The 72,089-nt window shown below is 33.4% G+C and overlaps 4 protein-coding genes across 5 annotated transcripts in view; 2 read left to right on the forward strand and 2 right to left on the reverse strand.

Annotated features, from left to right (window-relative positions):
* The window catches only part of LOC134261762 (dnaJ homolog subfamily C member 1-like), a 6,871-nt gene extending 2,398 nt beyond the window's left edge, over positions 1-4,473 (reverse strand). The window contains exons 1-7 of the mRNA XM_062744165.1: positions 4,317-4,473; positions 4,087-4,188; positions 2,853-2,899; positions 1,835-2,006; positions 1,254-1,524; positions 620-765; positions 156-275 (exon numbers count right to left, since the gene is read on the reverse strand). Of these exons, the coding sequence (XP_062600149.1) occupies positions 156-275; positions 620-765; positions 1,254-1,524; positions 1,835-2,006; positions 2,853-2,899; positions 4,087-4,188; positions 4,317-4,451 (993 nt within the window). The 5' untranslated portion in view covers positions 4,452-4,473. The remainder of the gene's footprint in view (positions 1-155; positions 276-619; positions 766-1,253; positions 1,525-1,834; positions 2,007-2,852; positions 2,900-4,086; positions 4,189-4,316) is intronic.
* A 14,025-nt stretch (positions 4,474-18,498) lies between these two features.
* LOC134261772 (uncharacterized) lies at positions 18,499-45,743 on the reverse strand. 2 transcript variants are annotated; one of them, XM_062744180.1, is made up of 3 exons: positions 45,636-45,743; positions 22,265-22,344; positions 18,499-21,850 (listed from the first exon to the last, which is right to left on the reverse strand). In XM_062744180.1, exon 3 carries the CDS (start codon positions 21,826-21,828, stop codon positions 19,891-19,893), a length of 1,938 nt encoding a protein of 645 aa, XP_062600164.1. In that variant the 5' UTR covers positions 21,829-21,850; positions 22,265-22,344; positions 45,636-45,743; the 3' UTR covers positions 18,499-19,890. The 2 variants fall into 2 exon arrangements, with proteins under 2 accessions (XP_062600164.1, XP_062600157.1); XM_062744173.1 differs by lacking the exon at positions 45,636-45,743 and adding an exon at positions 28,627-28,797.
* On the forward strand, positions 30,613-39,911 carry LOC134261511 (uncharacterized). The gene is made up of 8 exons (XM_062743944.1): positions 30,613-31,145; positions 31,682-31,759; positions 32,381-32,440; positions 34,732-34,815; positions 35,188-35,253; positions 35,971-36,072; positions 37,097-38,991; positions 39,147-39,911. The coding sequence occupies exons 1-8, from the start codon at positions 30,737-30,739 to the stop codon at positions 39,909-39,911; spliced, it is 3,459 nt and encodes a 1,152-aa protein (XP_062599928.1). The 5' UTR covers positions 30,613-30,736.
* A 6,411-nt stretch (positions 45,744-52,154) lies between the features above and the next one.
* On the forward strand, positions 52,155-68,574 carry LOC134261522 (protein inscuteable homolog). Its single transcript, XM_062743953.1, has 15 exons — positions 52,155-52,229; positions 54,253-54,543; positions 56,545-56,699; positions 57,771-57,834; positions 58,497-58,620; positions 62,356-62,408; positions 62,853-62,970; positions 63,396-63,456; positions 63,552-63,571; positions 63,750-63,824; positions 64,734-64,905; positions 65,674-65,849; positions 66,359-66,584; positions 66,797-66,873; positions 67,304-68,574. The coding sequence occupies exons 2-15, from the start codon at positions 54,512-54,514 to the stop codon at positions 67,433-67,435; spliced, it is 1,485 nt and encodes a 494-aa protein (XP_062599937.1). The 5' UTR covers positions 52,155-52,229; positions 54,253-54,511; the 3' UTR covers positions 67,436-68,574.
* The last annotated feature ends 3,515 nt before the right edge of the window (positions 68,575-72,089 follow it).

Here is a 72,089-nt window from a genome sequence, read left to right on the forward strand (position 1 = left end):
TTACACCACAAAATCACTGAAAATAATTCTCGTAAAAATTGATTACTGCATTTTAAGGACAAATTGCTAAATTTACGTCTCACTTAAAACTCCACTTTTACGGATAATCAGTCAGAATTTCATGGGTATTAAGTCTATAGACAACAATACAGCACCTCCTCCATGGGCCTTCCCACAAGGTCAGCTATTTTCTGCCATCTGTTGGGGGTACCACCTGGGAATTTGTTGGCAGCTTTAGCAAGTTTTGCCACCTCTTCATCGGTCCATTCCCCACTCTACAAAGTAAAACTCCTCATCAAATCTAGGTCACAAAAATTCTTTAATATTATATTGTTTTACAGAACTGTCCCTGAAAAAGTATTTTTTAAATAAATAGGTCAAACTACAAGATGTATTTGCAGACAAGCCTATAAAATTAATTCTGCACATAAAAGGTTAAATAAAGAAATGGGAAAGAGAACAAATCATACTCTTGGCTTAACACTTACAAGTTTCAAACATACATGTAAATTTACAGAAATTTCACAAAATTGACAACCTCTACACCAAACCTTAGAGCTGATATCTGTGTACGTGTGCACATAACAGTTACTTTTTGAGGAAATGACACTGTACTAACCTTGACTTGTTTGTATTCCTGATCTTCATCATCTGAACGTTTGATCACATTATTGTACACCACTGCCTCTCCCTCTGCTATTTTGATTGTTTTTGGATTTAGAGCTGCATCAATACGAGGCTTAGATTTTTCCTCTTTCGCCAGAACTATAATTATCATTGAAAATAATAAACAGGTACATGTATAAAATTTTAAAATACATTACATTACATGCATATGCCTGAAAGATGTCACATGTAACTGATAAATTCTTTCCACTGGGATAAAGTCTAATTATGTTAAAAGTCAGACCTTAAAATTTAATGTTGTTCACAACTGCTGAAAAAAAAACAATGTAGTATATAATGGTACTATGATATGTTGAGATTCATACTCTTGATATTTCTAAAGCAGAGAAAGGATGAGTTACTCTAAATCTTACATAAATTTAAAACCATGATTGTCCCTATAAGAATTGAAATAGCAGGGGACATTGAAAAAGAAGTGGGTTTGGGGTTCCTCTCTTAACAGAGGGTAGAGGGGGAATACCAGAATAATTGGGAGGATTATATAATTATAGATGGGTAATCCCCCCAGGTCTTAGGGACAGCTCTGGTTTTACTCCAGGCTGGTTAGATATAAAACTTATCCTCACTTTCTTCCTCTTCCCTTCTCCTGGCTTCTTCTTCTTCCTGCCTCCTCATCTCTTCTCTCTCTTCCCTCCTCTTCTTTATATTTTTTGGAATATTGATAACTGATATTACAGTGAATATGGCTAACACGACTGGCCAGAGCTGTGATACTCGAGGGCGAGGGACAGCGTCCAATTTGGCCTCCAGTAGAGTGTCTATTTGATCCTCCAGTTGTTGACGAGCTTTCCTGTTTTTACTTTTTGCTTTTTCCCTCATTTCTCCAAAGTTTTCTGACTACAAATATATATTGCATGCCAAATATAAAAGATATAACACAAAAGAATTTCATATCAAAATTTTGATTGTTGGAAAGTTTTCCTTTCCTACAGAGAAGCTTTCCAAGTGTAGTTATTCTCACAGGCCAGAATAATTTAAAAGAGACCAATTTTTACACAAAAGAAAATGAAAAAAAAGTTTCATTTTGTACATTATTTTAATACATTGATTTAAACTTAATTGTAAAATTTTGAAATACAAGGAATTATTTTACATTTGATTTACATTCAATACCTCCCCCATCTGAAAAATTGAATAAAAAACATACCAATGTGAACTTCCTCTCTGCATAAACAGCCCACATTATGATATACTGGCCCACTGTTGTGATAACGAAAATAACCACAAAGAACTCCAGCAGTCCCATCTTACGAACCCGGCGGTAGTAAAAGATTGGCTGCCTCCAATCCGGCAAGCCATTCTCTAACACTAAGTGATACCTGAAACATGTCATAAGCAGTTTGAGGCATGTCATAAGCAATGTGAATGAAATGATATAACTTGCATAACTGGATAACAAAAATAATAAAATACAATTTTACCAAAAGTTTCAACTGCCGATTTAAGCAAAGTGTTATTATTTAAAGTTTAGAATGTGCCTTATAAGAGAATATGCCTTATAAGAAGAAAATCAGGTTATACTGTAAATGATTCTCCTTAGAGAAATGGACAGGCTTTCGCCTACATCCTCTGGATGGATGTAGGCAAAAGTGAATCTACTTCTCTAAAAATAATAGGGTAAATGTATATTCAAAAATTTATACATTCTAATTGTCATGATTGTTGTCCTAATAATTGTTTCTGTATTGCAACATCATTATCCATTTAAGTCACAGGCACTTGTTTCCGTAACTATACATTTTTCAAGTACACCATGACCACAGAAACAAATCTGGAAGTTGGAAGTCATTTAACAACTTTTTTGTCATAGAGAGAATGAAAAATCTAGCATGTCACTCATCACTTTATGAAGGTAATGATGACTGAAGATTGGAAGTCATATAATATACAGAAATTGAAGTGATTGTGGAAGATGGGCTTCTCCATGTATCTTGTAGTTAGACATCTCATCATTTTATAAAGATAATAATGATTAAGCAGTTTTCTACTTCAGTTTCCATGAGAAAATGATTGCTTTTGTGGAAGGTGGGCTACTCCATGCAGCCTGTACTTAGAGACACCTTGTGTTATTATTACACTATGGGATAAAAAAAATTCATTACAGAAACAAGTGCCTGTGATTAGAATGTACATGTATGCAACTGTATTTGAGCATATAAACAAACCTTTTTCTTTTTTCTTCATCTTTAAGAGTTTCATATATTCCAACCAACTGAAAAAGATAAATATGATATTGATTGTTGACATCAATTCAAATTCAGAAATTTTATTCATGCATGAATTCAATCGAGATGCAAAGAAAAAATATGGGGAGGGCAAACGTGACCACTGACTTCAGTAATTGTATCTTCAACAACAGGAAAGGAGAAAATGTAAAATGGCTGGACCAGGAATGGAACCATGCAGGACCCGTGCATCACTGTTTCACAAACCAGGTGCTCTAATGACTGTGCTACTCAGGATAAAATCAACAGCTCAAACTATTATTACACCTCAAATTTTTGATACAATGAATTTGCAATTAATGTGTCGGATATTATCAAATCTAGTAAAATAACTACATATGTATTTTATTATATAATGCACAACTGTTTGAAGACCGTGCAACTTTTCTTACACGACCGCCATGCATAACCTGAAAAAAGCTCTAACATTAAAAATGATTTATGAAGCTAATTTTAAGATGTGTATGATATTCATGCTGAGCATGCTAAGTGTTGTAACGGACCTGGTTATGAAACCAATTAAAAATTTTTATATTTGCTATTTTGAATTAGAAATCATTAATTTTCTGAAGTATATAAATTTTTGGAGGCGAAGCTGTCTGGATTAAAAATAAAAAAAATTATTTGATAAAGATTTTCCACCAAATATTTCTGCTACATTTTCTTATAACTTGGTAGGGGAGACAAAGAGGGAAAATGAAAACTGGGAATCTGGCGAAACCTCCAATATGGCGGCCAACGGGAGGTAACTTTCGCTAAATTCAGGCCTATCGAAAACTATCTATACATACTGAATGTATTAAAACGTACTGTTTGAAAAATGAAAACCATCACTACATCAACAACTTTGCAACTTTTCTTACACGGGTAACCTGAAAAATGCTTTAACATTTGTAATGGTTTGGGCCGTGGAAAAATATGAAAGTGTTGTGAAAATACATATAAAATAACATAAGATGTTTTATTTATTTATTGATAAGGAAAGCAACTGTCAAAAACGACTTTTATGCTAATATGAGGTTTAAAACAGCCACACATTTTCTTTTCCTGTTACACATTTGTGTATTTGTGTGTACTTTAGTAGCTAAGTAAAGATGTATAGGATATACATGGTAAGTGTTGTACCGGACCTGGTTATGAAAATAACTTTTGATTTAAATACTCAGATACTTACTTGTCTAAATTTAACTTCAGCATTTTCCTCTTTGCTTTTATCAGGATGAAGAATGAGGGAAAGACGTCGGTATGCTTTACGAATTTCGGAGGACGAAGCTGTCTAGATAAAAATGAAAACAATGAATTTATTAAGCAATTGACAAGCACAACAACTTACATGTATCAGACAGATGGTTACAAAGAACATGAGGAATGAGAGAATCATTGAAAGATCAAAAGAGCACTTACCGAGGGGACCCCTAAAACCTCGTAGAAATTTTGGTTTACTTCCTCTACCAAATCAAAAAGCTCTAAATCGTCAGTATCCCAAGAAAATACACAATTAGCAATTATAGTCCACGTTAACACATGAAACAACTTCATCACGCTCTTCTGTCTAGTGGAGGTAAATAAAGTCCTTTTATTGAAGAGGTACCTACACAGTTTATCGTTAAACTATTTGATACTTAAGACGCTTTGACTCAATTGTGTTATAAACATGATCAAGACAAACAACTGGTTGATTTAAAGTTACATTACCTTTGATAGAGAAATCAATGTACAATACTGCAAATTTTCTTGTGGCTTTGAGAAACAAGAGGCCAATGGGTCACATCGCTCACCTGTTACCAGATTTCCCTCTTTGTATTCCATATTAAGGCCCGCCCCAGAGGTCATACCCCAGGATGCTTCCACATAATTTTCAGCTTTTCTGGCCCAGTGGGTCTTGAGAAGAATATTTTTAAAGATTTTCCCTATATATGTAAAATTTGGATTCCCTATTGTGTCCCCGCCCTACCCCGGGGGTCATGATTTGAACAACTTAGAATCTAAACTACCCAAGGATGCGTCCACTTAAATTTCAGCTATTATGGTCCACAGGTTCTTGAGAAGATGATTTTTTTAATGACCCAACCCTAATTTCGCCTTTCCTTGACTATCTCCCCTTGGAAGGGAGCTTGGCCTTCACTTTAAAAAAAAATTACAATTTCAACTTTCCTTTACCCAAGGATGCTTTTACCAATTTTGGTTAAAATTGGCCCAGTGGTTCCTGAGAAGAAGTTGAAAATGTGAAAAGTTTACAGACGGGGGACGGACAGCTAGAAGACGGACGAACGACAGACATTGGGTGATCAGAAAATCTTACTTAAGCTTAATTATAGCTCAGGTAAGCTAAACTTGGAATTTTCAATAAGTCATATCACTTCTAGTCTTTTTGAATATGTGATATCATTTATTTAAATATCGGTGATATAATCTTTTGAATTTTGATAAAATCGATTATTTCACAAATACATGTAAATAGGGGCCTTGGTGATATCAATCACCACTAGTAATTCATATCTTTTGTGTTTGGTCAGGCCAAAATTACATTTGACATTTTTCTGATATGAAAATATCAAAGTCATAAAAAAATCCTGAAACGTAATTATATTTCTGACTATACTGATTGGTCATCAACAAAATTTCCTCGAATCGTTAAAAATGTAACTCTCATTCTTTTTAATCCACTCACAAGTCTCTGAGGTTGGGTGAGTTGATTTCTTGATCATTCTATCGGAATGTAAATGTCGCCAAGAGAAAGTCAAGAGCCAAGAACGCCTAGCTAATATATGTGTAAATTTCGCACGTCTGTCTTTGTGTCTAACGTCAGTGGGTGGGAACTATTAAAATTGGGAGGCCTCGTGGGATCTACGTTTACAAATCTATTAGATAACATTTTTTCAAAATCCTTTTTTTAAAAAAAATGAAATGTAAATATAAGGAATCACTTAAATAATTATAAATTGAAATACCCAACAGACAAGACAATGATTCCTTAATTAAACAACCAACACCAATATGGAATCCATAATAGAAAAAACAACAAAAACAGATAGAACAAATACAACGCAAAGGGATTCGTTAGCAACAAACCTTAATTACAATCAAGAAGAATCTGACAGTGTAACCTCTATCATCTATGATGCAGGAACTAAAATGGAACAGAGGCGTATTAATTAGACTGTTGTAACACTCGTATAAAGTGGTCAACCAACTCATATAGCAGTCACAGTATCATACCAACTCTCTCTAGCAACAGTTCGAAGAACTAGGAACAGTCACTGCCCAAACTTTGTACCATATCACTGCCGCATTAACATCAACCAACATTCATTTTCCCCCAAAACATTCTACTACTGGAACACTCTACCGGAATCAATCCTACTTTCACCATCGTTGGAGCACTTTAAAACATCTATTCAGAACTTCAGACCATGGAACATTTACCCTGTATACTAATATGTACCAATAGTGAATTGTGCAGGAAATATCTCAAAATGGTATAACATACCGTTCTTTGGAATATATATAACTAAGAGAGTTATAAGTTTTAAAAGTTGTTCTTGCCAACAGTCTTGTGGCCTTTGTATGTGTCTTCGAGAATATGATGGCGCCCAAAGCGCCCTGAAATGGTAGAATTTTTAAAGTCCCAACAGAATGCTCTTCAAAAATCAAAGTATGCCAACCGGTGGTCGAAATCTATGATCAGAGCTTGCCTTACCTTATAGAGCATATTTAGATCTTCAGAATAGTGGCTTCATGATTCTACCCTCCCAGAGACAGCTACAGTTCTACAAAAATGAGGTCCAGCAGAAAGAAGGTGTCAATAAAGATCTCCTTCACTGGATTAGGAATGAGGCAGTCCAGAAGAATATTCCTCCGGAGGCTATGAAGGTGGTCGTTGTCTGAATGAAATGTCCATTCAAAGTGATTTGCAATTTTACTGTAAAAATGGGGAATACCATATCACTGGATTTACAGACATCTCTGAAGAAACAAATCTAATGGAACAAATTAAGTCATGGAAGCATGAACTGAAACTATGTTTTGCAGTTTGTTTTCTTAGGATTTCCATTTTCCGATGATTCAAGCCTCTATATGTGATTTATATTTAGAATTTTGGAAAATTGTTGATATGCTTAACATTTCCGGATTCTTTGTCAAATATGTAAGCTGAGATGGTGGTGCAGCGAAAAAATTGAGATCTAGGGAATATTCTGATGGGAGACTTCAATTTATTATCAATGACCATAAAAATTAATTCAATACATCTTTACTCCCTCCCCTGATGAAATTGTCTTCATAATGGATTACTCCCATGTACCACTGTAATTTTAAAAAGCCCGAAATAACATTAACAAAAGCGGCACGGGTTTTTCCAAGAAAAAACTTTCCTGTAATGGACATTTCATTTACTGGAATTACCTGTATTTTGCTCATGTGTGGGATGTTTCACACAATCCCTTCCCAGTGCATAGCAAACTGACACATAAACAGTTCTTCCTCACCAGTGAGGCCAAAATGAGAACAAGGAGGTGCCACAATTCCTGGTTATATACTCATAAACTCTTGATGATAACACTTACCTTTGCAGTACAATAGCGCTACTTCAGCACACCAGTTCCTTGTTAACTCTCAAATTTCAGAGACACAAGACCTATCACTGATCCTTTTGATGCACGCATTAAGAGAACATGGCAGAAGTGGGAGAAGTCAGTCGAAGAAAGACCAGATAAAGACAAATGCCTAATACACCAAACAAGAGCTGATCTGACATCAGTAATCATTGGATTCAATGAACTGTGTTCACCTTAATTAAAACAATCATCAGCATCTATCATTCCAAAAAGAATTTATTCGGATGTTATTGAAAATGTTTTTGCCCACAGCGTGGCCTTCATAATGGAAATAATTCAAACCCAAATTACTTTACATACTGCCGCACAATGAATGCCGTAATTCTTGGACAGCCCACGTGTTAAGGAAGTCCAATTCTGGCCTGATGGAAGGTGCTGCTCCTTTCTCCGAGTAAACATTTTCAGGTATGGGCAAAATGCTTTACATATTAATACTTTAATATTTCTTGTAATCTAACAACCAAGCTATATGATAAATGTGATGACTTAAACTTTTCTATCGTCAACTTCCCTTACTTATATGCAGTAATATAACCTTCATCACCTGCATACGGAGTATATATATCTCAGTTGATTTGATACGCAAGAGCATGCTCTACGTATGAACAATTTCTAAAACGGGGTAAATTATTGACAAGCAAGTTGATGAAACACGTATATCGTTTATATAGTCTCGTTTAAAGTCAACATTCCGTAAGTTCTATGGTCGATACAATGACCTTGTCAGCAAATACAATTTATCATTGAGTCAAATGTCGACTGATGTTTTTCATACTAATTGTTAGTCCATTATTTATACACTGAATTGACAACGGATTTTTCCCGATCATGACAAGGAGCACATGGCGGGTGTGACCGGTCGGCAGGGGATGCTCACTCCTCCATGGCACCTGATCCCACCTCTGATGTTTCGGAAGTCCGTGTTTGCTCTGCTTCTGTTTTATATTGTTTTATGGACTTTGAAATTGAATACTGTTCGTTATCTCCATATCTTTCTTGCAAAGTGATGCATCGGTATATCAAATACTTTAAAAGTTCCCAATCACAAAGATTTTTGATTTATAGCTGAACTATCCTTAACATTTCGTACATTGTTCAACTTTGCAGATTATAATATGATATTACATATACAAACGTGAACTTGTTGTTTGTTTATCATGGATTTAATTTAAATTAATAACTTACCTATATCATGGACTTCTACAACAGTTTCCCCATCCCGTATAAATATATATATGAAAATTCTCAAATACATGAAATAAGCTTTGATTACTTGTGACTGACGTTGAGCAGTCTGGACAGAACCACATATCAGATGATATTGTCTCTAGGTCTTGCAGATCAACACAATTTCCGTGAAACCATATGTCGCACCCATCACAGGTGACACAATCTTCACCATACTTCTTTGACTACTCGCCACAAGGAAACTTCACTTTTTTTACTCTTGCCCTTCCCTTTGCCTATTTCTGGTCAAGGTCTTTTTCTCCTCTGACGAGCAGGAGTTTCCTGTACTGTTGATGTTCCTGGCATCTCTAGATCTGTTTGAGAGATAATGGAACTGTTCCCAGAAGCGCCAGTCCCTGGATTTGAACTTTGAAAGTCTTGGATAGTATATGTGGTGAAGATGTTAGGACTTGGCAAGCTTTCATAACAAATAATCTTTCTCATCAGATTTTAAGCAAACAGCTTGCTGCAATTATGTTCAACTCTATCGCAAATGAAGCACTTTCTGCTCTCTCTCATGTTAAAGTGGGACTTGAGATTTGACTTACCAATTTGAGAATTGGTCAAACAAAACTCGTTTGGCTTTCCAGTCGACTTAAACACTGTACGACGAAATTAGACACTATTGCCACTAAGATAACTTCTGTGCCGCCTGAAAAGTATGCTAAATGTTGTGCGATGCGTCCAGTGTGTTGGTGTTCTTGTCTGTATGCTTGTCACCTGTCGCTTTCATCCCTCACCGCTGGCTTGCAGCAATGCGAAAAGGGAAGCAATTTGTAAGTCTTCCCCTGCCAGTACTTAGCCTCTCCACAACAAATCATATGCGATGTCTCCACGCGGAAGCAAACGGATACTTAGCACCTTTCGGCCCCAGGCTAACTTCGCAAGAGCGCACGGGAAGATGGGGCTCGAAAGCAACTCACCTAGGAGAGAAAACTCTGATTACAAGCCGGATTTAGTAGACCGTTAAAAACTACTATGTTGGCCCAAAGACATAAACTTGGAGGTCAGACTTGAGGCTATAGCTAATCACCCCCTTCCATAAAAAAAACCAATTGATTACGGAAACCATTACAACAATTAGTACCATAGAAGGAAGGGCAAGCGCGACATGCGAGATATTAGATGAGGATTACCTTCATTTGGAATTCGAGAGAATGACGCAATTAGGAAAATCCGAGAGGACCCTAACGGCCTGAAAGGAACGCAGATGCCATCCATAACAACACCTAAAACATCACAAAGATCGGATGTTGGAATGTAAGAACAATGTTCCAGATTATCAATAGAAAGACAGCTAACATCTTAGGACAGTTTAACAGATATAAGTTGGACATAATGGGACTGAGCAAAAGAAGATGGGCAGGATTTGGTGAACTAAAGACAACCTCTGGAGAGACCTTTGAAGAACTTCATAGAGGAGTAGAACTTATACTATGCAGGAAAAGCCGACAAAGCTTGATGGAATGGGATCCTGTTAATGACAGAATCATCAGCGTACGTTTTTTCTCCCGCTTTGCAAAACTAACAATAATACAATTATACAGCCCAACAAACGAAGCAGGCGAAGCGGATAAGGACACCTTCTATGGACAGCTTCAAAGAGAGATTGCAAAAGTACCAAATCGTGACATGCTGATAGTAATGGGTGATGTAAATGCAAAAGTGGGAAAGTCAAATGAAGGATCAGCAAGAGTCATGGGACAAGATGGGTTGGGCCTATGAATGAAAACGGCATGAGGTTAGCCGAAATGTACTCTTAATAACATAATCATCTGCGGAACCCTCTTTGAGCACCTTGGCACAAGCTTACATAGGAGTCACCCAGTGGAAGAGATGGAAACCAAATTGACCATTTAATAGTGAATGGCAGATACAGGAAGTCTATGTGATGTAAAGGTAATGCTTTTTACGGATGCCAGTTCAGATCACCTTCTAGTACTGGCTATAGTAAAGATGAAGTTCTGCAGAAAATTAAAACAAAAGGAAAGCAACAGGACGGTGTATGATGTCAACAAGCTGAACGATCCAAGAATAAGCAAAGGATTCCAACTTAAGATGTATGTTTCAGCAACTGGCTGATGACGAAAATACAATAAATGAAAAATGGACTCCTTTTAAAGAAGTATATAATGAAACAGAGGAAATGATCCTTGGCCAGAAGAAAAGGAAACACAAAGACTGGCTTACTGCAAAGACATACAGAGCCATAGATGAAAGAAGAAACTAAAGGAAGAAATAAGAAGATCAAATTCGGAAAAGAATAAAGGAGATTAAGAGAGAAGCATATGAGAACAAAGACAAAGAAGTGAAAAGAAGAGCAAGAGCTGATAACAGGAAAAATCTGGAAGTTATAGCTAACCAAGCAGAGAATGCAGCAAATACAAATACTAAGCAAAGCCTACCAACTGACAAGCTTTGTAGATAAAAAGAAGAAACAGGATAAGTGGCATGAGGTCCAAGAATGGTAAATTAATCATTGAGGATGGAAAAATATTAGAAAGATGGAAAGAGCATTTTTAAGAGGTCCAAACAAAAACCAGAGTTACCCGAAGGATGCACCATCCAAGAGAACAAAATTGTGATGAAATTGACACAACACCAAGGAGAGAGGAGGAGGTTAAAAATGCAATCTAAAAAATGAAGAATGGAAAAAGTCCTGACATAGATAACATCAATGCGGAGCTACTAAAGTAGAGCGTACCATAATCAACATCAGAGCTTACAAATTTAAATTTTTATTCAACAGAATCATCAGTGAGCAGGAAATACCAATAGACTGGAAGAGATCGCTCATTGTCAAAAGACCTAAGATAGGAGATCTGACAATATATGACAACTATAAAGGAATATCACTACTATCAGTGCCATCTGTTTAAGTATTTTGCATAAAAGTGATTGACAGAATTAGAGATGGACTAGATGACAGATTAAGACCAGAGCAAGCTGCATAGCGAAGAGGAAGAGGAACATCAGAATATATTTACATTCCAAGAATTATTTTAGAACAATCTATAGAGTGGCATCCAGGCCTTGTGTGCCTACTGGCACTGAGAGAATTAAGGTAAGGTAAGGTATAGAGTGGCAAGCAACACTGTACATGAGTTTCATAGACTCATAAAAATGCCTTTGGCAGCATGATAAAATAAACTGGGGGACATACTAAGGCAGCATTGAATTTGGAGTGTTTATTTAGACATCATCAAGAAATTATAAATGGATTTTCTTGTTTTGTCATAGAGAATAGAAGAACAACAGACTGGTTCAAAGTACAGGCAGGAGTGAGACAAGGTTGTGTTATGTCTGAGTTCCTGTTCATCATTGCGGTAGACTGGATAATGAGAAATACCAACAATAAGAAGAGAGGTAAACGTTGGAAATTTATATCCACATTCGAAGACTTGGATTATACAGACGACCTAGCACTTATTTCCAGCAAATGCAGCGACATGCATGAAAAGACCAGGGGATTACATGATCATGCGGAATATACAGGCCTGAGAATTAATGTCAATAAAACGAAAAGCATAAGAATAAATGGGAAGAAGAAGGATGCCATCAGGTTAAATGATAAAGAAATAGAAGAGGTCGAACCATTTCTCTACCTGGTTTCCACAATGGACAAGACCGGAGGAACTGAGGCAGATATTGGGAGAAGGCTACGCTTAGCCACGACCGCCTTTGCATTCCTTGCCAAAATATTGAAGTTAGCATAATACAGCACAAAGACCAAACTTAGATCTTCAACACAAATGTTTTATCTGTATTGTTGTATTATGCTGAACTATGGAAAACAACAGAAAAAGATGGGCCCCTAAGGGAAAGAAACGAAGAATATGAATGATAATGCAGGTAACAAATACACGTGGTAACATAATTGTTTCGCACGGGTAATCAAAACCCATGGCCCACGTGTTTTGATTGAGGAAACATGTAGCGGTGGCTATCAAATCAGCTTTTTGACAAATACAGGTTATTATCTGCTGATTGGAATTAAAGTAAAGGGTGATAATTAAAATAATTGAATGACAAGTACTACTCGTAAATACTAAGTGGTCATGAACTGCACGTACATGTATATAACCATACCGTAGTCAATATATTCTCAAATTTCCAAAAAAAACATAAGGAAAAGCGATCAACCTAATAAAAACTTCAAACAATATAAACATTCACACGTCTCTCGGAAAAGTTGGAACAGTTAGATTATTGAAAATTTATTCACTTTTTCTTGAATTCACGGATTTATCAACACCGTGAATATAGCGAATATTAACACTGCGAGTTATTTTCCCCCTATACATAGTACAGTAATTAAGTACCGCCTGATATGCATTGGACAACGCTACAAATCCTCAATAGACTTTGGGTCATGCTCAAAAATCCACAACTGTACAGCTCTGCACACTTTCTAAGCTTACATGTTTTTTCGCACAAATTAAAGTCAAATTCTTTTTGGAATAAAATGAATATTATCGACCTTTCTTACGAGCCAAATCCCTAACATGTATTTGATATCTCATTTTAAAGGTGCATACTCATTAAATTCACTATCTTAAAGTTTAAATGTCGATGTTTTTAATGGGACTTTATTAATAAATTATTTGATGTTGCATGGGTATGATTTCACCAAAGATATTTACAAATTAAATAATCCAGCGTTCTTTGTTACTGTCATGTTGAAATTTTCAAACTGACTTCTTAAAGAAGAGTATTTTTCGAAATACTTTGCACATTTTCCATACTCGTCGTGGTTTTGTCGAAATGTAGCGCCGAAAATTGACAATGCTGCATAGAGAAATCATGCCAAAAGACAGGATAAAAAAGCATATGCATTGTTCATCTTTTATAATACTAAATTGTTACTATTGAAAAGAAAATTCTTTTACATTTACGGTCTAAAACTTTAAAATTTTGCGATGGGATGTATCTTACATGATGCTAGATTTCAGAAAGTAATCCTGAAAAAAAAAACGCTAGATATTTAAAATGGATAGCAATCGAACAGATGAGAAATACTATTATCATCTTGCGATTAGAGTCATGTTATTATACAAAAATACAAAAGTTACATGATTTGCACTGTTTTCGTGTCAATGCAAGGCAAAGAACTGTTTTAAAAAAGAACGAGTACATACACCCCTACTAATGTTTTTGTGATTTAAATTCAAGACACGTGGTAAGGTTTAGCTATTCAAAGGTTAGAGGGTAGAACTGGTTTTATAAAAAAAAATTGGCAGTAAACAGGAAATTAATATAGTCTGTTTCTTTTGAAAAACATGTCCTGTGAAAAATGATTTTCCAGACCTTTCTGAAAGACATTCATGATTTTCAACAGAAATGGGTAGTTAAAAGGGGGGGGGGGGTTAAATAACAATTAATAGATCTTATCATAGTTTACTGCAAAAATTACAGCTCACTATAGACCGATACGCTGGTAAAAAAGACTGTGTAATATCATCTTCACTGACAAACATTTGTTTTGCCTTATATGTAAATTGTTATTAATGCGCACAGAGGATCTTACAACGAGCAACTGACTAACTGTTGATTGAATACGTTTACGCCAAATACATGTTTACATGTTACCTCGAACACGTGGTTCAGGTCAATCTATGATCATGTCAATGGGGTGCAAAATAAAAAAAAAAAAGGTTCTCATGAACAAAATGCAAACATTAGAAACTATGAAAGTTATCACGGACGTTTTAATTTGTTGTTAACTAGAAAAAATATGTTTAATAAAATGTATAACATATACTTAGTTAGTGTCAAGTTCAGAACACCAGCACTTCAAGGATAAGGAAAACGAGCATCTTCTCGTTTGCATTTAAATGGACAAAACATATTTTATGTAACTATACTCGTAATATAGTTCTTAGTGACCGGTTGGCAGGGGATGCTCACTCCTCCATGGCACCTGATCCCACCTCTAATGTTTTGGAGGTCCCTGTTTACTCTGCTCCTATTTGTATTGTTTTATGGACTTATGATCTTGAATACTTTTCGTTATCTCCATATGTTTCAATAACATCAGTTGATAATTGAAACAATAGTAAATAAATCATTCTTTTTTTTCACATTGTTGCCTTTTTTATTTTCATCGAAATGAATAATTCATTTCTGCATAACTCGTTTCAGTGTAATTGAAAATATGAACGATCTGTTGTTGATAAAAATGTTCATACATCATTTCAGTTTGAATAATTACAGAGTAATACATTTTGGATTTTTTTTAATTAAACGCAGAACCTTTTAGAAATCATAATGGTCACAAATTAATGAGAACAAAATAGATGTATGAAACCCTCTTAGTTATCTTACATACCTAGAAATATACTTTAATTGAGAAGCCAGTTTTAAAAATTGATAAATGTGTTTGTATCAATTGATTTATGAAATAAGTGCTCAAGCACATTGTATTCTTGTTTGAAACAGAATAGAATTCTTTTATTTATGATGTGTATATTTCCAACCGAATGAATAAAATATATCATTGTAATCCAGAATATGAACGATCAATTTTTAATGAATGATTAATATAAATATATCAATGTAATCAAGAACATGAACAATCAATTTTTAATGATTTGAGCGTTTTGAATATTAAAATTGATATCATTTCTTTTTAGTGTATTACAATGAAATATGTATCCCAAAAATAGATTATGAGCAAAACGCCAAATTTTACACCCGCCAAGAAAAAATATCATTATTATAATGACTGGATATCAGGGAATATCCTATCCTTAACAATGTATTGGAGAAAGTGTCTCATCGGCAATATCCGTGGAATATTGAGCAAATCTGTGGGAGAAAAATTCCAGTGTGAGAAAATACAACCTTTTCTCTCATGGGAAAAAGGTGGGGTAGTTGTTGGGACTAAAAACTCAACCATTCTCCCATTGGATGCTGACTTTTAAGACTTTATATCTCTATCCAAAAGAGTTGTTTGTTAGTACAACAAGAGGCACTGTGATATTGATATATAGGAAATCCAACCAAGTGCTTTTATCAATTTTTGGACATCACAGCTAGTAATGGTTGTAAAAAGTTTAAACAATAAGTTTCGGATCGAGTAAAATGTTGCACTGTTCACCACTGTTAAGATTTCGTGAAGAAAAAAATAACCCAACGATCAATCACCTGCAAGCTGTTGTATTTTAACAAGTACAAAAACACTTTCTTCCTCTAACTATGATAAGTACGACTTGATGAAGTCAATTGGATGAAAAAAATATCTTTTTGCTTGCCATCATATGCCTTATTTTTGCTATTTCAAGTAAGTTATGTTGCTGATAGTTATTTCAGTTATTGTCTCTGTAGGACAAAAAAATATATACTCAGTATATTATAAATGACTTATATTACTTTTCCATGTGTAAATATAAACTATATCTAATTATAAATAGAATTCATAAAACCAATTATTGAGAGCAGTGAACAGAAGACCTGCATAAAGTTTGTTCCTGGGAATTGTAAATAATGCGTTATTTTAATTTATTCAAGATGCACAAGTTCTGACTCGTTCTTTTAATATTGTCTAAAATTTCAGAAATACTCCTATATCCATATTATTATGTAAAACAATTACCTACCCAAGGTTTTGAATGGATTTTTTGTTTCAGTTCTTTTATAAGTCACGTATTCTCTGTCTGTCTATTTGTCCGTCAGTCTAACTGTCCATATGTCTTTTTCCTTGTATATTTATCAGTCCCACTTGTTTTTCTTCACCTATTTGCTAAATGCTTGCAGACATTTAGATAATTTCGACATTTGAGCGTACATAAAAGAGGTACAGCTCAACTTTTCACATATTTGCTATGTTTTATTAAAGCACAATAGGATATGCATGTACATGTGTATCAAAATGATCTGATAAAAACATTTTAAGATCCAAAGATCAATCCAAAAATAAACTAAAAACCTTATAAGAAGAAAACATAGGTAGTCACAGATCTTATAAAGCAAAATATGAAATCCCCTTACCCTATCACCTAAAAATTATTTCTCAATTAAGAAGCCCATTATTAAAATTAATATATTTGTTAGAATCAAAGATAATTTAAATAATAATTCGATAACTCTTGTTCACTGAATTGCATTTCTTTATTTACGATGTGTTTATTTGCATGAAAATGGATGCATTATTTAAATGTAATTGAAAATATGAACGATTTATCGTTAATGAATGCACATTATCATGCATCATTTCACTGAAAGTTTTTACCGAGTAATACATCTTGGATTTTTTTTAAAGAAAGTAAACGCAGGACTTTTTCAGCATAATGATTACAGAATTAAGAGGGGAAACATTAACCCTCTTATGATATCCCCCTAAGAAATTTGATTCCATTGAGAAGCCTTTTATTAAAATTAAGGTATTTTTGAAAGTATAATTTGGTAATTTAAATAATATATACATTGTAATTGAGTCATTATTGTTCATATCATTGTATCATTCTTTTATTTATGATTTATTTAAGGAATGAAGTTTATTTCAACTTATGTTATACGATATAACATAACTTGGGGCAGTTTACGCTTTATGAACCGCGAAGCGGTTTATAAAAAAGCGTAAACTATCCCAAGTTATGTTATATCGTATAAAATACGCTGAAATAAACTTCATTCCTTATAATTTAATTTATGTGTAGACAATGAGACAATTTTTCCTCCGGAAAAAGGCTTCAAATTGATTATTATTTCAAAAGTAATGTCAAGCGGAGTAATACGTTTTTGACGTAACTCGTTCTGACGTAGGCAAGTTATATTATAAAAAATATTTTATGTTCCTCTGAATGATTCAGCCAATGAAATTGCTTGATACAAGTGAAATTAAATTATTTAATTTTATCAAAATGAATTAAATATTATTTCCTTGAAAAATGATCAACGTCAAACATAATTATACTGAATGTTACATTAACATCTTGGATTTATTTTCCTAGTTCAAGTTCCTACTTGAATTTAAAAACCCATAAGAATGAAACTAACATTGCTCCAAAACAGTGTGTATTATTTGAAACATCCCTAAATCCTTAATGATCTAACGAAACATCTACTCATATATCAGTAATACATTGTGTTAAAATCATTTAGAACGCAGATACAGATAGCCCATGTTATACGATTAGATATTATATCACCGAAATACCCTTAATTAAATACTTAAATGCTTACCAGTATTATCGCATATATAGTAATACGCAGATGTGTATAATTAAAAGTTTGACGTAACGTATAATTGCTGGGCTAATACACTTATTAGTGTATTACTTCCACCGTCTGCCGTAATTTCTTCAACTTCAAAATTCTACGCAACTCGTATCAAAATGTTGCACTGATTTCAGTACATCTTTGATATGTAGAAACAAAGCAAATTTATACTCTATGTCAATGTATCAAGTAATGTGTTTTTCTTCCATTTGAAACTTTTCACTCACGAATGAGACCTTGTGATAAGTCGATATGCATTTGGTTGATGCATATATCATGCATATCTTTGATTTAGACTGACATAACCTTCGGTCAATATTTTCTATTTATCGTCTTTGAGATATATTAAAACAATACAAACAAAATCTTTTTCAGTTATTTTTAATCATAAACGTCTTGTATCAATAAATCTTGGTATTTCCCTATTTCATTTTTTTTTTGGCATCTTAATCAATAAAATAGCAGAAATTTTATTTTCTCGATACAGGTATTGAACTACTCAATAAAAACAATACAAAAACATATATATTATAAAAAATTTAATAAATAAATAACCTTTCATAAAGGCACTTATAATTCTGATTGTTGCTTAGTCCAAGATGAAATGCATAAATTATATTCACTAAGCTGAAGATATACAATATCGATGTGATAGTTTCAATTTTTGACATTTGTTCAGCTTATCACCATATGTTTATCACCAAAGGTCGATAAACAATTGCTACACATTCTTTTAAACATCATTATAGACAAGATTAACTAATCCAACAAGTCGATCAGCTTACAAAATTTTAAATTCTTTGTTCTAAACTGCTCTAATTGATTTACAAGATAACCGGTTATTGTGTAATTATTCCACATTCTGCATTTCTACCATGTCATTCCATCTTGTCAAAGTCTGTGTATGTATAGTGTCACGTCAATTTAACCATTCAAAATTCATGTTCTAATTGTTCATCGTTGTATGAAAAGTTGTCCTTTTTGTCCTTGGAATGCATTATTTAAAAGAGATTGTTAGATATCTAATGCTAAATATGATTGTTACAAATAAAACGGAGGTCAGGGAATTTGTCTTACATTCATAAACATGTACATTGTACATAAATAAAATATAAAATTAAAATTAGTCTTTCAAAAAACGTATGTAAGGAGGTTTGAAAGCTAGTAGTACACAAGAGGGAGTTAACTTTTACATGAATACCCTTTTAAATAAGCACCTTATCAGTTAATAAAATCTAAATAAGAAGTTTAACTGAACAGTACACAAATTCTATAGAAAGATGATAAATAAAACACTAAATTGAAACATTGTAGAATTGGAATGTTAGAGAAGGACAAATTAATCATATAAATGAAAAAGGTGAAAATCAAAAATAGCATTCGATCTCAAAAATCAAAAAAAATCTATAACTATGAAGGAGTATTTTATTCTAGTTGCATTGATAGATAAAATAAAAAGGCCCAAATGTTGGCCATTAGTTACAAAATAATTAAAACATCAATCATCAAAAAAGCAAAACTTAATGAGCATCTAACTGCTTCAAGAACAAATTAATGAACATAAATCGCAAAGTTGAGCATGACTGTACATGTACAGTCTTTGAGGAACACGAAAAAGCTAGAACATTTTATATTTCTATCTGGTATATATATATATATAGATCACAAATATATGGAAAACATTATATGGTAAGAAAGAAAACAAATGAATGCATATTTCATAATTAAATGCTAATTAAGGATAAAGAGTAAACAAATCTTTAAATAAAGAAGACTGCATTCCTATAATTGCAAGTGAAAGTACACGTACAAGACTTATAAAATATTGGGATTTTTTCAATCCTATAAATGATAAAAGCACCATGTATTGTAATTTATTTTATAAAAATGTTATAAAAATATAAACCTATATAAATTTATGGACTAGAGCAATAACAAAATGGCTTCATTAACCTTTCTTGTATACACGCAGACTGGTTTTTGTACATATTTGTTCTAGTAATGACGTCATCTAAAATTGTCATGTGACCTGAAGCATCTCTTTCCACAGTCGATTCAAATTTTGCGTTTCCAGGGGTTGTAGTTAAAGAAATGATAAACCTCTGATGAAGTCTGCCGTCAATATCAGACCGATACATCAAATTACGTAATGTAAATCTCGAGGGAGTCTTGACAAGATTTGAGTCAACAACGGAGGCATTATTTACCCTTTTTAACTTCAATTCAGCGCATTTTGGTGCAAGATGTTGTAGTTTTTTATTGAGTCTAGAAGTAATAAAATGAGCCATGTCTCGAACTGTGGGATTACTAGGTTCCACTTCCTGAGAAGAATAGCACGGACAGAAATGTTCCGGAATGTGAGCACTTTTACAAGATCTAGTTTTGGGGATTTCCTGAAGGAGACTAATCCCCCGTGGTAAAAAGTTTGTAAACTTTTCCTTTTTCGGCACAAAATCACTAAGCAAAACATTTTTCAAAAATTCATGAATATCATACACAGTAATTAAACGCTTTGTATTCTTAAGCATATTTTCATGTATATGTGGATATCTATGCTTTAGAACAGGTGGTATAGATATAGCAAGCAGGGGCATGCGTGCTTCGAATCTACCGACAAAAGTATTTTGAATCTCATTCATTAAGTATCCATGATCACTTAGGAAAATAAATATTGAGTTATTAAGTTTACCTGTTGTATGCATCCAAGAAACGAATTGAAAAATATCATCGTCTCCTAGTTGAAGATTATTGAGGTAGTCGTGACAGAGTTCGTTATTCCAGCTTAAACCAAATTTAAGTTTTTCTCCATAACGTTCAATAAACTGTTTGTAATAATCAATGATGATTCTAAATTTCGGTGTGTTACCGAAGCAAAGACCTCCCTGGCTACTGATTCGAATACCCTTATCGGCAAGGTACATATGTGCTTGGTCCAATTTATTTTTGTAAAATGATACTTTGTCGAAGGCAAGAAACATTGGTCTAATGTAGTGGTCAACGGGTTGTTTATTAAATCCTTTTAATCCGGAGTTAAAAGTAGATATTTCTGGCCAATCTTCTGCGTGAAATGTTGCATAGCCTTGTTTTGAGAAATTTTTCCAGAGGAAAGGAAAATCGTCAAGAAAATCTTTCGTGCTTGGGAGTTCATCAATGGCTTTACCCGTCAAAAGTGGTGCTATGTTTGGAAAAGTATTTCCACCAATTTTTGTATATCCTTCAAATACATAAGCTCCTATATTATTTTTCAGATATTTCATAGTCTTCTGTAATTTCCTTTCTGCGTTCAGTCTCGATACAGCATCAATTCCATAAATAAACACATTAAATTTTTCTTTCTCATAATTTATCTCTTTTTTCTTTTGTAATGTTTTTCTATTATTGATACCATGATGCATATTGCTATACACAATTTTTCCATCAGCACTTTTACATACAATGTAAAAGAAATCAGCAGGAACATAATCGCCAGATTTAAACGTCACTTCCGGTTCCAAAACTACTTCCATATCTCCTTTTTTCCTAGTCACAATTTGATATGTACAGGTCAGGTCACCTGATCTGGCATGATTAAACATTGCTGTTCGGTTCTTCTGTAGGAGTCCTTGGGAATCGACATAAACAAGAGATGGCCAGTTAGCACATTTAATTGGTGACACATCCCAAATAAACCTCATCACACCCGGATCGAATGGATTTAAATTCTCAGGTAAAACACAAGCCAGGTGTGATTTGGTATTATGATATGTAATTTCCACATTGTCATAGTAATACTTTAGCACGATATACCATGAAGTCCCGATACAGAAGCAGAGGAGGTAGAGAAATCGTTTTATCTTTTGATAATTCGCCATCATATTCTAAAAGAGGGGCTGCAATCTGGAAAAGACACAAAAATTGCATTTGGTAAAAAAAATAGCACCTATGCCTTCGAAAAAGAACATGAAGAACGTCTGCAATGAATGAAAGACATTTAATGCATTCATAACCATTTTTTTTACAATCTCGAACTTGGAAGATATATGGATAGGAATACTGTAAATTCTGGACTTGCATTAATTTTTTTTAACAAATCTTCATTTTCCTTTCTTTTTTTTCTTATTAAACATTATAGTAAATCAATGTTTAAAGTCCTTCTTTTATACTGATTGTTGCCTAAAAGTACATGTAACAAAAAGTAAAAGTAAGAATAAAGGACGCACTTTATCTATATTTACTGAGTTACAAATTATATTTTTGAAATTGTATATTTCCAGTACCTTTAATATATAAAATAAAATTACAAAAGTTTACCTCCATTAGTTGTTTTCTATATGTATTTTACATTCCTGGATAGAAGTGATGAAAACTGTCCAAAAATCCATTGGTAATGCCTATCTTAAAAGAATGAAATAACATATATTTCTGTGTTTTTCACATTTGCATAGGACATTAACAAACAAAAGACCATGATATGTATAGCAAATATTTTACTTTTTAATATTTGATTCACTTTTACAAGTATCATTTATCAAATATAGAAATCACAGACAATGGAAATCTTTCAACAGTGTAACAGATGCACTGTAAACGAGTGCATACGGAATCTCTCCTGTCCAAACATTACCCCATCCAAAATTTGTAAATTTATCGCTTTGAATTTATGTAGACCGAATGGTTTCACTTTAATGCATTGTCAATTAAATTTAATTACAACTTCATGTTGCTTTTATTTCACTTTCAAAATCTTAGATTTAGCAATAATAAGCTTGAATTTTACAACTGTACATCAATGTTAATTTATCAATATGCCTTTTTATTGTGTATTGTCGCAACAAAACATATAACTTTTTAAGTGCTAATTGTTAATTGATTTCTTAATAAGGTTTTTAAAAATAATGGTCAAACTCTTAGGTCAAGGTTAAAATTATTTATACCAGCTTAAAGGTCTTGTCACAATGAATATACATGTGAAGGATGAAAGCCCTAGCTCCAACAGTTCAAAAAAAAATGGCCAAGGTTAAAGTTTCGTATATTTTTGTAAAAGTAGGTCAAATTCCAAGGTCAAAAGGTCAAATTTTGTGATACCAAAAGAAAGGTCTTGTCACAGTGAATACACCTGTAAAATACGAAAGCCGTAGCCAAAACCACTCAATAGTCATGGGCTAGATTAATGTTGAATATAAACAGACAGACAGAGAGACAGCTAAACAGACAGAGAGACATGACAAATACAATATGCCACCGGGATCTTCTGATCCGCGGGCATAAAAACAAATCATTGTATACTCTTCTTTATATCATTATTTCTTAAAATGACGAGATTTCAATATTAAATATCTATATATACGGAAGGCCAAATTGTAGATGGTTGACATCAGGCTCATCAAGTCTACAGACCAAGCCATGTATGCCACTACGCCATTAGGAATTTTAAACAGAGGAGTATCGGCAAGTACTCGGTAAACAGTATTCTTAAAAGTCAGTGAAATATTAATGTACAATACCTACATTGTTTATTATTTTGATTTGCTAAATATCGCAACTCTATTAAGAAGAGAAAACTCGAAAATAAAATATTAACAAAGAATGAATTCTAATTTTCTGTGTCTTCTCTTACTGTTATTTAAGTTTTAGACAAATGTGTTACTGTTCGGTGTAGTTTCCCTGTACTCAACAAAACAATGAGGATATTGCATGTGTTAATAAAATTTTGAAAAGTGATGTAACGAGTTTAAAAATAAGTTGTTTTTTTTTCATTTTGGACAAAGTATATTCAGTTTATATAATTTGTCTTCAATAACAAGTCATGCTGAGACTTTTTGAAGAAGTAATTGCTGATATCCGCATCTAGAAAACAATATGAACTTGGTGAGACGTCGCAAAATTATACATACAGGTACGACGGTCTTATCTATAAGATGCTTTTAAAATGGATATATCCAACATCTACACTGCATGCTTTACTTATCATACAACTGCTCTGGCATTACGTTTAAAATATGTAAAATGAATAATTAAGTTTACGCATCAGATGGTTCTTATGGATGCTTACCCTTAAGTAACACAATACAGGTGAACCCGACCTTCAAATGGTCAGAAGAAAAATCTTAAAATTGTGCATTTTCACTTAAACATTTTAAAAAATGCAGTAAGTGCGTTTATGATGGATAGCGCCAATAACATTTGAATTTGAGTGAAGATTGGGGTTTCACAGTATTAAAAAGCACCCCTTTTCAAACTAGCAAAAAACATTAATAACTACATAAATACAGTGTAATATTGATAATTCTTTGAAATCTTAAATTAGTATTAAGCCGTATTTAATCGTTTTGAAAATATCGATTCCTAAATATTTTGAACTATTTTGAGTGAAGAATCGTGCGTTTGCGTTCGCAATCGTGTAAGATCGTGTAACGTGTAGAATCGTGTGCGTGAAGGATCGTTCGTGTAACAGGTTTAATCGTGCGTTTATCGTTCTGGATCGTTCGTGTAACGTGATCGTTCATGTAAGTTGTCAACAATAACGTTGCAGCCACTGCAATGGAGAGACGTCAACAGTGAAAAACAATAAAGATCAGCAGACCATATTTGGAATTTTATTTAATTTGATCCTCTTCACTAGATGACGGCATATAAGCTTAATTTATTACAACACTCCTATTGATAGTTCTGAATATCTTGTCATTTTGATTCAAAATCACGGCCCGGCACGTACCTGTATCCCTGATTTCAATTTTTACTTTAACTAGTATGTAAATTTACTATAAATCAAATTGGAACGAATTATTATAATTATTAACTTCAACGTTTCTTTTTCAATATGTATAGGATTTTGAGCGACAAAGGAAAAAAGAAATAAACTTTCGAAATTCTTATCATATTCCCAGAAGACAATTGACTACTGCAAAAAAAAAAAAAAAAACAAACAAAAAAAAAAAACAAAAAAAACAAAAAAAACAAAAAAAAAAAACAAGAGGCCCACGGGCCTTATAGGTCACCTGAGTATCATGTAACAACTTTCCAACAATTGAATTCGGTTCGTGTTGTAAACCAGAGGCTATGTAACCCCCCCCCCCCATACCTCTGATCCAGGGGGCAAAAAATTAACCATTTTGCTAGATGCACCTTTCTTCATCATAAATATATATACTTGGATCATTGGCATAATACCCATGAACAAAGGAAAAGATTTTAAAAGAATTAATGTATTTTCACTGTATAATCAAAAGTGCCCCCCACCCTACACCAAATGGCAAAACTCCCTGAAACAGGGACCATAAAATTCACAACTTTGGAAGAGGCACTCTTGCTCATCATAACTATGTACTTACTTAGTTTATTTATATCACTGAATATTGAATAGTTTATTTAATACCCAGGAGCAGAGAAGAAGATTATCAAGGAATAAATGGATTTCACTACATAATCAATAGAGCCCCGCCCTAACACCATAACCCCTGACCCTGGGGTCATAAAATTCACAGTTTTAGAAGAAGCACTCTTACTCATCATAACTATGTACTTAGTCAGTTTATTTAATACCCAGAAGCAGAGGAGAAGATTTTCAAAGAATTTATTGCATTTTCACTATATAATAAATAGAGCCCCGCCCTAACACCAGAACCCCTGACCATGGGGCCATAAAATTTACAATTTTTGAAGAAGAACTCTTGCTTATCATAACTATGTACTTAGTTAGTTTATTTAATACCAAGGAGCAGAGAAGATTTTCAACGATTTAATGCATTTTCACTATAAAATCAATAGAGTCCCGCCCTAACACCAGAACCCCTGACCCTGGGGTCATAACATTCACAAATTTGGAAGAGGCACTCTTACTCATCATTACTATGTACTTAGTTAGTTTATTTAATACCCGGGAGCAGAGAAGAAGATTATCGAAGAATTAATGGATTTTCACTATATAATAAATAGAGCCCCGCCCTAACACCAGAATCCCTGACCCTGGGGCCATAAAATTCACAATTTTGGAAGAGGCACTCTTGCTCATCATAACTATGTACTTACTTTGTTTATTTATTACCCAGGAGCAGAGAGGAAGATTTTCAAAGAAATAATGCATTTTCACCATATAATCTATGAAGCCCTACCCTAGCACTAGAACTCCTGATCCTGGGGCCATGAATTTCACAATTTTGGTAGAGGACTCAATGCTGATTACAATTATGCCAACAGTTTGACTGCTTGATGTCCAGGAGTAAAGAAGAAGATTTTTAAAGATTGCACTAATTTTAGTGGTTTTGGCCCCACCCCTCAGGCCCCAGGGGGTCAGGGACCATGAAATTCACAATTTTTGTTCCCCGTTACCCATAGATGCTTTATGCCAAAATTGGTTGAAATTGGTTGAGCGATTGTAGAGAAGAAGCTGAAAATGTTCAAATGTTAACACACGACGCACGACGCACACCGCACGACGACAAACGGAAACGGATAGCAATAGGTCACCTGAGTTTACTCAGGTGACCTAAAAATTGAGATGTAGAGAGAACTAGATTTTGTAGAAAAATGTTGATTTATGACCTCCCGATTGAAAAATTGAAACTCTTGAAACCTTATCTAACATCTAAAGAACATTGCCAAATGAATTATATTCCAATATAGATGGACCGCTGCAAAACATTTAAGTCTAACTTACTTTTTAGTGGAAGAAAAAAGTTTTATGATACCCAATCGTCCCAAGATGAGATGATAATAATAATTCTTAAACCTTTTCGCACATCTACAGGACACTTCGATTCATATTCCAACATGGGAACGGACTCCTGTAAAACAATAAAAAAAGTAGAGGGAACGGCGTTTCTGGTAGGAAGAAAACCCATCTTTTTCAAAAACCTTAGACGCCCCCTAAGAGGAAATAGAAATTCCTAAACTTTAAATCACATTACAAAATATGAATGTTGTCATGCCGAAAAAGTATTGAGAATTCGGGGGTACAGGTTTTCTTATAAAGATGTCTTTTTCTCTTCAAAACCTCTGATTGTTCCATTTAAATAGTTAGAATATAAAAATTTCAAAAGGTAGGCCTGTCGACCATTCCTGTTTCAAAAGATGAATTGGCTACCGGTATTGTTTGAAATGTAAGAGTAGTTTAAGGAAGAATTCAGTGACACAGTCGGACTGTTCGGGATACCAGAACTTTCTGTTTAAAGTTAAAACGAGTGCAACATGAAATGTGTAGGAGGTCTCTATTCACTCGAAATGCGTGCATTATAAAGAAATGAAAGGAAAAGTTTTAGTGTTTGTTGTCTGCAAGTGGCGATAAATCTTAAACTTTTGACAATGTGTGTGTTTCCTGTTTGGTATAAATCTATGGAAACCTATTGTATATTAATTCCTATTATTCTTAAATTCGTCATAAGACTTCTTGACTGCTACATGCATATAAACTTTAATATATGTGACAAAGCAATTCATTAAAAAATCTAAGCCGGAAAACAGAACTTTTACTTCAAATTAATCTTAAGAGGTACAGTTTGTAACCCTATGAATAATTATCTGAACTTAAAACGACTTTTATCAGAATGGCTCGTCAAAAGCTTGTTGATATTCCGTTGTTATCGCAGTGATAAAGGCTTTAGAAATGAACATCAAGGCAACGGGGCAAACACCCAAATAAACACTTCACCATCTGAAATCTGCACAAAAATAATGACCGAAAAGAGCTGGGGCTTATGAACACTTTTAAAGACATATTTTATTTTGCTCCCTTTGGGAATCAATACTTTCATATTTAATTAAAAAAAATTACTGAAGATACCTTATCTTAAATCCATGTCGTTGTAAACAGCATAGAATAAATAAAATTACGCTACATCCTATGAACCATTACTTCGAAATAAAATAATTTTGTTCATTTTAATCATAAAGAAAAAATAAAACAAAGGCATATTAGGCTAGTTTTATTTTATTTTTCTTATTATATATTTAAAAACGAAGAATAAAGGAGATTCTTTTAAGAAATGAGAGTAAAATGTTTTGAATCAGTTACTCGATTTTTCACTTTAAATTAAAACTTTGAAAAATCGATTCAGAAGAAATAGAGGCACTATGCATGCATGAGCACTGACCTCCCTAAGTGATACCCTCGTTCTCCAATATCGGTATTATATCAAAGTCCATATTTTACTCTGGCAGAGCCGAAATAAGAGTAAGATCAAAAAAGTAAAATAAAAGGTACACAATGGCATTATGTAATAAAGAATATGTGAAAATATCATTAGATTTTTTCAGCGGTACCGGAAGAGTTGCGGATAAGGAGATGGATACCCTTCAACATTGTAGAAAAAAATGAAAGTGTCCATGTTTTGCTGTGGGAAACCCGAAATATGTGTCCGATCAAGTAAAATAGAGGGTGCACAAGAGCACTATGTAACAAAGATTCAGTAAAAGTCTCATTAAATTTTATTCAGTGGTATAAGAGGAGTTGCGGATTAGAGATGGGTGCCCCAAAGCATAACAGACAGACGGACAGAATGACGGACGGACGTCCGAATCACTGTTTCCCCTTCGATCCACTTCTTAAGCGGGGGTTACAAAAACCTTTTAATTAATTTAACTTACCTTTAAATCAAAATGAAATATTGTTATCTATTCTGTTTCCATGAAAATGCGGTAAATATTAAATTACGGAAAAATATAAAATTCATTCGTACACTGTACTATCCATGTTAAAGGTCCAAAGTCAAATGGAACATATGGCTATCGACTTAGTTTTCCTCTTATCAAAATGAATGAATTCTTATTGATCACAAGTTATCTCTCCTGTTTGTCTTCGTATTTAATCTAGATTGTCCATTTTTTAGTTACCGGGTTTGCAGGGCTGTCCAACTCGATAACGTGACCCGAGTCCTTACATACATAATATCATATTTCTACACGTGCATGCAGAGCAGGATATACTTATAAAGTGTTTTGAATGTTTATCACTTAAGTGAGCGTCTCAGAGAAAACCATGCAAAATGGCAAAAATGGTCCACAAGCTTACATCTCAAATATTTTAAAACTGGTATAAAACTGGAAGAGCATCCCATGAAAGTCCAAATTTTGAATTCAATTACCCCTCAATGTTGTTCTATTTTTAGCTTTGACCTATTTTATATAATGGCCCAAATATCCCTTGAAAATTGTGAAAAAAATACTAAAAACGATATATTTTGAGTACCAAAACACATACATGTTAACCTATTGTGATGAAAAAGAGGGAGATTCAGACCTCAAAAGCGGTAGCATTGCGCGCGTGTTGTTTAACGCTTTGATTATCGATATCTTTCATGTAATATACATGTATATTATAAGCCTTAAATGAAATCATGTACCTACACTAATTAATCTTAAATATCAACAGCAATAAGAAGACAGAAACACCTTAAGTTTGACATAAATTGTACAAATTCAAATATTTTTCATGCTCATCATTTTGCTTGGATTGGTTGCTTTACATATAGCCTTTTGAAGAGTGATCTTTGCTGAAATAGCCTAGAAGCAATAATTCTGAATGTTCATTCAATTTTTAAACAAAACAAATGATGGCATTGTTTAATCTAGATCTAAAACAAGTTCGTATATTTCGTAGTATAAATCAGATTTCCCGCGATGATCGAAAACGAAAGTCGAGATTGCCACATGGCTTGGTTAATCGAATGATTTCTATTGACTTTATTGATAAAGTTGTGAGCTTCTGTCCTTTTAAAGACGATGTCAAATGTTTTCATTTAATTCTTAAAAGCCGTATCTCCTTTCTCATGGCAGGGATGTTGATTAATTTATCGTAACCAATCATGTCCAATGTAATCACTGGTAGTCTTATGTTGTTGTCGTTGTCAAATCCGTGCTTGAAATTATGTACAAAAAAAGCGTTTGTATGATTCCGAGTCAAATCACGCGATATCTAGCGAGATTTTATGAGAGTGGCTTCAAAAATGGATACCCAAGCGAACCAAAAATACTTTAGACGCAGCTTTTGTAGAAAAGCGGTAGATTTCTGAATTAAATCGGTAGGCGGGAGATGGAGTGAAAAAGCGGTAGACTCCCGCCTAAATCGGGAGAGTTAACATGTATGCAAAACATGAAAATAAGAGAACAATTCATACAAACTTTGTATTTATATGTAAGTTATCTATGTCTTATTCTTTCAATAAAACAAAGTTGCTTTGACAGTACTGCTTTAATAAAGGTTAGGTAGAATTTAGAAAACTGGCATATCTACACCTTTGCTAGATGCCTCAGAAAATGCCAAATTTGAATTAGGTATAAATATACCCGTAAACGCTTGTATTTTCTCCTTGTTACTAGATTATAAAACTAGAAGACCTAAATCAAATCTGGAAAAAAATCCATCTTTGGACTCTCAAGGTTTACTGCACAATTGATTAACATTGACCCATACATTTATGGAATAAGCCTATTCTAGGTCATTCTTGAATTTATCTATATTTTAGACATTTAGACCCTAAACGTTTCTAAAATTTTGAATTAATTAAAAAAAAAATATTTTCTGGCCATAAATACTTGTTAAATCAATATATTCCTTGTTTAAATCGGGTAGATAAGTTTTGTGTCTATGAAAAGTATTATGAGATTTACCTCCCCTTAAATGCAATCTCCAGGCAGAGGAGGTAGAAAAGAGAAGGGAAGTCAAATGGAGGTCAAAAACAGTGATCATGATGAGTTTGGTTAAACTTTTAAGATCTCTGTGGTCAGATCATTTTAACCAGAATGACTTCCATTATTTTTATTGTTGATTTGATTTATTTATAATTGGAAATGGAGGTTCATTTGCAAGCACCACCTGTGTGTGACTTTCATGATGGTGAATCTGATTGTGATTTTGCCGAAATGTTTCATATTTATGAATGTGACAGAGATATTTTGAACCATCTATATTCTCTGCAAAGTGCAGAAATTATACACAAGCATGTTTATGATGCCCACAAATGCCCTGAGTATATGTTAATATTATATCGAAGTGGGTATTTCACGGTTGATAAAACCGTTCTATCGATGAAAATATGCATAAAGCACCGTGAAGAGTTGGGGGCAAGATGGAAAAGACCCAGGCGAACCTGTTCTTATCCTAGTCATCAGGGAAAGATAAAAGCAGACAGAGGAGCCAGTCCAACGTTGTGCAAAGAACTGTGGTTAAAGACAAAACAAATATTACCAGTAGGGTCAGGTTGGTTATAATTATTGTGAACCTAGTTATCAATTTTTCAATAAATGATTATTTTAAAAGTGCATTGAATTATGTAATGAAGAGTGGAATAAATCTACAGTAAATAATTATAAATTCAAGAAAAATAAAGAGCTTATACATGAAGTAATTTGAGAAAATGACAAGTGATTTACAAACAGATCACTGCATGCAAGTAAAAAGACTTATATGGTATGTTAGGAATTTATTTGAAAATTACATAAACCATTATAATTTTTTTAAATGAAAAAAGGAGATTGTCATTTAGGCCCATTATTGGAAACTGCATTAAATGTTGTAATCTAAATTAAGGCACTCATTGAAAGCTATATAATAAAATATTAATTATAAAAACTGTGTACAACAGGTGATCACTATTTATAATACATATGTTAAGCTTAGGAAATTTAATGGAATTGAATTTAAAAATAGTGATGTGTATATGCCTTAAATTAAGTTCTGTTTAAAAGAGTGTACTTGTACTTTGACATAATGTGCATTATTTACTTGTCTTGTAGCAATATGCAAGAGGTGCTCAATGGAACATAAGAAGAATGTCTCTCCATCTTACAGTTTAGAGTTTGTGGAAGAACTTGGTAATTACTAATATTATATTTGTTAACTATGCATTAGCTACATGTAGCTAATATGCATATTGCACATGTAAACAATTTTCAGATTCTAAATGCATGGCCATGGAGGGGGGGGGTTATTACTAGGAAATAATTTTCCCCATGTATAGAATACTGTAGCAAAATTAGCTACTATATATATATACATGTGACCCCTCACAACTGATGACCTTTTTTTAGCCTGTTCAAGAAATTTTTGTTAATTGATAGTGCCCCCAACTCAAACGAATTGGCCTTGCTCCCCTTTCCCCCAACTGAAATTGCTTTCTATGAGCCTGAAATTTTAGGAAAAAAAATTGAGAATGACAAAGGGTTCTTTGCTTAATGATTTTATACATATAAGACAAAATCCTTTGTTAAGTAGAAAGTACTTGGACATTTTTTATAAAACTCATGAAATTCTGAAACTTCAGTGCTGCATGTATATGATATGCAATATAGCATGTATATGGTATGCAATATACCTTGCTAGTTTAGTACATTATTGCACAATGGCATGCAACTTGTGCCATTCCTGACAAATTGAATTTTTTTTTTTATTAAAAAAAAGTACATATTTAGAAGATCACATTATTTTACTTTCAGAGTGGTGTGAACAAATTTGTACAACAATTAGAGGCAAATGCACACAGTCAAAAATTCAAGGTAAAATATTTTTCATTGTTTTATGTTGATAATGTATGTGATTATTCACTATTGTGTTATCATCATTCTTGCCATTCTTTCTGGAAATTACTTTGTAAGTAGACTACATGACTTTATTTTGGACATCTAATTGTATTCCAATGAAAATTTACTATAAAGTTCTCAAGATCTATTGTTTTAATAATACAGGAAAGTATGTCTGGCAGATTCAGAAGATATCATATACAATAATCTGTGCTTTGATCCATTTATCATTTATAATCTCTATAAATTTAAACCACTTATAAAGTAAATTTATAGCATAAATGTAAGCCCTTACCGAAAAATAGGGCTTCAGGCGAAGTACTGCGGCGAATCTGCCGCAAACTTAGCGGCAAGGTTACTGCAGATTGTTTGCAGCAACCTTACGGCGACTTTTTACCATGCAAATGAAGTTTGCGGTAGACTTGCCGCAAACTTGAGATAGCCTAATATGGTTTATGGTGAACCTCTGGTGAAGTTTTGCGGCTAACCTCCGGCAAACATCTGATAGCCATATATAGTTTGCGGCTAACCTACGGCAAACTTCTGATAGCCATATATAGTTTGCGGCTAACCTACGGCAAACTTCTGATAGCCATATATAGTTTGCGGCTAACCTCCGGCAAACTTCTGATAGCCATATATAATTTGCGGCTAATCTCCAGCAAACTTCTGATAGCCATATACAGTTTGCAGCAAACCTCTAGCAAACATTATCAGATAGCCATATATAGTTTGTTGTTTACCTCTGGCAACTTTGAAATATCTATTACTCCCCTAAACTTCTAATAGCTATAAATAAATCTAATGCATTATGAACACATTAATCATGGACTGCATAAAACAAGGATTACAAGCAAACATTTACAATGCTCTAATAAACGGTCAGTGCAGCATTAGGAAATTACCACCTGGTAGACCAATTATCTCGCAATGCGATACGCCAACGAGGAAAATAGGACAAAATTGCGATTACTTTCTTGTACCCATTGTACAAAAACAATCAACTTATATCAAAGACACTACGGACTTTATCACCAAAATCGAAGGCCTCACACTGCCAACAAACGCATATTAATTACTTATGATGTGACGAGCATGTACACAAACATGGAATTCAACGAACTTCTCTCATCAGTAAATGAGGCTTACACACAGGCCAATAAAACGCAATTAGACATTCCATATCCGGACCCTGAGGATCTAAACTTCTTACTGAAATGCGTCTTGGAAAACAATTACTTTGAATTCGACGGAAAATATTACAAACAAATAATAGGAGCAAGTATGGGGGCAGTCCCCAGTCCAAGATCTGTGACATCAGAATGTATCAAATCACAAAGCATATAATGGCACAATTTCGTCATGCCAGCAAAATTGTCTTCCACGGCAGATACCGTGATGACGGTTTCATAATATTCAATGGAACGCAACCAGAGATAGAAGAATTCTTTAATATCGGCAATCACTGTCACAAGCATCTAAGATTTACATTTGAAATTTCTCCATCTGCTGTCAACTTCCTTGATACTACAGCTTATAAAGGACAGAAATTTCAAAATTTTAACAAACTTGATATCAAGTCGTTTATCAAACCAACAAATAACTTTCAGTATCTACACAGACAGAGCGCTCATAGCCCAGCTGTGTTTAAAGGATTCATTAAAGGAGAATGCATTAGACACGCAAGAAACACCACTGACCCTGAAATATTACATGCAACACTTAATGACTTCAAGACGCACTTATCAAAGCGAGGCTACTCTACTTCGGAAATTGATCCTATTATCAAGGAAACGGTCAACACAAACCGATCAAAACTCATCATCAAAAAGACTAAAGAACAGTCATTACGTAACCCTACAGCACTGGTTACTAAATTTAACCCTTGCGTTAAAGGACTGAAAAAACGAATTCTAAAATATTGGAACACCATTCTTAGAAATCCAGAATGCAAAACTTTATTTAATTCTCAACCAATCATTGCTTACAGCAAACACAAGAATATAGGTGACGAGATAATCCGGTCTCACCTAAAACAAACACCATGATTTATGTCCGTGACCCCTGATGAGGCTTCTTAATAGCCGAAACACTCTACAACTACTTGCATAATTCAAATCAGATATTAATCTGCTCTATGCAAAAAACATATCTACTTAAAGTGTGGTTTGGAGTGTCGGGTCCTAATAAATCTCTTACAAGTTTGGTTGATTGATGTCGCTAATTTTCACACTAGGAAATTGAATGAATTTGGTTCATTTCATTAGGTGAATGTCTACAGTCGCACTTGGTGGATACCCAAATTGTTGAAAATGAACAAGGAATGGCATTTGAGATTCAGGATAAAGACAGTATGTACACTTGTATGAATGAAAATAGTACATCTTACCAATGTAAAAAAGCCATCAATATGGTCATAGAGGTACATGTAACTAACTCTATAATGCCGCAATAAGTCAGAACGATTAAATTTTTGTTTCAAAGTAATTATCATAAATGAAAATAAAATATAAATAGCAAGGCTAGACATATAATCTGTGCAAAATCTGACTTATCATTATGACAATTGACCATGATTTTTTAAGGGTTAAGTTTATTTAGTTAAATTCATTCTTATCCAAAGTCATATCTGATTGCAGTAAAAGTAGAATCAAGAGAATATATTAACTTTATTTTATCAATATACTGTATTCATTCGATATTACATGATCAATTCATTATAGGTGTACCATGTTCACAAGAAATTTTCACAGGGAGTTTAACTACAGACATGGAGTTTGAGATTTCCTGTGAGTATTTGATACTGCCAGAAATCACTTACATGTAAACTAAGTATTTTATTTAGTGTACTATATTACTTCAATTTATTAGGGCCCCACTCTGTGGGCACCCCATAGTGATCAGTCTGCCTGTCCTTCCATCCATCCGTCCATCTGTCCATCCCAGATCCCTTGTCCGGAGCATATCTTCTCTCTCCTAGTCCTTGGCCCAATCATTTAAAGGTGTTCTTGGCCCAATCAGTTAAAGGTGTTCAATGACCTTGAACCATGTTTCTAGGTCTAAGCCTAAGGTCAAGGTAATAGCAAAATTATATGAAAAATCTTTCACTAGAGCATATCTTCTCTACCCTTGTTCCAATTGGGCTAATATACTTCACCCAAAGATTGCCTTTGGGTAAAAGGTGTGCAGTGACATTGAACCATGTTTTTAGGTCTAAAGTCAAGGTCATAGCAAAGTTACATAAAAAATCCTTCTCCATAGCTCATCTTCTCTACCCTTGATCCAATATGGCTCATACGTCAACTCACAGCGTTTGTTCAAATCATGACCCCCCAGGGGTAGGATGGGGCCACATCTTAAAATCTTGATAACAATAGTTAAGCGATGATTTAGTAATATGGATTTGGAAGCATCCTCTTGTAGCATTTACACATTTTGTCTTACTTGCTTCTAGTTGGCATTGTAGTATAAAACTAATTAATTTAACAATTAATTTTTCTTTCCAGCCACAGGTTCCTGTACCCCATCCCTACCTTCTTCTCAGGACTGGTATGAAAAGAACAAAACACCGAAAGAAAAACTAAATGAAGCTTTGCAGAGACTTGCAGGTACATGTAAGAAGAGTTATTACATGCAAATCATGACCCCCCAGGTAGGATAGAGCTTCAATGGAGGATCAAGTTTTTACATACAAATATATATATACATATATAGAGAGAGAGAGAGAGAGAGAGAGAGAGAGAGATGTCAATCGGTCAATATTTGATAATCAGTTACTCGGACGTTTTTTGGATCAAGTAATCGGGTACTCGGTAAAATTGTAAATACAAGTCTGTTAATTTTCTTTTAAACCCCAATGTTTTTTATTACGCTTTGAGTGCATGTTTAAAAACATCGAGTTCAATGAAAATGATTTATTGTACTTGATTGATTTATTTTAAAAAATACACACAAACAAAACGTATCACTTTGATACACCGATAGGACTGCAATAGGTGAGAAAAGCTGTATACCAGGTAATTGGTCACTAATTAGTGTATAAACACAGCCACAGGCGATAACTGGTGTTTTAAATGGGTAAGGGCAATGGCACTCTTATTATCGTATGCAAATTTAAGTTATTTTTTGGTAATTTTTTGATAAAGATATGTACTTTGGAATATGGAAAAAAATTATACATCTGAGTAACTGAGTTTGAGTTTATTCTCATTAAGAACAAAGTCATGATCAGTCAGTCAGAAGCATCCATGTCAATGAATGTAGTGTAGAGTAGAATCAAGTTTGTTCAAATTATCCCCCCCTCCCCAGGGTAGGGTGGCGGACAAAAAAGAATTTGTAATCAAGAATAGCAAAGCCATTATGAGTCATATGAATATGAAAGTATCCTCAGGTAGTGAAGGTTCAATTTCATTTAAAACATGAACCCTGGGGGGAGGGTGTGGCTAATGTGATCAAAGCTTTACATGTGAATGTGTAGGAGAAGAAATCTGCTGATAAAGAACAGTAGGGCCATATTGACCTAGATGAATGATGTGGCCCATGGGCCTCTAGTTTGTGAATTCCAGTAGAGGATTACTCTCCTTATATAACAAATTACATTCTATATCCTAACAATGACTATTTTGCTTTCAGGAGATCAGTTTCAACCTCTAAAGTCCCAGCTTACAAGACCTTGGTCTGAATTAGCGAAGTCTGCAAAGTATTACTATATCAGCAAGGCTAAAGAAGCTGTAATGATAGTTCTGTCCATCATTGCCCCAGGACAAGAAGACACCATTCTTGCCAAAATCTGTCCAACATCTGAAAATGAGAGCAAAGAAATAGACAAAGCCACAAAACAGTTGATAGATGCCTATCATGCCACATCAGACAGAAAAACACAACAGCAGATCCTGTCATTGTTTGTAAACAACTTTACAAAGCAAAAGCTTCTTCAGCTTATACCATCTCTTACACAGTCCAAAATTGATGCAGCTAGAAAACATGCCTCAGTCATAGGACCAGGACAAATGCTGAATCCACCAAAGATATACAGAGTACGTCTGACCAGACCAAAACTGCTGCATTTTATTGAATATGTATCTATGCCCTCAGTTTCCCAGGTTCTTGGTTTTGGTGCCACACAGCTACATTTGTCAAGTGGAGAAAAGGTGCAGATTCCAAAGGTCATCAGAAATGCTGTGAGTGCCAGAATCATTGCAAACTATCAAGAGTATTGCAAGGAATCAGATTTCCAAACTTTTAGCCGTGCTTCATTGTACAGAATCCTCAAAGCCTGTCGAGCATCAAAAAGGAAAGCAATGCATGGACTTGACAACACCACAGCCCTTGGAATGGATGCCATGGAGTCATTACACAAGGTTGTGACACGACTTGGTGAATACGGAATGGAGACAGAGAAAAAAGAGAATCTGATTGACATGATCTTCATCTGTAATCAGCATTTGAAATTTGATGCAAAGAGTCATTTTAGCAGAAGTTCATCATGCAGTGATCATTGTACAATATATGCCCTGAGTGATCCAGCAGACACATGCTTTTCAAGTAATTGTGACCATGAACATTCAGACACTTGCTCTTATTGTGTTTTGACAGACAAACTTACAGAATGCATCAAGGAAGCCATGGAAACAGTTCAAATACCATCTGAGGATTTGATGGAGGAATTGCAGCATGAAATTGTCATGACCACAAAAGCCATCAAGGACTGGAAGGCTCATCTTCTCAGAACTGTTCATCAAGACTTTGCAAGATCAGATGTCTTACAACACCTTGACCTAAACCAAGGACTACTTATAATGGATTGGGCCATGAAATTCCTTCCTCTCCAGTACAGAGAAACACAGTCAAATTTCTTTGGAAAGAGGGGGATTAGTTGGCATATATCCTGTTTAATTACCCAGAGGAGTGACCCTGAAGCAACAGCTAGCACCTTCCCAGACCATTACGACTTGAACACCTTTATCCATATCCTCGAGAATGGAAATCAAGGTTGGTTTTCTGTTGCTCATATCATTATGCACCTCCTTCCAACTCTGTCAGAGCAATTTCCAAACCTTCAAGAGATCTTCCTAAAGACAGACAATGCTGGATGCTACCACTGTACACCATTAATTTCATTTGTCAGTCAGAATTACTGCCATTTTCCTATTACCATCAAAGAGTTCAACTTCAGTGAAGCGCAATCTGGGAAAGATCTTTGTGACAGCAAAACTGGTTCCTGTCGAATGCATGTGGCCCGATATCTGGATGAAGGAAATGATGTTCTGTCTGCCTCAGACTTGAAGAGAGCTTTAGAAAGCAATCATGGATTGAAAGGAACTAAAGCCTGTGTTATCTCCATTGACAATGCAGAGGAACCAAAAATAAAATCCAAAATCCCTCAAGTCAGCCTTCTGAACAACTTCGAATTTAACATGGATTCAATAATTGGGAGAAAGGCATACCAGGTTGGTTGTGGAAGACTCATTGAGACAAAACCCCTGAAAAATCAACATCTTGATGTGAGAGAAATGAAAGGTTTCCAGGTACTTGTCATAATTACAAATCTATAATCACTTTTGTATGGATTTACACAAATTATTTTAATAGTTGTTTTTTTTTTAAATTCTACAATATACAGTAGAAATGCTATTCTTTCAGTTAAGTATTACTAATGGATTATGGATTTTTTCTGGTATAGGTTTTAGAAGAATTTCCGTCACATGCAGTTGATACTGGACAAGTTTGTGTGAGAAAAAGAAACCCTAACAACAGAAGTGAAGCTGTCGATGAGCAGGACCAGGATCAGACACAACTGGATAATGAATTGTATGCCTGTCCAGATCCCTCTTGTCAGAAACAATATCTGAGGTCTGCCAATCTCGAGAAACATCTTGCTCTGGGGAACCACCTGTACAGAAAAGCAGAGGAAACTGGGATTGATTCTGGAATAAGAATCTGGGCTGAGAAGTGTTCGGCCATTCGCGACAAATACACTCACATCTGTGAAACAGTAACCTCTCACAGTGATGATACCTGTTCCCAAAGTTCAGGAGGGTGGGCATTAAAATCTGTAAGTAAATGCCTCAGGTTCTCGCTAAATGTAAAAGACTATGTAAAGCAGATTTTTGAAAACTGTGAGAAGACAGGAAAACGCCCTAACTACGCAGCCTTAAGTGGAGAACTTAAAAAAGCTTCTGATGAAAATGGTTGTCGCCTCTTCAGGCCACATGAGTGGCTGACTGCAAATCAGCTAAGAAACTTGTTTGCATCTTACATAAATAATAAGAAGAAACAGTGCAAAGTCAGAGAGAGACGTACAGATTTTTCAGTTGAATTAGTGGATACAGAGAGCATTGTGAATGATGAACATCTCCAAGAAATTGTCATGAATCTCAAGGCAGAAGAACATCATCAGACTTTATCAGCTATGTATGAAAATGTGTTGAATGCTGTAAATACATAATTTTGTGCATCCATGGCAACCTTTCTGATAAATTTGTAGGTGTGAAAAGTGAATATTTTGCAAATTTATTCAAATAGTGTAAGATATTTCTCAAGATACAAATACCAATTCCAGCATTTCGTGAAATGCACTTAGCATATGAATATTATTAGCATATATGTATTTCCAATTTAAACACTAGATATTTAAAATTTTGTTTTGTTTGGTAACCAATTGGTAAACATTTCTATGGTAGCTTTCATGCTATGTTAGTAAAAATTGTTCTTTCAAGTTTTGTATCTCTTTCATAACACAAATAATAGTTGCTTAAAGTCAGATATATATTTATATATATGTGTATTAGCAAAGGTAACGATCTAAAGTATTCTCATAGTATTCGAAGTCTAGCTTGCCTGAATATGTCAGAAAAATTGAAAAATTGAAAAAAATGTTTATAAAAAATGATGTTTCCATGGCAACATTTGCATAATTTTCTTTGTTTTTGTACACCAATGTTTATTTGTAAACCATTTTTAATTTTAAATGTTTGTAAATATAAGACTTTTCTTGATTTTCTGATTTAAGTGTAATGAATTAGTAAACTAATTTTCATCCTTTTCAAAGTAAATGATAGAACTCCAAGAATATGGTATTTCCATGGCAACATATTCTTTATTTTTACATGGCAAAAATACATTTCTTACAATTTTTAAACACTTTGCATTTTGTATATAAAAAAATGTTTATTAATATGATTAACTTTAACTTTTCCTGTTCAAATAAGTAACCGACCATTTGCTATTTTCAAAGAAAAAATATACCAAGATAATGTCGTTACCTATGACAACATATATGTTCTGTATTAAAATGTTTTAGTCCTTTTTACATAGAATTGTGTTATAGTTGTCCTGTTTGTTCTGAAATATTATAAAGTGACATGCTGAAACATTTCGAGCTTATTTATGAATACTAGATATGAGCTATTTTAACCATTTTCATTACTGGTATGATTTGCAAAACGTCAAATTAAAGCATTTTCATGACGTCATACCGATGCTATTTGAAAAAGTCCTATGACAGATTTTTTATATTTTTTTAATTATGGTCTGTACTTCAATGTGTTATTACAATTAAACAAATTGCAGCGTTTACAGACCCTGTAAAAGTTATTTGAAAGTACCTAAATATTGAATTTTTTTGGAAATTTGAATTTTGGACGATTTGTGACCTTTTTGCACTTAGATTGGATAAGTACTAATTAAATTTTACTATCCTGAATGATACTCTAGGCAACATACTTTTATGCCTATCAATTAGTTTCAATGCATGAAATGTCATAATTTGATGAGACTTGCTCAAATATGTCTAGATTCCATGATTTAAAGCTTCTAATTGACAAGTTCTATTTTTAGTAACATGCCTCTAACTCGTGAACGGAGGCAAAAATAAAAAAAAATGTGGCAAATTCAATGGTATATCAATACTACATTGCACACAAAAATTACATTTTTTTAAAAAATATTTATAAATAGGCAAACTAAAACTTTCCCCTGTAAAACCATGATTTGTAGTATGTCAAAATATAGCATTGTTCGTGACGTCATATCTATCCTACTTGGAAGAGTCCAAAGATAGATTTTTTATATTTTCCTAATTATGGTCTGTACTTTAAGGTGAAATTGCAATAAAATAAATTGCAGCGTTTACGGACCCTGTAAAAGTCATTTGAAAGTTCATAAAAATTGAATTTTTTTGGAAATGTGAACTTTGGACGATTTGTGACCTTTTTGCACTTAGACTGGATAAGTTCTGAATAAATTTTACTATCCTGAATGATACTATAGGCAACATACTTTTATGCCTATCAATTAGTTTCAATGTTTGAAATGTCATAATTTGTTGAGACTTCCTCAAATATGTCTAGATTCCATGATTTTTAGCTCCTAATTTGACTACAAGTTCTATTTTTAGTAACATGCCTGTAACTCGTGAACTAAGGCAACAATGAAAAAAATATATGTGGTAATTTTAATGGTATATCAATACTTTATTGCACACAAAAATTGATATCAATACATAAACCTTGCTTGTGGAATGTTTTGCATGGTTTTCTCTGAGACGCTCACTTAAAGTGCATCAAACAGCTGTCGGTGATGTTAAACAAGTACCATCATGAGCATTTTTATGCATGAAATGTGTGGAGATAACGAAGAAGGACGTATTGGAGCTCTTAGACATTACAAAATAGGAACGTAGTAAACACGGATCTCCAAAACATCAGAGGTGGGATCAGGTGGCATGGAGGAGTGAGTATCCTTTGCCGACCTGCATGGTGTTAATTGGAAAGCATGTACATTTTTATTTCTAAAAAATTCTTTATTATTTTCAGTTCAACGCTAGGAGGTAGAGAAGGATATATGTTTCACTCCCGTCTTTTTTTTTTTTTTTGGAGTACGTCGGCTTTAGCGTTAACGTCCCTGTTATAATAAAGTTTTCGGAGCAAGTCTTTTCTCTCGTAACTATAAACCCTACCTACATCCAACTTACATATATGATGGCGCCTAGAGAAGAATACTGCTAGATTTGTTTTGGGTGCTGGATCTGACATAATTTATCCAGAAGAATATCCATTTAGAAAGTTTGGAGCAGGATCGTTCGCAGTCTATTCCCGAGTAATAATAAGCCATGTGTCAAGGGATGGACACTACCAGATTTAAGCTTTTGGAGCAGGACAAGCTACCTTACCTTTTCGAACTTGCATGGGTGGTGTATTTAAGAATTGTGAATACAAGATCTTCTTCAGATGCTGTATCTGACATTTCATTTCTTGAAAAGTGAATATTAGCCTTAATAGAACAAAACTAACATGAATCATATATCTAGGGATACACAATAGCAGCACTGGTTTATATACTATCAGACCTGAGTTTATACGATGGCTGCATGACCACGTTATAATGCTATAATGTGCAAAGCAGAAAATGCATTTAATGGGTAAACACTCAAAGTGGTTCAAAAATATTTAAGCTGTCAGTGATATATTCAAGCACTTGCCGGAGATTCTTGTAATCTTATTTTAATTTATATAAAAGAAAACAGATTTTGTAAAATTTCTGTCCGATTTTTACAACAGATGCATCATCCGCCTTCAAAAAGCATGCAGAAATAAGCACGTGACTGAAAAGGGATTTTTCAAATAAAACATTTTTTTTTCTCTGAAGCCCTTTATCCAAGCAAAATGTATGACCCCCTCTAAATTCAAATTCAAGAAAATTTAAGGTGTCAGGCCAAAATGATAAATGATTGATAATTTATTTTCAAAAAAGAATTCGGAAAAGTGAGGTGCGTAAGCCTCTTTATTTGTCCTCTTTTTGCTATGTCCCGAATTCGGAACAAAAAAGTACGATTTGCGCATTGCACAGTAAGCAATGTATGACCCCCTATAAAATTCAAGAAAACTTAAAGCTGACAAACCCAAAATGATAAATGATTGAGAGTTAATTTTCAATTTGTTTTTAAACGAGGAGCACAAACCTCTCTATTTGTTCTCTTTTTGCTATGTCCCAATGTCGAAACCAAAACCAGTATCAATAGGATTTGCGCTTTGCACAGTAAACAACTCATTTTTCGCCATGTAGACTGTGATTTACCTTATTTAGAAGAACGATGAGAAAAGGGAAAAATCCAAGGCTTCGTGGTTTTCTTGTGGCAAGAGTAGGAGGGGGTATATTTATTTAATTTCACGAAACTGAATTTTGAAAATTAAGGGTTCACTTTCGGGTAGAGTGGTTTCAATAGCTTAGAGTCTTTCTTGGTGTAAATGAGATCAATAAATACATAAAACACTTTAATTTATATTGCATATGCAATCCTCGAACAAATGGAACAATTTTTCCTCATTCAAAAATTAATGTAAATTTTATAGAATTTATGGCCATTTAAGCAGACAGGCGAGGAAGTTGTTTAAAAAAATCTTTCAATGATTTTCTCCTACAACAAAAGGCATGAAAACTTCCCTTTTCATTTTTTTCAATACGGAACCCAACAACATAATCATTTATTTACGTAATAATAACTTTATCTTTCATTTCCATCAATGTTTTTTGTATAAAATTAACATTCGCTGACAGGACAATTTCTAAAGGGTTTTCAATGAAGAGGACGTTTTTTTTATCCTACTTTATATTTGGATGTTTTTGTGAGCGTGGGATGATTTTATCATCTTTAGACTTAAGATTTAAATCCTCCTTCACTCTTTTTGTTTAAAAACAAAAACAAAACAAAACCAGTGAAAAGGGATTTGTAACATATGGCGATTCTAAGTTCAAGACCAAGAAGATTATATTACCATCATTTCATCTATGAAATATCATCTACTGGATTTAAGAATTATATGATTTATGTATGAACTTCAAGATGAGACATGCACGAAGGTAGCTATATGAACACCTATCCGTAGATGAGACATGTACATACTTGGGTAGCTAATATGAACATCTAGACGAGCCTTGTACGTTGGTAGCAAATATGAACACATAGGATGAGACATGTATACATAGGTATACACTATACAGTGTAGCTACATGTATATACACACGCTTAAGATTTGACATCAACATCCAGATGCGGCACATATATACGTTAGGGATCAATCATAACATGCAACATCTGGATGAGACAGGTGCGTAACTATGTAAAGGGGTTAGATTTTTATATGAACACTTAGAGGAGGTATGAGTTTGATTCAAGCCCCCCCCCCCTCCCATTTAGCTCGACTTCAAATTGGAAACAAGATAGACACATAGATCTACACAGGTTCAACATGCACTTCGGAAATTTATAAACAAAAGAAACTATCAATGATTTTTTTTTATCGAATGTTGTTTTAGATCAATAACTATGATCAGATATCATGACACATTTTGGTGACATGTAGTAGATATATGATATTTCAGGCCCGGTATTCAAGAGGTCTCTGTTTTTTTCGTTTCAAGCATTTTCACTTTTTGACTTTTTCAGTGTACTAGCTTCAGAAAACCATCCATTTGGGCGCCCAGGCGAAGCACGCCCATAGATAAACCACAGGGACTTTTTATTCACGGTGTAACAGTAACAGTGTGCGAATCTCGCCTTTATTATGCGCAAACACAATAAATATTCATGTAATAAAATCTTTCATGAATAATTTGGAGAGTAATTTAAGATATGCGTGTAGCAGTTTTGATAATAAGAAAAAAAAAAATAATGAAAATTTACCTGTATTACAATCATGATTATTCGAGCATTTTGTTTCAGAGTGTATGGATGAACATGAATATAAGTAATTAAGTAAGTATACAGGTATGTAGTACAACACATGCATAATGATAGGATTGTCTCCATGTGGTGAAGGTGACTCCCCCAGGGTCAAACATTAACAAGAATACAGGTGACAAGACAGTACATATTGTTCTCTGAAAACTGCTCCGTGGAAAAAAATTATCAAATAATTCTTCCCACCTTAGATTCAGATATTAATCTTTTTTATTGATGAACAATGCACAGAAAACCAATATGTCAACTTAAAAAAAATACTTTTTTTGCGCACAGTTATTAAATTTAATTTAAATTTTAAATTCAAATTGATAAATTTGATGCTACATCTTGAGAAATTTTATGAATTTGTAAAAGTACATCAAAAAGAACATAAGTTATATATTTATCGGTAAAACATTGAATTCGCTTTATGGAGGAAAACGTTCTTACCTTTATTACGACAGATGACTGTTGACTGTTCACATCTTGTTTGATCAGGGTCCACCTAGTTCTTCATGAAGAATTAGTACAAACGCACGCACGACAACTGTAGATCTCAACTTACGGTATGGCGGTCGGGCCTTGTCATAATCTCTCTCTCTTTCTCTCACTCTGACAAATTTATCAATGTGATAAATTGATACATTTTGGTTATACCGGTAGTTTAGCTGTAATAATGTCTGTATTTTTCCCCTGCATTTTTTGATGAAAAAAGAGACATGTTTTGAATTTCCTCTTTAAAGTCACATTTCTTTATAGTAATTTTTACATTTATAAGTACTCCCTTTGTACAACAACAAAAAATGTAGAGGAAACAATTATGTACAAGAAATTTTTTCCGCTTTGTTATTGATATACAATGGCAGAGATTGGATATATAAAAGGATTTATTGTTATATTAATGACAAATAAATCAAACGATGGAGGAAAAATTCGTAACTAATGAAGAATTCACTGGATAACACATTTAGGAAGATTTTTCAAAATGCCCGACCTCAACTTTCAAACGATTTATTGAGAATAAGTATCATATATGTATTGAACTGACAGAAATGTTTTGGTGATACTTGCCAGTTGGTGTAGAATTTCACACACGACGTGTTGCGAGTTGTTTCGAGTTACTCAGGAGTCAGTTGATCATTAAACATATCATTCCAGATACACGTTTTTTGTCGATATGTCTCGTTGATCAAATCTGCAGTTCGTATGCAGTTTAATTGCATAAAATATGAATCTTATATATAAAAAGCATTTTTTGAAAAAAGCAAAAATTTGTAATGCTCATCGAGTATGTGTAATCGATTAACTTCATGCGGCCGTATTAGAATATAAGTGAATAAAATTTAATCTCTAAAAAGCACTAATTTTAAAAAGGAAAATTTGTTATGCTCATCGAGTATGTGCAGTCGATTCACTTCACGCGGTCGTAATAGAATGTCTTTAAAACTTTTTAAACAGGAGAGAGATGAAGAGTTGATCAAGAGGATCGAGGCATCTCCGCAGATAGACGTGAAACATGCCCAGGAATTGGCGGATCAAGTGGGAGGGTGCAGAAGGGAACCTCTCCTTAGGCCACACCAATTCGATTTCTTGTTCGTCGGACATTTGATGAAAAAAGTTCTAGCGGGCAAGTGGTTAAATAATAATATTATTACTTTTTTGTAGGCAAAATTTTTCGGCGTAGAGGGAAAAAAATTTGAGCGGACAATTATATTTTTTTATTTGCAGAGTCAGCAGATGAAAAATACGATGAATAGAGCGGAAATGGAACAGAAAATAACACAGAATTCCCATGATGCGGGAAATTTGAATTAATATTATTTGTATAGTTTTGTTTAAATACGAGCGCGCGGGTCCGACGAACAAAATATTTTATTGGTGTTGCCTTATTAAAAAAATAAAATCAAGAATGCATTCTTACAGTATTGATTGATCGGTTTGGCATTTTCTCCTCAACATTTTCTTTTGAGTAAAGAAAATAGCTGTAATTTTTTTTTTTAACTGATTAATTTCTGCAAAATGTATGAAGTAGAAAAAAAGAAGTCAGTTTTGGAATTAATTTATCTTGGCAAGAAAACATACTTTCAGAAGAAACGTTATTACCGGGGTATTTAGCAATGAAGTTTGTTAAGATTCTAATAAAAAATAAATGAACAATATAATTTTAATCATTTAATTTTTTGGCGAAAATAGGTACCATGTCTGAGAACTCTTTCCCATACTTTTTTTTTTTTAAATCACCAGTTTGTCAGTCGGGTTTAAGCTCTCTAAAGGTCTTTTTTCCTGCAGAATTGAAATGGTAAAGGATTTATGGCAAACCTTTCTTTTTTTCCGTGGGGGGTTTTGAGTGAAGCGACATTTTCCCACAAATGAAAATTAACAACATTTTATATCGATTGTAAAGCATAAGTTATAATTTATCTATGCATAATTAATAAGACATTCAACAAATTGCTTTATTTCCACGCGTAGTAGCCAAATTGGGTATGCTTTAATACCAAAAACTCAATTGCTTGCAGAATTTTAAAGTTTTCGTAGCATCACCACTCTCAGACATTCATGACAAATTATATTCTATATTATCCTTGACTTTTATCATCTTTAAATTGTGATGCGGCAATGAGTGATTGACATTATTAAAACAGATATATTGAGCAGTCAGTAGTAAGCAGTTTGCAGTAAGCAGATGACAGTGAGCAGTCGGTAGTCAGAGGTTGGTAGTAAGCAGCTGGCAGTGAGCGGTTGACAGTAAGCAATTGGTTATGAGCAGTTGGGAGTAAGCATATAGCAGTGAGCAGCCGGCAGTGAGTGGTTGGCAGTAAGCAGATCTATACAATGTAGCAGTGAGTAGTTGGCATCTAGAGGTTGGCAGTAAGCAGTTGGTAGCGAGAGGCTGGCAGTAAGCAGTTGGTAGCGAGAGGCTGGCAGAAAGCAGATAGAAGTAAGCAGTTGGCATTAAGCAGCTGCAGTAAGCAGTTGATTGTTATGGAATGCCATGTACGACAGCCAACGGCTTACTGCCAACTGCTGACTGCTTACTGCCAACTGTCAGCTGCTTACTGCTAACTGCCACACATATTTGAATAAATTTTATTTTATATTGATACTTATGTGAATTTTCAAAAACAAAAAAAAAAAACAAAACAAAAACAATAAAAATAAACAAGGCGCGGATCTAGAACATTTTTTCGAAGAGGGTCACTCATGTTAAAAAAAATCCAACCCAGAAATTTCTTGACAAGAAAAAAAAAACGTAAAGTCCTTTACTTAATGTGAAAATTTCTTTTGGCCGGGGAGAGGAGGTTCTCATGCGTCATACCTTCATGTCTATGACATTTTTTATACCAACTTAACACGAATCCGCGTTTTCGGACCGGGGGGGGGGGGGTTCTTAGGTCCCTTTTAGTTGATTTATTTTATACATTGAATAACTTTTAGTTGGTTTAGTTTGTGCATTAAATAACTACAGATAGATCCATGCATGTAAAACATATTTTATTTGTATAGGATTAAAAGCAGAAAATAGTCATTTTATTACCTATTTCAAATAAGAAAATAAAAATAAACAATGTACTTTATCAATGGCATATATTGAATATTACATAAATTAAAACACAATCATTTAGTCAGTTAATTTTACCAGGGTGACCTCTTGGAGAAAAGCAGTTTTCTTCTTCTTCTTCTTCTTGAAAATTCATATAAATGTCAATACAAATATGAAATTTATTCAAATATGTGTGGCAGTTGGCAGTAAGCAGCTGACAGTTGGCAGTAAGCATTTGGCAGTAAGCAGTTAGCTGTCGTATATGGCATTCCATAGATTGTCGCATAAAAAATACTTTTTTTAAAAAAAAAATGCATAGTTTATACCTCTCGTCCTTCATATACATGTATATTAAGTACCATCTGGGGTACTTCTAGATTGGGAAATATTTTTAATAATCTTTCTAAGAGGTTATTAGAGGATGTGTAAAAATGATTAAAAATTCTTAATTAAACTAGAGATCTTGTGAGCAATAAGTGATGCCCCCGCCTCCCACTTATGATTATAGTAGCAAAGACCATATTTTGCACTGGGAGACCCGAAATACATGTAAGTGTCAGATCAAAAAGTAAAATAGGAGGTACCCCTAACAAAAAAATACTATAGTTAACTATAGTTATAATACATCAAAGTGTCAAAGTTTTCGCCAAAGTTTTTCAAAGTGTCAAAGTTTTCGCCAAAGTTTTTCAAAGTGTCAAGGTTTTCGCCAAAGTTTTTCAAAGTGTCAAAGTTTTCGCCAAAGTTTTTCAAAGTGTCAAAGTTTTCGATAAAGTTTTTCAAAGTAATAAAGTTTTTGATAAAGTTTTTCAAAGTGTCAAAGTTTTCGATAAAGTTTTTCAAAGTATCAAAGTTTTCGATTAAGTTTTTCAAAGTATCAAAGTTTTCAATAAAGTTTTTCAAAGTATCAAAGTTTTCGCCAAAGTTTTTCGAAGGGTAGTGGCCAACTTCCTTTCACTTTCAATTTTTTTGCCAAACAATACTACATTTCCTTCATATCACTATACTGTGGCAAGAAGTGGGGGAATGGGAGGCAACCAACCTTTCAATGGACGTGCCTGACTTGAGACGTTGATACTCTGTACAAAATCCTGTTGCAACTTTATAAAATGTCTGTTTCAGTTAAAACTTGAACATCATTATACAGAAATAGACTTTCAGTGTCTTTGTCTTATATCTAACAGAGCAAGCATACGTGGAATTGTATCCACCGATACATTACAAAGTCTTTGAAAAGGCGAGGAGGGTTTCCTATATATGTATAACGACAATATATAGTAAACTTTAGAAAACGAAGCATTTATAACGATGTAACACTCCCAATAATCATGGTTGATGACCTGTCTTCCTTCTCTCTCTCTCCAAAAATTTTGTGCGTTTGAAGTCAGTGAAGATCAAAATTGAAGTACACTGTATTAGCAATAATCGGGGTCAAACAGACGCTGTTATTGCTACTTTTTTCGAGTAGGCACTTCAAACATTTTTTCGAGTAGGCACTTCAAAAATTCTTACAACTTGATATAAGATGCCATATAAGACTCGTATATGTTAAGTAACTTCTCGGTGAAGGGTTTTATAGCTGCTCCTCGTATGCATTGTTAGTAGTATATTTACATCCACTGAATATTTTCTTCTTTATTTCTTAAGAAAACCCATTGCGTTCATCCCTGCATAAACTACATTAGGCATATCACCTGTACAGATTTCTTGATCAGTGGCCGTTCCATCAATGAAACGTACAAAGACGGCATCATTAACACAATAATTAATATTTTTAATCCTACTTAAAATGATAATTTAAACAGATATAAATATAAACAATAAAATGTTATTGATCATATACATGCAGTGTATTGCAGAAAAAAATTACATAACCCGCTTACGCGGGTTAAAGTGTTATGATTGAAGCATAACTTAATTAATAAATATCCAGTAGACAAAAATTGAATCAGATTAGAGTGGAGGGTTATTGATCATATACATGTAGTGTCTTTCCGCATTTTTCTTGAAAATTAACATGTAAAATAAAGTGCTATAAATGAAGCATAACTTAAATAATAAATTTGCGAGAAGACATTATGTTTTGAAAAAAGTATAGGGGCATAAAAAAAATGACAACTCATCTGAAAAAAATAAATATATTATATCTTTCATCAGCTACAATATGTAAAATTAATTTTCTTTATAAAGAGGATACACTAGTATAGCTCTGTTACAACGCGCTTTGAAAAATTACGCACAATTTTCAAAGTGCGTTCAATCTGGGACCAAGTTAATGCACTTTGAAAAAATGATATATTTTAAAAATTTTAAAGTACAATAATATGGACCACTTTAACGCGCTTTGAAAAAAATGTGCATGACGTAGTCAATATCATGGCAAATCTAAGATATGATAAATACTGTAGTTATTTGAACCTGGTTGGATAACTTTTCGATGATGCTCTCTCTTTAGTATCTGAGATAGACGTTTTACATCTGTCTCTTCGGGGTACAAGAAATGCGACAAAATGGAATCCAAGTGTGTTTGCTCATTGAAAATAATTTTCCAACACAAAATGATTTGTCTTTTTAAGTAATAAGAAATGATTATTCCCGCGCAAGATGATGGCTTTTTAAAAGAGTTTTTTAAACAGATTAGTACTAAGATGTATGAGAAAAAATATTTTATATTGATTTTGGAAAGTAGTTATGGCCAAAGTATATTGTCTGTTGTTGTTTAGATCAATGATATTGCCTATATAGCTCTGCATGAGCAGTGAGCATCTCTTCTAGAATACAATGGGGTGCGTCAAGTTATTTTTTTCAGTTTCAAAGTACGTTTCCAAGCCATGATGGATTGTATTTTGGGGGAATAGTTTTATTTAATTCCGAATAAATGAAACGTGTACATTTTAATTTTCCACTCCTATATAATTGTATAATCCTACACATGTGCATCATCATAAAGAAACCCCGGATTTACTATTCTTATTAATTGTAATGACTGTACTGCGGCTAACTAGTACGATATATTATATCTAATTTATATTTTGATTTATATAGCAATGTATTTTAATTATTTATTTTTCAATATCCATTTTTTTTACCTTACAATACCATATTTCCTTCATATTATACTTTAGTATAAAGATGTTTAATGTTAAGCCTTTTTTTTCACCCTTTTGTTTTTTATATATATATACACACGCATAAAAATTCACTCATAAATTTTAAGTATTTGTAATTAGATGAAAGAAAAATAATCTACCGTTGACAGCCTTTAACCGACAAGTGATTAACCAGTCAGAAAAAAAACATTTTACCTTTTTTTTTTGCCCCCATCATCTCTGGGTAATGTATTTTTTCTGAATATATATAATTATATTTCTTGATGTGCTTGATCCCGAACCAAAAATTATAATCGGGCTCGGAAGACAGAAAATATTTTGTTTATCAACAATCAGCCGAGTCCAGAGGGTGTCACCAAGACCTTTTTACAATCCGTATAAGCATGAAAAAGTGTAAGTTTGTAGGAGATTCATGCAATTTCTTATTTAATATATTAAGGACAAAATACTTCTTTAAATAAATGACAAATTGTTGAATAATTATATTGACAACTTGTGTCCATTGTCCATCCGAAATCATGACTGCAAGAGTGTCGAGATCTGCCCAAGAATGTTTAGTTTACACTTGAAAACAGTTCAAAGTAAAACATTATACCTCTTGGCCTCTAAAATGACCACTTCTTATTGTTTATAATTACTATCGTAGACATTGATGAATTCATTCTCTTGGCAGTATGGGTCAGGTCTGGTACAATCACTAGATTTAGCTACGTACATGTAGGTAGAATTACCTACGTAGCTTTATTAGGTAGCTTTATTTAACTATTTCAATGAAACTTTTCACAATTTTTCTTTTTAGCTAAATAAAGCATATAGGTAAATGAACAGGTAAATCAAGCTACATAGAATGTAGAAATGTTAAAATGATATTGTCCTATGACCCGGTTTAACGATAAATTCGTTCCATATATTATAATGTAGCAAAAGAAACATGGGCGAAGTTAGTACTCACTATAACTCAGTAAATTTACTACGAACCTAGAGAGTTCTGAATGTAAACATGGCAGGTAAATTTCAAAAAATTGAAAATTAATTGGTAAATTTGGATAAAAGGCATAAGCAATCTCAAAAAGGTTTGTTTTGATTAATTTGGTAGTTATTTCCAGTGCAAATCCTTTTATATTCTTCAGAATCGTTTAGCTCCGATTTGCTACATTGCAAGTATATGGGACGTATTCTAACTGTGGTGAGGGCTTGTACCGAGACACAGTTAGATCATTCTAACTAAGCTAAATCTAGTGATTGTACCAGACCTGTGGGTAGCATGTAAATGGTTAAGTACATCGTTCAGTCGCATATTTGAACATGCTGAATGTAGAATGTTCAAATATGCGGCTAAATTATATAAAATAATGGAAAGTAGGCCAACTCAAAAAATTGGGGTAAATTTTGGAATACTCTAGCACAAATTAGCCCCTTCACGATAACTGCGGTACTTCTCTTTTGCAGGGAAATGAATAACGTTTGGCGAAGTTTTTGTTGATAGATAATTAAATGACGTACATAAGACAATTACTTATATGTCATATTTCGCCAAAATATATGTCATTTTGCCTGCAAAAAACTAGTACCACAGTTATCGTGAAAGGGTCTATTTGGTAAGGCATGCATGATTCAAAGGGGATCCAGATCTATGGAAAATTAAAATTTATTTAGTACGTTGACATAGTAGAATAATTAAAACTTGGCCTCAGACCTCTTCCTTTTGCGATTTGAGCCAACACCTTCTAGGGAAAAATTTCTTGATCCACCCTACAAAAAATTACAATCGGGCTCAGCCTTTCAACTTGAATATAAGTGATAATGGTTAAATTAAAAAGAAATTGATGTCATTTGAGTGTTTTAATGCAGGGAGAAAATACTTTTGTGATATTGGGATGAGTTGGGTGCGTTAGTGCGCTGACACACTGAATAAAATTAACCAATTTGGGAGTAGACATACTAACATGGTTAAATGATGAACAGTACTAGGGTGGCGTGGTGGTCAGACAAGTTTTATTGCAGGTGACCCAATAGCTCGGTCTGAAGAACACCTGAGTTACACATTGCTTCATGCCTATTTATTATGAATTAAGGGCTATAATGCTATATTTAAAATATTCAGAAAGGAAACCCAAATTTTTATATACATCAACATTAATTTTAAAATTAATGAACTTAAATTTACCAGTATCAATACAGTTAAAAGTACATATGCCATATTATAACAATTTTACCTTTATTCTTACAATTATCTCAAAGATAAATATCATTGAAGTCATTAAATATGAAATTATCATTTTTTGAGAGGAAGTACTTAATTTAACTTTTGATGATGTCAGATACATGACTTTTCAATTAGTTTAGCCTTGAAGGCTTTTGATACACAAAGCTACATAAAGTACATGAATTTTATTGTTGTATTTACTTTTCACAGGTGTACTATGATCATTTGTGAGAGCTAGTTGGTGGCCAGGATACATTTATGTGATCCAGGATTCTAAAGAAAGTCATCTTATTATGTCCCATAAACATGATAAACGAAATCTAAATTGAGAACACAATGCAACTAGACATAGTACTTTATGAGACAGGAAATTATTTAGAAACATGGTAAATACCTGGAGTTTCTGATTAAGTGAAATAAACATCTTAGAAAGGAAAAAAAACTAGGATTGTGGGAATCTTTGTCCTTCATGCTGCGACACACAAAAACCAAGGCTTCAAGGTAAGTGTAAAACAAGGAAATAGATATCAGAGAAAAAAGTCTTCGATTTCAATCATCATGTACATATATGCATACAGCTGTGTATTGTGTAGCAAACAGAATTAGCCCACAAGGAATGGATGATTAATTACATGTACCATGTATGGTTGCATATAGAATAAATTAAGTCACAGACTGTTGATGGTAAATGTTCAAATGAAACACCTTTCACGGAACCTCTTTTTCAAGGAAATAAAATTAGTATTTGACCTTTAATTTCTCATGCACTGCTGACAGTTGAGTTTGGACATCCAGCTTGTCTGTATTTGATTTGTTAACAGTGTTGTCCCTAAGACCCTGGGGCCTGGGAATTTCCCCTCCTATAATGTATTAATGGCATAACCCCCCTTCCCCCTGATTACTTTGATATTCCTTCTCTCTCTCTCCACTGCTAGGAGAGGAACCCCAGAACCCCTTCTTCTCTTTCAATGCCCCCTGCTATTTATAAATTTTTAGGGACAGCCCTGGTTGTATAAGAGTTTTGTGTTACTATGTGACATGACGATTTGTTTTATCGGAATTCTGTAATATCTGTTATAGTGTGACATGACGATTTGTTTTATCAGAATTCTGTAATGTCTGTTTTAGTGTGACATGACGATTTGTTTTATCAGAATTCTGTAATATCTGTTATAGTGTGACAAATTTGTTTTATCAGAATTCTGTAATGTTTGTTTTAGTGTGACATGATGCTGTAATATCTGTTATAGTGTGACATGACGATTTGTTTTATCAGAATTCTGTAATGTCTGTTTTAGTGTGACATGACGATTTGTTTTATCAGATTCTGTAATGTCTGTTTTAGTGTGACATGACGATTTGTTTTATCAGAATTCTGTAATGTCTGTTTTAGTGTGACATGACGATTTGTTTTATCAGAATTCTGTAATGTCTGTTTTAGTGTGACATGACGATTTGTTTTATCAGAATTCTGTAATATCTGTTATAGTGTGACATGACGATTTGTTTTATCAGAATTCTGTAATGTCTGTTTTAGTGTGACATGACGATTTGTTTTATCGGAATTCTGTAATATCTGTTATAGTGTGACATGACGATTTGTTTTATCAGAATTCTGTAATGTCTGTTTTAGTGTGACATGACGATTTGTTTTATCAGAATTCTGTAATGTCTGTTTTAGTGTGACATGACGATTTGTTTTATCAGAATTCTGTAATGTCTGTTTTAGTGTGACATGACGATTTGTTTTATCAGAATTCTGTAATGTCTGTTTTAGTGTGACATGACGATTTGTTTTATCAGAATTCTGTAATATCTGTTATAGTGTGACATGACGATTTGTTTTATCAGAATTCTGTAATGTCTGTTTTAGTGTGACATGACGATTTGTTTTATCTGAATTCTGTAATATCTGTTATAGTGTGACATGACGATTTGTTTTATCAGAATTCTGTAATGTCTGTTTTAGTGTGACATGACGATTTGTTTTATCAGAATTCTGTAATGTCTGTTTTAGTGTGACATGACGATTTGTTTTATCAGAATTCTGTAATGTCTGTTTTAGTGTGACATGACGATTTGTTTTATCAGAATTCTGTAATGTCTGTTTTAGTGTGACATGACGATTTGTTTTATCAGAATTCTGTAATGTCTGTTTTAGTGTGACATGACGATTTGTTTTATCAGAATTCTGTAATGTCTGTTTTAGTGTGACATGACGATTTGTTTTATCGAAAATCTGTAATTTCTGTTTTAGTGTGACATGACGATTAGTTTTATCGAAAATCTGTAATGTCTGTTTTAGTGTGACATGACATGACGATTTGTTTTATCAGAATTCTGTAATGTCTGTTTTAGTGTGACATGACGATTTGTTTTATCGAAAATCTGTAATGTCTGTTTTAGTGTGACATGACGATTTGTTTTATCGAAAATCTGTAATGTCTGTTTTAGTGTGACATGACGATTTGTTTTATCGAAAATCTGTAATGTCTGTTTTAGTGTGACATGGCTGAGGAAGAGGAGAGAGGATCCAGTTCAGCAGTGGCTGGTGGACATTCGCTGGGCCTCGGAGATGGAGTGTATGAATATACTACAGGGGAAATCCATAGTCCAGAGCGTGGAGAAGTCAGCATTCCACACATCACACATAAAAGGTGGGTTGTATTTTTGTTTTTTACGTCCCTCTAGAGAATTTTAATTTCATATTTGACACCACCATTTTTAAATTTTTATACTTGTCACTCAGGGCCATTGAGCAGTAAGGCATCTTTTTTATGCCAGCATACGCCTACTGTGACACGAGACCTTAGCTAGTTCATTTGGTCTCATCCTAATGAACAGCCTCCATGTCCCCCAGTGAGATTCAAACTCATGACATAATGATCAAACTCCTTACTCCACCACAAGTATATCATGTATATAGAGCTTTTAGAATTTGGGCTTCTATAAGGCTGATATAGGCTCTATCAAATTTCATACACATAGTTACATGTATCATCTATTTGTGGTCCCATTGTTGGTAATGTACAGCAATAAACATGATTTATAATGTACTGTATTAATTGACTTCCATTTAGGTTGTTTGATAGACAAAATGTTACTGTTTATGTTTGCCTCAAGCACCTGCAATAACAATCATCGGGAACTATATTCTACACCACTTAGAGAAAAACCAGTTTAGATCTGTATTTGACATTTTTATTTTGATCTTCCAACTATTAAAAGTAATTCAATTAAATAAACAAAGTTAAAGGCATTTTTAGTTTTAAACATGTGAAAGTAAAAGTTACATTATGCAATTTGATTTATAATATATTACATCTAAAACAAAGCTGAAACTAATCTAACAAAAAAGATCCGTGTATAAACATGATTTATGTGAATTAAGTCTTTTATAGAGTCATCTCAAGGATAATTAGATTATAGTATAATACATTCAATGTCTCACTGTATATTAGAGGTTTATGCAGGTACTTGATCATTCAACATCTTCAATAGATAAGTCAAGATAACTTATGTAGAAAATCCCAAGTAAATTAATGTAAGTCATATGGGATTCTATGAAAAAAAAACTATTTATATACATGGATTCTATGAAAAAAATAACATTATTCATATACATTCATGTAAAATTTTTATCGATAATATCTTTGATAAGTAATCATTTATTTAATTGATTGTCTCTCTTATAGACTTTAAGTATTAGAGTTTGACCTCTGTTATAGGTGCTATTGATGTCGTGAAGAATGAGTCTAATGACATCAGCGGAGAATTTTCTGTCCTGTTCAAGTAAGTTTTTTTTAATTAATTTACATGTGTGTATATGCATATAAAAACAGAAACAAATCTCTAAACTGATTACATGGGATTGTGGGAATTTGAAATAAAAACACTTTTTAAAGAATAACATTTAAAAAAAAAATCTTTTGATAAGACATGAAGAAGTGTAACATGTAAACTGTAAGTGTGTTAAGATTTAAAATATTTTATACAAATCAAATAAATTTTAAGCCAGAAATTTAAATAACTTTTAGATAAATTATTATGAGGTCAATACTTGTACTATTAGTATTATTGTACAACTTCAATGCCTTTTTTCATAAGTCATGTGAATGTTTTGATTAGTTTGTATTCTGATTTCAAAGTATATCATTATCAGATTTACATACGAACAAGGATATTGTGAATTCACGCATAAAGCGAAGTTATTTTTGATCCCAAACTATATAAATTTAACAAATTTCTTATATGGATATAACGAATTACGAATATAACAAAGTAATTTCATACATGTAGGTCCCAGTGACTTTGTTATAACTGAGTTTTACTGTACATGTACCTGTACATGTATTTACTAAATAAAATGGCTTTATAACTATAGTATACATTACCTCACATTTTTTGTACACACTATTACTTTGATTTCACTTGAAAGCTTATTCCATTTATAGACTGGTTGAAGCTGAGAACTGGTCTGCTGTCCAGACATTTACGATACAGCTGACTTGTCACGTGAGGGGACTCATTCAGGACTGTAACCAGACCACTCCAAACCCTCCACTTCATATCCTAGAGGTCAGTCTAATATACCGGGAGACCAACCCCCCTCCCCCCCAACCCCCTCCACATCCTAAAGGTCAGTATAATGTAACAGGATCAAACCCTCCCCTACACATCCTAGAGATCAGTCTAATGTAATAGGGTCAAACCTCCCCTACACATCCTAGAGGTCAGTCTAATGTAACAGGGCCAAACCCTCCCCTACACATACTAGAGGTCAGTCTAATATAACAGGGCCAAACCCTCCCCTACACATACTAGAGGTTAGTCTAATTTAACAGGGCCAAACCCTCCCCTACACATCCTAGAGGTCAGTCTAATATAACAGGGCCAAACACTCCCCTACAAATACTAGAGTCGGGCATATTTAACAGGGCCAAACCCTCCTCTTTACATCCTAGAGGTCAGTCAAACGTAACAGGGCCAAACCCTCCCCTACACATCCTAGAGGTTAGTCAAACTTAACAGGGTCAAACCCTTCCCTACAATCCTAGAGGTGAGTCTAATTAAACAGGGCCAAACACTCCCCTACACATCCTAGAGGTCAGTCTAATTAAACAGGGCCAAACACTCCCCTACAAATACTAGAGGTCAGTCAGATATAACAGGGCCAAACCCTCCTCTACCCTACATAACCTAGAGGTCAGTCTAATGTAACAGGGCCAAATCCTCACCTACACAACCTAAAGGTAAGGCAAAAACAGGACCAAGGTAGGATTCTTCTCACACAAATTAAAACTATATTTCATGTATTTAAAAATTAATGAAATTTTCACAGAATCAAGAAGACAATATTACTAAGTGATGGTATCAGTTAGATTAGTTTTGACTGTTTTATATTAGAGTCTAGGTCAGGTCAAGGTCATTACCTTTTCTCTGGACATTAATAATAAAAATAACTGCATCCAATCATGCGATAGGGTATTCTATTTTATTTAAAGGATTAAATATTTTTCTTTTTGCATAAAATGATATTACCATATAGGGTCTATAAGATGACATTAAATTGACACTATAATCTAACAAAAATGGATTTTGGCTAATCCAGATTTTCTCTATTTTTCGTAAATTTTTAGGATATTTAAATTATTCTTATATGCAGCACCTTATATTTAAATTTTTCTTATTTTCACATATGGTAAATGGGTCATATAAAGATTGATACAAAATGATACACAAACAAAAAGTTTTGACCATTTACTAAGAGAGTAAAAACACTTTCTATCAATTTTTGGCTCATATCTGTACTTAGATTGGAAGCTTTCAAATGCTAACATAATTGTAGTTTATTTAGAAAATCATATTTATTTGATATATTTTAAAACTTTAGTCCCTTATTATTATTAATTAAGGTCTTCCGTTTTCAACGGAAGACCTTCTACTGATTCTGTTGGTAAAGATTATTATTCTTTTTTTTTTTCTTCTACCTTCCTAGACGCCAACTTCAAAGCCTCATATCTCACTCATTTCTCAATTGATTTCGCTCAAATTTTCAGAGGTACTAGAAGTTACTAAACTCTATCAGAATGTTGTCTTAAATTTCAAAAAGTCACTTCCGGTTTTGAGTATTTTCCCTTTTAACGAAAATTTATAGGCTTTCGTTTCCAGACAAAGGCTCAGAGAGAGAGAGAGAGAGAGAGAGAGAGAAGATTGAAGTTGTGCACATCGGTTTTTGTTTTTCGATTTCTCTATTGAAAATGGCGCTATAGAGAGAGAGAACGCCTGAAAGAGCGAAAATTTACACATATTTTGCTTTTTATCTTCTAAACTAAAAATATTTTGTTAAAACATATAAAACAAAATTTGTGCAGAATTGAAAGATCTTTCAAATGATATCTCGAAAAAAGGGCTGACCCCTAAATTAAGGGATCTAGAGGGGCCAAAAGTTTTTTAATATCAAAAATATGAGAATTTGTAATATGTCCAAGAAGCAAAGTTGTTCAAACTGTCAAAATATTGAAGTCATCAAAATGTGCGACGTCACTTATTTTGTCGTCAAAAAATGCACATTTTTGCCGTTCGTGACAAGTTTTTGGGTAACATATGTCACTGGAAACATAAAACTTAATTTTCCGTCCGTCAACATCACTTCCGGTCAAACCGGAAGTAGCCAAAAATAGCTTATTTTTAAAGGTTTTGATGCAAAATTGAAAGTATAAAGTGACTGGAGAAGACTTAGCTCATTGCTTTCTTTTGTTGACGTCACTTCCGGTCAAAACAGGACGGAAGACCTACTCGTTGCTTTGCAACGAGCTTTGCTCTAGTTTAGCTAACATTTGAAAAATTCTTCAAGTCTTTGATTGTGTAAAAATTATAACTAAATTCATTGTTCTATAATAATTTTGAGAGGCAGAAAAGAAGATATTTTCATACGCTACCATTCTGCCAAAATATAGTCCCTGCTAGTTTTCGAACACAATTTACCATTTCTATTTAAAGTTGTACAATTGTGATGAGGAAAGAAAAATATGGTCTTTTAAATCTCTTTCACCTAAATATATGAGACATACATGTATAAGCAAATATACATTGAACATTTCATCTATTCAGAAACCAGAGAAGAATCCTACCTTAACATACTGGAGTTTATTAGCTCACCTGAGCCGAAGGCTCAAGTAAGCTTTTCTGATCAAAATTTGTCCGTTGTCTGTCGTTGTCGTAGTCGTTTTCGTCGTCGTTGTCGTAAACTTTTCACATTTTCATCTTCTTCTCAAGAACCACTGGGCCAATTTCAACCAAACTTGCTACAAAGTATCCTTGGGTAAAGGGGTCAAGTTTGTTCAAATGAAGGGCTACACCCTTTTCCAAGGGGAGATAATTATGAATTAGAGAAAAATTAATGGCATTTTTAAAAAATCTTCTTCTCAAGAACCACTGCTCCAGGAAAGATGAAACTCATGTGGAATCATCCTCAGGTAGTGTAGATTCAAGGTTGTTCAAATCATGACCCCCGGGAATAGGGTGGGGCCAAAATAGCCGACCCAAGTTTTACATAGGAATACATATAGGAAAAAACTTTAAAAATCTTCTTCTCAAGAACCACTGGGCCAGGAAAAATGAAACTCATGTGGAATCATCCACAGGTAGTGTAGATTCAAGTTTGTTCAAATCATGACCCCCGGGAATAGGTTGGGGCCAAAATGGCCGACCCAAGTTTTACATAGGAATATATAGGAAAAATCTTTAAAAATCTTCTTATCAAGAACCACTGGGCCAGAAAAGATAAAACTCATTTAAAATTATCCTCAGGTAGTGTAGACTTAAATTTGATCAAATCATAACCCCCTGGTCTAGGGTGGGGCCAAAATGGCAGATCAAAGTTTTACATACGGATACCTTTTAAAATCTTTTCAAGTACTTCAAAGCCATGATTAGTGATATTTATATTGAATCATCCTCAGGTAGTGTATACTCTAGTTTGTTCAAATCATGAACCCCTGGGGGGGGGGGTTAAAATTCAAGCCCCCCCCCCCACCTCGGTAAACTTTCAGTTCTTATCTGATATGTGCTTTTTCCATGCCGATGTGCTCAGGTGAGCGCTGTGGCCCCTGGGCCTCTTGTTCTAATTTGTAGAAGGGGTTCTGCTTTGAGGTATTATTTGAACACTTAAGAGTTTAAGAATGAATGGTTACAGAATATCTTTCCATAATATTAAACAATGAAGCTCATAATAGGTTGTGGAAATGATGATTAGTAAACTACTTATTTTTAGAATGTAATTATTATGTATAATAAATCTTTTCATTTCAGCAACAAGAAGTTGTGATGGGAGAATGTGCCAAACTTGCCCAACAAGTAGAAAGGTTAGAGAAAGAGAGAGATTGGGATAGAAAGATAGAGAGATATTGCACATAAAGATAGACAAAACAAGAGAGAGAGAGAGAGAGAGAGAGAGAGAAAGAGAGATATAGATAGATCAAGAGAAAGAGAGAAACCAAAAAGTAGCTTTTCAACCTTCTATAAGTATCAGTATTTTACTTGTAACAAATAATGTTTAAATATCTAGTAATTCCTTTGAGTTAAAAGGTATTTTTCTCCCTAATTGCTTTGTGTATTTCAAGAACAAAAAGATAACTGTAGAGGACAGGTGTAATTAAGTTTCAATGAGCAAGATACAGTTTATTTGCTTATTGTTATAATACTTGTATTGACTCGGCCTTTGTTTATTTCTGCAGTGCCTTTATTGACTCGGCCTTTATTCATTTCTTTAGTGCCTTTATTAACTTGGCCTTTATTTATTTCTGCAGTGCCTTTATAGACTCTGAGAGCCAGTGCCCCTCAAAGATCCCGGTCATTAACCAGCTGACCTTCCTCGGTCAGTCCTTTAGCCGCCTCGTGGACCTCTGTCTCGGCTACCTGGTGCAGGTTAGTACATTTACACATTTCCTTTGAACTTGCAATAAAAGTGAAATATATTCCATTATGTATGAATAACATATTCAATTTCATTTGAACTTTGGTATCTCAAACACCTGCCTGTAACTGGAATACCCTGGATATTTGAAATAATTTGGAAGTTCCAAGTTTACCACTTCAAGTTTAAATATTTTACTCTTGATATGTATTGTATGTATTTTGAATCTTCAGAAATCTCGAAGTTTTTCTTAGTTTCATTGAGTTAGTTATAACCAGGTTTGTCTGCGTGTTTACATGTATAAATACTTGCAAAAGACTTATCTATAAAATAAAAGATATAAAAATAAATGAATGAAAACTTGACTTATATTCATTTAGTGTATTGAAAGCCTGTTTGACATTCTTTGACATTAAGACTGATATTATTTTTACAGAAAATTGTGGACATCTTAGATGAAGCTAATGACCCAATGGTGCTGTCTCAGGCCATAGGGTGTAATAGCATTTAGGAGAGATTATATAGCCAGAAATATTAATAATTCGTAAAGTGATTTTAATACATACACATTAATTTTGTTATGTCTTGGTAGTTGTTTTACTTCATACACATGTATACATGTATTTACAGGCTTTCAGGATGTTTAAAATCGTTAAAGGGGGGATAATTTTTTTTAACCATCCTAATTATGAATGAAATACATTATATTAATGATGTTCAATAATTTAAAACAGGTTAAAGTTTGTGATTTTATATTATTTTTAGGAAGGAAAATTGTTGGACATCTTAGAGAGAAGCTGAGATTTTGACCCAGTCTCTGGCCACCATCAGCTGTGTCACCGAAAGCTTGTTTGAAATAGAAAAGGTAGGAATCAATTATACATTAATGTTTAGTGAACAGTTTATTATAGTGTATTGGAGGCAGAACCATCAGTTTGCTAAATAATAATTTGTCACTTAATTCATTTATTTACATATTAAATAACTTTTATTAGCTCATCGGAATAAGAGTGATTTTAATACATACACATTAATTTTGTTATGTCTTGGTAGTTGTTTTACTTCATACACATGTATACATGTATTTACAGGCTTTCAGGATGTTTAAAATCGTGTTCAAAAAGGGGGGGATAATTTTTGTTAAAAATTAATTGCATTTTTAAAAAATCTTCATCCTAATTAGGAATGAAATACATTATATTAATGATGTTCAATAATTTAAAACAGGTTAAAGTTTGTGATATATTATATCTTTAAAAATCTTCTTTTAGGAAGGAGGAAAGATGATGTGGCCTTGTTAGACATTTGTAGGACAGAGAACAAAATGAGATTTTGTCAGGAATATATAGAAAAATCTCTAAAAATCTTCTTCTAGAACCACCATCAGCTGTGTCACCAGGTAAAGCTTGTTTGAAATAGAAAAGGTAGGAATCAGTTATACGTTAATGCTTAGTGAACAGTTTATTATAGTGTATTGGCAGAACCATCAGTTTGCTAAATAATAATTTGTCACTTAATTCATTTATTTACATATTAAATAACTTTTATTTATTTTTTGCGGAAAAAAAACAATTCTAATTCATTTTTCCCAATTCTAGCACAGTGCTTGGTAGAAAAATGACAATCCCTCAAGTTGTACATTGTACATAATTTTATTATTTTTAAGACTAAAATACATGTACATGATGTTAATTCTGTTCATCAAAGCAGCTCTTTACGTTTGTATTTGTATTTTTTTTTAATTTAAAATTTGTTGCTTATGCTATCTTTACAGGAGGGAGGAATGTGGTGTTTACTTGACCTTTTGTCTGACCCTGAGGTCAGGGAGTCAGTGAGAGGTGAAGTAGCAGGGGTCATAGCTCAAGTTACCTCCCCCTGTCTAGAGAATGCCCACCAGATGTCAGGCATGATGGACAATATGGAGGACCTGCTTGTCAATCTTCTTGGTAATAATTTTTAATCAGCATGGATGGTTATAAAGTTTATAAAAGTCAGATATTTCACTTAAGGCTGACTTTAAAATGAATTTGTTTGCCCTCTCCAGACTAAGGATGAAAAATTATGTTCTGTAGATGAGTGGAAATTTTTTTTTTTTTTTTTTCAAAAAAAAAAAAAATCAAAATCAGTGCTGAAATTACAAAATATATTTTCCAGAATGTATTAAAAAGATATTTTTTTCCTTGAGGTTGAAAAAAGTTTTGAATCGGGCCTTTGTTACATGCAGTTGGTTGGGAGAGGGCACCCTTACATATTCTCAAATATGGCCTTACTATAGTTATTTTTCACATTTTTTCTAAAAAAAAATGACTTGGATAAATAACACAAAAACTTTTTTTTCTTTAGAAATCAGCAATATTTTTCACAGATCTAATTACAGGCAAATCTATTTTCAATGCAAAATTTGTATGGAATTGCATATTAAAGCAAAGACTGCTTAAGATTTTTCTCTATATCTTACGGATTAATTATTTATGTTATTTCCTTTCAAAAAAATTATATCAATATCAATTCAAGCATAAAAATTTTGTTTGTGTTATGTATCCTTAATAAGTTAAATATTCACAAGTCGGCCAATCATCGCCCGATCGTCGAGCTCTGAGCTACAGTTTGATTTTTGTTACATGTAGTCAGTTGGGAGAGGACAACCTTACATATTCTCAAATATGGCCTTACTATAGTTATTAATCATACAACACCTCTCTATCTTGTTACAGGTTTGTGTAGCTCTACAAAAATCGAGGAAATCTTTCTTTTGTCATCTGCTGCCATTGCCAACATGACATTTATGGACAGCAGTACATGTGAAATCCTGCAGAAAATCCAAGCTCCCAGAATTCTCTGCTCTTCCTGTCAGTCGAACATTGCTAAATCTCTTTTCTCTAAGGACCAGGTAGGAACATACATGAGTTGTGATTAGAGTTTTAGTTTAATGCATGAGAAGTTTTGCCCAGATAAATATAAGTTTGTCCTAGTTACCATTAATTACCATTAGTTTAATAATAACATTTACATAACTTTATTGAAATGAATGTCAGACTTTGTTTCATGAAGTTTTTCTAATATACAAGATTAAAATAAAAAAAATATTCTAATGAATTGAAGAAAAAAAAGGGAAAAAATGTTTGTTTTCTTTCCCAAATCACTTGAACATTTTATTATAATTTAAGAATGCATTTTTCAGTGTTTTTTAAAACTTGTGTAAACTTGTAGTCTTGTACTAAACATATTTTAACTTTTCCAAAAAACTTTCAGAACATTAGAAATAGTATGTTGCATTATAGAAGAATTAGTGCATTACATTGTATAATATGTTTAGAAAAGTATACTTTCTAGACATTTTCATGTACTAAATGAACTACATGAAATACATCATGCGACAACATATTGATCTGTATGTAGGTAGCTACAATTCTGGCAAACATGGTTGCTGTCGACGTCTGCCGGCAGGACGTGGTCAGTAACGGTGGTATAGACATATGTCTGGAGTTACTGCATGAGAGTCCACTGGATTATAAAACACCAGCGGAAATCGCAGCTTGTGAGAGAGTCCAGCAGAAAGCTGCCATTGCTTTAACCAGGATGTGTAGGGACGAGAGTAATGCTGCTACCATAGTCAAAGCCAAAGGTATAAATACTGGAACTTTGATAAGACTGGAAATAATAAACTGTTATCTAGAAAATAAAAGTAAAAAAGCTGTGCATAATATGACAGTCTGGATTACTCCAATTTTCAAATACTGTGAACCAAATGATATTCACATGGAAGAAATACATGTTTTGGTAACCTCTTAGACTTGGTTTCTGTGATTATGTTTTACTGTAAATATTCTTTTTAAGGAGTTCCGCGCCTGATTAAGCTGTGCAGAGACAAACAAGAGAGAAGTAATAGTGATGCTGTACTTGTGGCCTGCTTAGTAAGTCCTTAAAAATTCTCTAAAGTCCTTTAGTATCAAGAAAAAAAATTATTTTTGGAAATTTTGCATCGTTTGGGAAATTTAGATTTTTTTCTTAGCTAAAAGTACATTTGGATATTTACTTTTGCTTAGCAGAGTTCAGATGACAGAAATTTATTTATTCATCTGAATGAATTTGCATCTGGAAGGTTCTAATTATTGAATAAAATATAGGAAGTTTAAAATTTTTATATTAATATGTATTGCATTTAATGATCCTCAAGTTGCAGGATTAGATAATATGTTTTCATTTGTTAAAATAGTATATTAATAAATACAGAAGTTAAAATATTTGCCTTATAATTTAGGCATACAATAATATAATTTCAAAGATTTTAGATGAAGAATGCATATTATTCAATTGTATTTCATCGATTTTTTGTATTTTAAGGCCGCTCTGCGGAAGATAAATTCCCTGAACAAACTTGAGGACTTGAGTGCTATAGATAACCAGCAGCTGATCCAACCCAAACTGATGGATTCATTTCTCATCTGCACCAACACTGATGAAAATTTTGTATGAACCTGTAGGAACACTGATGAAAATTTTGTATGAACCTGTAGTTACAGTATAGTACATGTATAAGGCTCACCTTTGCACAATTACTAATTAAACCTTAAAAAGGACAGTATTAAAAACGAAACACAGTTGTCCCCCCTCATTTCTTGCTGCAATTACAAAGTTCAATCCAACCAAGATAAACTGTAATTTGTTGTGAATTTTTTAGTTACAATGTATGAAGCTTGATGTGTTCTTTAGATATTTTAGTCACTTTGTGTTCACAGAAAACAAAAATGAAAACATGTATTTATTGAAAAACTCAGATCATAGACATTTCATGGATTTCATCACCATTGTCATTATACTGCTGATATATCTTTTAAGGAAATTTATAAGATGTTCAATTTTGTTTATGTTCTATATTGTAAAAGCTGGTATAGAACATATTCTTGAATCATAAAAAACTGAGTAATGTCAAAATTTAAGTCATTTGTAATATCGGTTTTACCTATAACTGATACTCAAAGTATTATGAAATAGCATTGCCATCTTGCATGATATTTTGATTCTGGATTGACATCAGACATTATTTCGGGGAAGGATACAAATTTTGACTAAAGTCTGAAGTGTTTCTTGATCCTGGGGCCTAATTGTTGTATATGGAGGTATTAAGTTTATATGGATCCTATCACTAATATTTGTTTAAGTGAGATTGTTATTGTTGTGTAAGATATGTTTTATATACTTTATTTTAGATATACACTGTAGGTGCTCAATTTATACATGAACATGTTTAAATTCGTCACGTGTTTGCTTTAATTGCTTGATAGAAATATTTACAAGCATGCACAGTAAAGATTATGTGAAGTGAAACTATCCCCATGTACCTTTTGAATGCCAATTTTTTTTTTCCCATAATGATATTTTTTTAAATTGTCTCACATTGCAGACAAAGGTTCTGATATTTGATTAATGAATTGATAAAAATTTGCTATTGTTATCATCTTTACATTTTGATATTTGTTAGGAATATTGAATGTTTTGTAATGATTCACATGGTATAGGTTTACATGCACGTACACGTATAATATTTGTCATGAAAGCATTTTTGCATTTTTTAAAAATTTCATTGATGAAATCAATATCTTTTAGAGAAAAAAAACACTGTATAAGACCATGCAAAATTAATTCCTTGGTTCTCAGGCCTTTTTTCAAGAAATATGATGAGGGAGGGAGGCATTTTTTTTTTTACTTTTTATTGCCCCCAAAACATGATGAGGCAGCTTTTTACATTGTACAAAACCTCAAAAATGATGAGGGAGGTGATTTGTTGTTTTTATTTTATTGATTTAGCAATAAAAAGGGTCAATGAGGCACCCTTGGAAGAGATGAGGGAGGGCCTGAGAACCAAGAAATTAATTTTTTTGGCCTAATGTAGTTTGTTATAATGCTACATTATCCTAGGTAATGGATGCAATGTAGAAGGGACTGGGGGAAGCATAATAAGACCATGTGAACCAAAGTGCACATTTGTTAATACATTTAAATGGTAACTTTGAAATTTGATGAAGATGCCTTTTGATGATAAATAATTTGTAAAATATTTTACAAACTAAAGCATTAAAGCAATTTTTAAAAAAAACTATTTATTCAGTTTTCCTGCATTTTTTCCTGTATTCTTTTAAACTAGAATTTTTAAGAAAATTTAAGAGTTTTAGGTTTTTAAAGAAAACAATTCTTAAATAATAGAATTATGTTTTATCACTAACAAAAACAATATATATTTTATTATGTATTTTCACTTTGAATTATGTTAAATGATTAAAACAATTTGATTGTCTCAATATTTATTACCAACACTATTTAAACAAACAGCCAATGTTTGTAGATCTCATGTTATTTTCTGTTATTTTGTGTCTACCATTTTTTTTTTATTTTTCACATGACATTGACTTTTTTGATCATGTTTGCACTTTTAAAAACAGTATTTTTGTAGATTTTTGTTGATATTCCAGACATTTAAGTGTGCATTAATGCATAATTGGATACATTCCATTTTTTTATGAGAAAAAAATACCGTTTTTCAAATGTTTAACCCAAGACATATCAATATGTGCACAGGTATATATTGCATTTTCAAATAAAGGTACCTGAATATTACTGAAATGTTTTGTTGGCATTAGAACTTAATGAACATACGATGGTGGTGATTATTGTGTAAAATTTGACCCCATCATAGCTACAGAACTGTAGAATTATGAGTTTATAGTTTAGTTTTTGACCATAACGCTACAGATCCAGTGATAAAAAGAATGTTCAATTCACAAAACAAGATTTTCTGCTTATGGTTGCTGAGAATTTCTCCATTTTCCAGCATTGGTTAATCACCTTTCATTTCCTAATTCTAGACACATTTGTAAGCTAAAATGAATATTTTAACCACCTTCCAACCCTCTATAGTCATCTATATAAAGACCAATAAACTCACTTGTTTTTAATCTTCAGCCATTTGACAAAAATCAAAACAAGTGATCATGAGTTTATTGGTCTATAGAGACAAATATAAAGGGTTGGGAGGAGAATTAACATACAGATTGGTTAAAGAATTTCTAAGCTTATGAAATGAAAGGTACAATGTAATTGATTGAGCATTGTTGGAAAATTGAGAAATTCTCACCAATTCTGCGTAGAAAATCTTGTGCTGTAAATTGCACATTATTTTTATAACAGTAATCAAAGACTAAATTAAATATAAAACCATAACGCAACAGTTCTGCAGCTAACCCTAGGTTAAAGAACCCAATATTAGAACACCGATTAAATTACAATTACTTTGACTTTTTCTTCAATTAAATTACTCCAAAAGTAATTAATTAAATTACAAATTACATTATTATTTTTTTGAATTTTTTTATACTGTAATTTTAAAAAATACATTCAGGGTTTCCAGGATAATTCTCGATTTAAGTCAGAAATATGAAACAATCTTTTAAAGGTAAAAGAGTTTGAACATTTTTACTCTCCAAAATTTTTGTGCAAGGAAATAATTATCCCCATGCATTGGCTTTGTCATCTAAATCAAGAGGGGTTGATTTGTTTTGATTGTAATTTACAGGTGTTCAGAGGACACACACATTCCTTTTTTTTTCTTGACACACTATCAGCAAAAAGCATAACTTGTCAAGCTTGAGATAAACATGCAACTTGACCTTCTATGGAAAGTCATTGGAATCATTCGTTTAAACCAACTTATTTAGTGCCCTTTTATCATGTTAGTGTTGTTGCTGTGGTCAAGAAGAAGTTGTGAACACGCAATTACATTGTTTTTTATTCAGCTTATAGGCTTACTGGTATCTAATTATGGTTCGTAATGAAATATATGAAGATAACAAACAGTATTCAAGCTCAAAAGTCAATTTAACAATACTAAATAGGAGCAGATCTAGAGCGTACACAGACCTCCGAAACATTAGGGTTTCAGGTGCCATGGAGGAGTGAGCATCCCCTGCAGACCAGTCACACCCTTAAATTATTTACCTCGTGGTAGAAATTGTACATACGAAAAATAAAGCATGCTCTTGCGTATCGAATCAACTGAGAGATATATAATCGATCTGATACATTTAATCGAATCTGACAAAGTGCCAACGTCTTCTTTTTCATATATTGCCCATCGCTTGGCGTAATCTTCTACAAAGTCCAAAATATTAATGAAATTCCGATGCCACTTGAAGGATCGGGGATCCCATATTTTATCCTCATTATTAACTACCGGTATATTAACGTCACCTTTAATAACGTGTCCAGCAGGAATATAGTTATAGGATGAAGAAGAACATGAAAGCGATGGAGGATTATGTTTCAGATATGATAACCATGCAGGCCCTGTAAAGTTTTCTTGTAATTAAAAAGTTTAGAAGTAATAGTCGATGTATAGGGTATACAAGAGGTAGTCTTTAACTTGAAAAATGGTTGAATACAAGATTGGACCCTTTTTTATAATTAAGAATATATTACTAAATATTAACCGCGTCAATTCTTTTATTGAAGTTTAAGGAAAAGATGGACTATTTTAGCTGCATTTTCTTCAGTAACATCACCCGCGTGGTTCAGTGATTGGTATGTCTGCTCTAGAGTCGCTAAGTAACGAGTGATCCTTAAGTAGCGGATTCGAATCCCACTGTGGTCGTGGAGACCTGTCCTTCAGACAAGACCGTAAAATCCTAGGTCCCGTGTCGCTGTAGGTGCTGGCACATAAAAGATCCCTCCCTGCTCAATGGCCCTGAGTGCCGAGTATAGGACAAAACTTGCAGCTCTCCACCGGCAAGTGGTGGCGTCTCCATATGAATGACAAATTCTCGAGCGGGACATTAAACAATATACAGTACAATCAATCAAACTTCAGTAAAACGTGGGGGTTTAAAAAGCCATTGATTTGCAATATCCGTAATCACAGATTCGATCCTATATTCTGGTGTCGTGGAATCAAAAATAGTCTTTCCTTGATCTTTTCAAGAAGCCTATTCAAAACTTTCAAAGGGACAGAGTAAAGTTTGGTGCGAATGTGATGTAGACCTAAATGTTGATTAACATGCAATGAATCAAAAGAGACATCGTGTATTAAAGGTTTTTTGTATAACCGATGCCCATGACTATGCTAACGTCTCTATATATG

Source organism: Saccostrea cucullata, unplaced genomic scaffold (genome assembly GCF_032062105.1).
Source record: "Saccostrea cucullata isolate Sc308-1 unplaced genomic scaffold, CSIRO_AGI_Scuc_v1 ctg356, whole genome shotgun sequence".
Lineage (NCBI taxonomy): Eukaryota > Metazoa > Mollusca > Bivalvia > Ostreida > Ostreidae > Saccostrea > Saccostrea cuccullata.

Bases quoted from the DNA above. Each gene is read 5' to 3' on its own strand.
- LOC134261772 (XM_062744180.1), bottom strand. From the start codon at position 21,828: ATGATGGCGAATTATCAAAAGATAAAACGATTTCTCTACCTCCTCTGC.
- LOC134261511 (XM_062743944.1), top strand. From the start codon at position 30,737: ATGGAGGTTCATTTGCAAGCACCACCTGTGTGTGACTTTCATGATGGT. The intron at 31,760-32,380 runs GTAATTACTAAT...TTTTACTTTCAG, and splicing joins AGAGTTTGTGGAAGAACTTG to AGTGGTGTGAACAAATTTGT. The intron at 36,073-37,096 runs GTACATGTAAGA...TTTTGCTTTCAG, and splicing joins AGCTTTGCAGAGACTTGCAG to GAGATCAGTTTCAACCTCTA.
- LOC134261522 (XM_062743953.1), top strand. From the start codon at position 54,512: ATGCTGCGACACACAAAAACCAAGGCTTCAAG. The intron at 58,621-62,355 runs GTCAGTCTAATA...TTTTCATTTCAG, and splicing joins CTCCACTTCATATCCTAGAG to CAACAAGAAGTTGTGATGGG. The intron at 64,906-65,673 runs GTAATAATTTTT...ATCTTGTTACAG, and splicing joins CCTGCTTGTCAATCTTCTTG to GTTTGTGTAGCTCTACAAAA.